At 37.1% G+C, this 72,089-nt stretch overlaps 1 protein-coding gene across 1 annotated transcript; it reads left to right on the top strand.

The window, feature by feature from the left end:
• Positions 1-11,414: 11,414 nt before the first annotated feature.
• On the top strand, positions 11,415-46,922 carry slc6a15 (solute carrier family 6 member 15). The gene is made up of 12 exons (XM_034033456.3): positions 11,415-11,659; positions 20,035-20,543; positions 28,128-28,285; positions 30,359-30,485; positions 33,276-33,457; positions 38,566-38,676; positions 40,025-40,266; positions 41,228-41,420; positions 42,369-42,561; positions 43,663-43,822; positions 45,284-45,446; positions 45,838-46,922. The coding sequence occupies exons 2-12, from the start codon at positions 20,252-20,254 to the stop codon at positions 46,213-46,215; spliced, it is 2,199 nt and encodes a 732-aa protein (XP_033889347.2). The 5' UTR covers positions 11,415-11,659; positions 20,035-20,251; the 3' UTR covers positions 46,216-46,922.
• Positions 46,923-72,089: the final 25,167 nt, after the last annotated feature.

Raw genomic sequence — 72,089 nt, forward strand, 5'->3', positions numbered from 1 at the left:
TAAAATAATTGGCCATTCCAAAATTGGGAGAAAATAATAAAAAATAATTGGCAACGACTAAATTTTTTTTAAAAAAAAGTGTCCAGAGCCCTAACCACTACTCCACATATGCTTTATACAATACCTGAGGATGAAATAACTGTATTTTTCAAATTTCAAAGGCACTGTATGACAAAAGTCATACCCATATCAGTAGTAATTTCTGAGGATAGCCTAGCTCTGTTATGAATTGAAAACAATACTACCCAAAGGCAAGAAGCATTCTGTGACCTGAAAAAATTGTCCAGAGCTGAACATCATCGCACAAGATTGTCACAAAGTTTTTTCTTGTGTTTTTGATTTTATTAATAAGATGATCCACCACAAATACACTATTGTGCTTCATTGCTGACACCCTTAAAGAGCAAATATCTTCAAATTAAATTTTCATTTAGTTAATGTCCCCAATCCTTCTGAGTTGTACAGTTACTCAAATACTTTCCATGTTTTTTATTTTTTGGTAAGTCTGTGTTATGATGCTCACCTTAGTTCAGGAGTTGCTCTTCAATTCTATTTGCATGCTATAGATTTGTATAACAGGATCACCCACAGTGCCTTTATAGAAGTAAAACCTGCACCATGTAGGGATCTGCCACTTTCAATAAAGTTTCCTTTTGTTATGCTGGCAATACACAACAGTGCTCTAGATGATGATGGCACTTACTGATATTAAGACACATCAAACCATGTCCTTGATTATTACATTCAAAACTCCAGAGCCTGGTTCAAACCAGTTGTTCAATTTAATAATGAAGGACCTGGCTTGAACAAGGTTCTGAATTGGAATGAGTACCACTGATCTAAACAACAGCATTTGTATGGGTGCCTTGATATTAAGTTAAATAATTAATTATGTAGTATGTTAACAGTGTAACACTTATTCAGGTTATTGCCCGATTTATACAATATAATCCATTGGAAACTGTTGCTTTCCAGATTCTAAAGCATATCACAATTTCCCTCTAATGTTTGTTGCAATCCAGAATAACTGCATCTTCAGAATCATTTATCTGCAGTCCAGTATCGCTGGATAGTGTTAGGATGCACTTTTAGACTAAATCAATATTTGTGCCTGTCTCACTTTGCTTTCATATGCCTCTGATCGGCTGCTGCAGTGAAACAAGTGGCACACATCCTGTAATTGATGTCACATGCATTTTGGTGTGTCAAGGAGAAGGACACAGCTCCCCTGAACAAAGCTGGCTGCTGCATTATTTGTTTATTTAGCAGGCGCCTTTATCCAAGGCGACTTACAGAGACTAGGGTATGTGAACTATGCATCAGCTGCAGAGTCACTTACAACAACATCTCACCCAAAAGACGGTGCACAAGGAGGTTAAGTGACTTGAATAAAATTGTATAATGGTTTCAGATGATTTGTCCTTGGGCTGTCTAATCCAGTGTTGTGATCACATGAGGTACAGCTGCAAACTTCCACTATGAACTGGAGAATGCCTTCACTGCAGCCCTACAGCCACAAAGCTATGTTCTATGAAGTAAATTCCACGCAAACGGGGCATGTGATCCAATAACTGAAATTCTCTTTGAAAAAAATAAATATTTTTTTGTTCAAAGTTCATCTTGATCCTTGTAGCAGCTGATGTATAATATAGTATTAAACACACAAAACTATGTTTTACTTGACGGTAAGAGCTGACAATTCCGAAAAAGACAGGAAATTGTCAGGTAAGGCCGCCACTGCGCCCTTGCCTGACCCATGTTCTGACAAGGCTTTCCAGCACACACTGCTTAACTGGTACTGTAGGTGTGTTCACTTCAGACAACATGTGTTGTCACCACTGGGTAGATCAGGTGAGGTCTAAAACTAGAACAACCATGGTTGTTTTCGTGTTGTCATAGAATTATATGTGAATTGGAAAAGCTAATTAGAATAGTTGGAATATTAACACATCTGTAGTGATACAAGTTATTTATTGTGTGCTTTTCCAAGTATACAAATATTTACAACTGTCATAACTATTTCCGTTTTTTTTCTTTCTAGTTTTGGATTCTGGTTTTGTTTATGAAGGACACAAAAACATGTGTTTGATATGGTGGAGAATAAATTTGACGGAACTGCTCCAGTATGATGAGCTCTCCAACTTCTTGAATGGTGTGCTGACTTGGCTTAATCCATTTGTCATAAAGCTCTTTTAACTGGACATACAGTTGGGGATTCTCTTGGCCACACATCCAAGGACCAAAACCTCTGTCAATAGGTTTCCATGTTAATTGAATATTTGTTTTTAAAACGGCCTCTTTCCTCTTATCATAGTCCATGGTCTCCACTGGATCCATGGCCTAGCTTTTCCGGTGAGGAGCTGCATGGCCTAGTGACCTCTTGAACAAACAAGCTACATCCTTTCGCTCCAATGTCATTAGTAAGTGCACAATGTCATCTCCTTTTTCCAGCTTCTGGCTCCAATGATGGTCCCCCTTGCTCACCTCAACCGACATTGCTTGTCCAGGTGACTCTCCTTGACTTACATTTGTAGTTGGTTAAATTGATGCTGCATCACTTTCCAGCATTGTTCTTGCTTAACACTTTTCCATTCTATGTGTCCTTCTCTACCTTCTCTAATTTGTTGCACTTCTAGATAATTCCAGAACATACCTGCCAGTTCTGTCATAACTCTGTCACTACTGCTGGATGTTGGAGCAGGGGATTCTGCAGTCATGCTTGCAGCTGTTGCAGCTCCCCTCTCTCTCTCTCTCTCTCTCTCTCTCTCTCTCTCTCTCTCTCTCTCTCTCTCTCTCTCTCTCCTCTGCTATTTCCTCTTGGGAGCGCTTCTCGCTGACTTCTCCCTTTTTTTTTCCACAAGTACCTTCTCTTCTCGTCTGGTGACACGAAGCATGCCTCCTGCTGGCCACTGGCAGATTTCACTGCTGCCACCAAAATGTAGTGTGCACCGAGTGGCTCAGAACAAATAACTTGCAGAAAGCAGGTAAGTAATTACATTATTTGTTTTAAGTTTTGTGTTTTTCACATACATGGTCATAAAAACAAAACAGAGTCCAATGTCTGTGAATTATTTAAATGGGGAGGAACGCTGTTCCTTCACAGGGGTAAAGCAAAAGTTCATAAGGTAGGGGAAGAAGTGCAAGAGAGAAATACGAGAGAAGGGAAGCAAAGGAGTAGGGGTTGTAGGCAAGAGTGAGTGGGGATAGAAAGAGAGGGAGAAGGGAGACATGAAGAGGTAATAATGGGCAGTTTTTGAGGGAGGGAAGATGAGAGAAGCAAAAGGTATAGTAAAGAGGATTGTGGAAAAAGGTAAGGGATGGATGGAAAAAAAGAGAAAGGGGGTGTGGCAGAGCAGGGCTCTGCCCTTAGAAATACTGGCAGGGAAGGAGTTAAATTCTCCTCCCTGCCCAGATTGATTGTGTCAGGTGGGAGCAATCAGTTAATTAATCATCCAATTAAGGACCCAGCCACCTGGCATAAAAGGAGGCCTCAGCCTCTCATTTAGGAGAGTTCTGGAAGGAGAAGAAGAGTGTTTTTGTTTGTGCTGTGTTTTATTAGTTATTGAATCCAGTGAAGGCAACGCCCAGCCTGGAAGCCTTAATTTGTAAGTTTTGTTTTGTGTCTATTTTGTGTTTTGAAACCTTTTTGTTTGGCCCTTGTGCCTATTTATTTGATTATTTTTGTTTATTAAAAAGCTTTATTTTGAACTTTAAAACTGTCTCTGAGTCTCAAACCTCTGTCATCTTGTCACAGGGGGAAACAGAAATGGGGAGGGGGAGGGAAGGAGGAGTATAGGGTTAAGGGGGAGTGGGAAATAGAGCAGGGAGAAAAAAGAAGAGGTGCAGAGGAGGAATGGGAGAGGTGTGGGGAGGAGAAGGAAGGGGAAAGGGGTGGAGAAAAAGATAGGATACAACAATAAAAAGACAGGACTGTGCAGACAATGAGCTAAAGATAAGGAGGAAAAGAGGAGAATCAACAGGAGGAAAATACAGAGGGAAGAAATAAAAACAGAAGGAAGATCAGGCTAAAGAGGGAGATGGTTATATGAAAAAAGAAGAGGCTAAGAAGATAATGGCAGAAGAAGAATATTCAATGACACTGACAACACCATGCAGAATTCGGGAACTGCATCAAAAGGCAAAAGGCAAAACGGTGCTACTCAGAAGTGACATTAAAAATAAACACACCTTGAGAAATAATGTAAATTGAGTTGTGCCAATGCCAAATGCTACGTTTGGAAAAACTCCTTATACATCAAAATAACCGTTTTCCATACATCCCTTGTCATGATGGAAAACCTCAGCACAAAGCTCCTAATTAAATTTAATAAATCCACATTTTATTGAACACAAAAATTAGTGGTTGCTCTATTTATGTATATACGTATGTAGTAACAATGTAGTTACAGAGATAATACAGTTACAGTGCAGCCAAATTACAGTCAGTCTTAATTTTTTTTTATACAGCCATACTTAGAGATTAAAATATTGGTAAGAATAAAAGTAATTGGTTTTGCAGATTCCCACAAAGAATTGTCATACAAAATACTTTATAGTGTTAACATACGGATGTTATTAAACAAACTGGCCTTCAAAGGTTTCGTGGTTTCAAATATTATAGAGTACACTTGACAGTAGTCAAGATCGTTTTTGTGCAAAGGGCCTGTCTGCAACTTGATCTGATGAAGAGGGAAACAATATCTCCACTGAATATAAAGGGGACACATGGAAAGTTACACAGAGAGAAGAAATAAATAATGCATTACAGTTAGGGATTGCTGGAAGTAATATAAACATCACACGATTTGCCAGCTGCAGGTGCCTATCTTGTCATGCTGAACTGCAAAACATACTAATATGGAGCATCGCACATTGGCAGAGAGGTTGCAAAAGCAATTGAAAGCAGATATTTGCAATTTACAAATATGAATAAATATAAACCCTTTTAATTAAGTATCTTTCATAATGGGGTTTTGCCAGATTAATTATACTATGGGCAGCAGTGTGGAGTAGTGGTTAGGGCTCTGGACTCTTGACTGGAGATTTGTGGGTTCAATCCCTGGTAGGGGACACTGCTGCTGTACCCTTGAGCAAGGTACTTTACCTAGATTGCTCCAGTAAAAACCCAACTGTATGAATGGGTAATTGTATGTAAAAATAATGTGTACAAGAAAAAAATGTAATTGTATGTAAAAATAATGTGATATCTTGTAACAATTGTAAGTCGCCCTGGATAAGGGTGTCTGCTAAGAAATAATTAATAATACTATTGCATTATAATAATAAAACAAAAAAGGAAAACAATGCATAATGGTTGCTTATCTCTCACAGTCACATAGTGTTTACACTAAAATATTACCTCTTAGTGTCTGTTTATTATTATTTGTTTATTTAGCAGACGCCTTTATCCAAGGCGACTTACAGAGACTAGGGTGTGTGAACTGTGCATCAGCTGCAGAATCACTTACAACAACGTCTCACCTGAAATCACAAGGAGGTTAAGTGACTTGCCCAGGGTCACACAATGAGTCAGTGGCTTAGGTGGGATTTGAACCGGGGACCTCCTGGTTATAAGCCCTTTTCTTTAACCACTGGACCACATAGCCTCCTATTAGTGCCTGTTTATCTTCCATAGTATCTTCTTCAAGGTGCTGGAGCTCTGCTGTATGCCATAGAAACATATTTTCTAAAAGAAAGAATGGACCTTTTGGGATTTGAATACATTAGTGATGCAGATGAAATCTTCAACCTGTTCCTTAGATCCAATACTGACTAGATTCATAAGAACTTAAGAAAGCTTACAAACGAGAGGAGGCCATTCGGTCTATCTTGCTCGTTTGGTTGTTAGTAGCTTATTGATCCCAGAATCCCAGAATGTCACCTTCAACAACATTGCTTAAAGATGTATTTAGTTATTTGTGTAATGATGTTCTTCCTATATTAAATAGATCTCTTTCAACTGGAATAGTTCCAGCTGATTCAAAACTGCTTTGGTTAAGCCTCTAGTTAAAAACTCAACTTAGTACTGTTTTGAGTAATTTTAGACCTATTTCTTTCTTTTAAAAAAAAAAAATTTAGAATCCCCAATTATTTAACCCTGATTTCCTCCCAATTTGGAATGCCCAATTATTATTATTGTTTCTCCTTCACTGCGGCAATTCCCCACCCAGCTCAGGGACCCAAGGCTCATTGGGCCTCCACCGGGCCAATCAGCGTCTTTTTACACCCAGGAACTCGAGAGCGGATGTCTGCAGGCTACCGGCCTCTGGAGGACATAGACCTGTCCAGCAAATCTCCGTCCCCAAACCCTGGCCTGTAGGGGTCGTCGCCAATGCGACGCCTCCACTGAATCCCCATAGAGAACCGGCTGTCTTGTACAACCAGGATTTGAACTTGCGATCTCTGGTTGTATGACTCACCCTGCACACCGCACAGCAATGCTTTTACCAGGTGAGCCATTCGGGGACCCTTAGACCTATTTCTAACTTAGCATTCTTAGCTAAGTTTCTTGAAAAGGTAGTAGTCAAACAACTCAACACGTTTCTGGATAGTAGCAATGTCCTTGAAAAGTTTGTCAGGGTCTCGATCTGTTCACAGTACAGAGACTGCCCTTGTCAGTGGTAAATGACTTACTTATGAGTGCAGACTAACTCTATATCCATTTTGGTTCTTTTAAACCTTAGTGCTGCATTTGATACTGTGGATCATGCCATTTTAATTGATCATCTTAAAAGCTGGGTTGGCCAGACTGGAACTGGTTTAAACTTGTTTGAGTTGTACCTAACTAACAGGAAGTACTTTGTTTCTTAAGGGGAGTCTGTATCAGGATTATCTACTATGTTCACCAAGGCTCTATTCTTGGTCCCATATTATTTTCTTTATAAATGCCACCACTGGGTGAGATCATTCGTAAACACAGTGTATATTTTCACTGTTATGCTGTGAAAGGTGGTGACACCACTGTTATTTCAACATTACTAGAGTATCTTGCTGATATCAAAAGTTGGATGTCTCAAGATTTCTTGCAATTGAACTCAGATAAGACATACGTTTTGCTGTTAGATTCTCAGCAACAACCAGAGTTTGCAAATTGCTTCAAAATAAATTTGGGCAAGCTGACCTCTAATATAAAATCTGATGTGAGAAATTTGAGAGTCATATTTGATTTGGATTTGAGTTATGAAGCTAATATTTTGAAAAATTACAAAATAGTCTTTTTTTTATCAACTACGAAAACATTGCTAAACTTAGCTCTTTTCTTTCTTTGTCTGATGCTGAGAAGTTCATTCATGCTTTTGTTTCGTCTGGACTTGATTATTTGCTGGGCTTCTGCATCATGCCTTATCATGGTTGCAGCTTGTTCAAAATACAGCTGCTAGGTTTCTCACTAGAACAAAGAAAAAGGCTCATATAACTCCTGTCTTAGTCTCATTGCAGTGATTTTAAAATCTTACACTTGACATACAAAGAACTAAATGGCTTGGCACCGCATTACCTAAGAGAGTTGCCCCCGTATAAACCTCTGTGCACTTTAAGGTCATCTAATGTTGGCTTTTTGTGCTTCCCAAAGGTAAAATTGAATAGGAGAGGAGGAGTCAATGTTTTTAAGTCAAGATTAAACACTTACTTTGATAGTTGAGCTTTTTTAACGTGAAAAATATAATTTTGTATCTATTGTATTTGCTTATTTTTCTAATTTTGTGTTTTATCATTCCTATTAATTTCTTGCTTTCTTGAATTGCTTTATTTAGATTATTATTATTATTATTATTATTATTATTATTATTATTATTATTACTTTTTAATGTTTACTACTTCTTGATATTGCATACTTCTTTCTGTTTTAACCGACATGTAAAGCACTTTGAGATATTGTGGTATGAAAGGTGCTATATAAATAAATTAATATAATTGAATTGAAATCCAGTGGTAACCCATTCCAAGTATATAGTGCCTTCAAAGGAACGGATAAGAAACTACATGGTTATTAAGGAAATGCACGAGCTAACTGGAATAATAGCATTGAACTGCAATTTCATTTATGCTGTATTTCAAATATTGACTATCAAAGGTTTACACACAGTTCTCATTTTGCCACTTTAGCAGTTAACTATGTGCTCCTCAACCTGATCCAATGAAGTTCAATTATCTTCATATGTGTCTAATATTGTACTAAGTGTATTCAATTCCCTCCAGGAAGGAATAGATCTAGGACAGAGAAAAAGTAATTTCCTGAGTATCCATGGCCTAGGGAACTTAAATATAAACCAAGTTTATACCATGCCATCTATCTGTATGGGTAAAAAGGTGATCCCATTTTCAGTTTTTTGTTTTTTTAGCTTGAGACCGACCGCTAAAACACAAGGCTATGGACTGGAAATAAAAAACAAACATATTTCTGTATAACAAATCAACAATTGTGGCCAAAAACATGTTCAGAATAATCCGTTTTTTAATCACTACTATGTGAATAAATTTAGATGTTATACAACAATCGTTATGCCAGTTCATCAAAGGTACAAGGAAAAAATATATAGCAAAGATAATATCAAAATAACTAATTAAAAATCCATAGGTTCCAGACCTATACAGAAACCTATACAGAAAGGTAGTTGCAATCCTTTAAATCAGCTGTTCTCTTAATCATTCAGTATAATTGTGTGAAACCGAAGATAACATCTTAAAAATAAAACTGAATTACTAGACATTAACCTTAATCATTTCAAGAAAAGCAAATAATATATTTGGTTACTGAACATTTAGAAATGTGGAGGTATAACTTTCTCTATTATTGGTGGATATTTACTGAATCTGTTTCCTGTGGCCTGAAATGTACGGATAAGCACAGAGAATAAGTTCAAAGAAAATTGTTGTTGAAAGCACTTCATATGTCAGTTGTCTGAATTGAAATAAGTGTTTTTGTTTGAATTCCAAAAACATATTTTACAAAGTCTGAAGATGCTGTAACTTACAATGAGGCTGTTTTTAACAAACAGATGTCAAGCCACCCGCTGCTGGCCCTTTACAATATATCAGGGGTCTGTTTTAATTTACACTAATGCTCCAAGAGTTGGAACAAACTCTCTAAAAATGAGAACTGCCTGGTTTATATTTAGTGTTGCTGATTTAAGAAGAGGAGCATGTCATGAACCTACAGTAGTCTGGTGGAATGGTTTAGTGTTCTACTGAAGAGGAAGTGCTGGAAACGACTCAGTATTATTTGCATAAATTAATCAAACTGGTTCATAGTAAAAATGGATGTTATACTAATGATATTGAAAGAATCATATGGAGTCGACCACAGTCAGACCATATATCTCTGTTATTTGAGAAAAAAAAAACTTAAAGTACTGAACAATGAAGGCTTTAAAAAGGCCAAAATCAAGTACCTTATTAGGTTAGTTGCAATAAACTGTCACACAGGATAGTCTCAAGGAATACAAATATTGTAAAGGTAAAACTAGCAGGAAACCATGTATAATAATAATAATACTAAGACTACTACGACTACTCCTAATACTTTATTCCTGTTTGAAAATTGACCTTTGTCTTTGCACCTGCTTCAAAACAGGACCTTATTTACTGTATCCAGTAAAAAAAAGAATTTCAAAGACTACAGATTTGAATAATGAATAGTATTTATTTTAAAGACGATTTAAAAAATGATGCCTATGTATTTGGCAACAGCATTTTTCTACAGTTTCTTACAGTTATAACTTATGGGTTGGTGGTATGAATCTGCCCCCTATGGGTGTGCATAGATCTCTATTCTTTCTGATGCAATCCATAATATGACTTTCGTCATATTAAAAAGAAAAGCATGGGCTTAAATGTAGACACAAATGGATGAAGTATTGTAAAATGTTGCTACAATTATTATTATGTTTTTTTAAACAGACACCAATGTGTTAAGTGTAAATTATGTCACTGAATATGGAAAGCTAAGAAGGTGTAACTTAGGTCTGTATTGTGGCTGCCTCCAAAAGACTCTTCATGTTTTCAGCATCCAGACATCGGGACCTCTCACTGCTTGGCCTAAATATTACTCTATGGCCAAATTGTAGGCAAATTGCCTGCCCTCTCCAAAGTAGGAAATCTGGCCCCAGATATTTTAATCCAGCCACATTCTTAATTGTTTGATTGAATCAATTATCCAGGTTTTAGCATTGTCCCCACAGTATTACCCATGGGTAATTACCAATACTATTAGGTAATGAAGGTATGAATACAACAATGTATAGGAAGGTTGATGCAGTATTACATAGAGAAACATTTAACTAGAAATTAATTTAAGAGATGTCCTAAACCAGGCAGAGGTATCCTGTTTTAATAGTCATGTAAAGCAGCAAACAAACAAGGGACAATAAGAGAATTATGGCATTAGAACTGGAGTTGCATGGTTTTCCTTAAACATCTTTGCATGCCTAACCCAGACAGCGTTCCCTTAGTACAAACAATTCCTCCCTCTGTTGTGGAGAGATCCTGTATAAATAGCGAAGCTGCCTGTGCTACAGATGCTCCCTTTGTTAATATATGTCCAGCGATGAGTGCTGCACCAGAACGACACCAAGTCTGATAGCTGAAGTATCTTGCATCGCTCTTCAATCCGTTGAAAAATAAATCACTAACAGTATTCTCTTATGGGAACTCGTCTACATTTTACAACATATGTTATTCATATGAAACACATTAAATGTATACTTTGATTTAATTTCTAGGATGTTATAACAGCGCTACGCATACATGCCAAGTCTCACTCATTTTAGGAGTGTTTTTGTAATGTACCACTGCTAAAAGAAAGAACATGCAAAATCTTACTTTCATTTTTGGGATGTTATGACCTCTGACTTGGCACTGGAATAAGAGCAGCTTCATAGAAAGTTATACCTGCACTGTCAGTGTCATACAGACACATGAATGGATAGAGTATCAGAAGAAATGTAGCATGTACTGCTGAAAGGTCTACCAAAAAACTATATTCTCCAGAGTAGCAAGTCATATTTCTATTGTATTTATTTATATATGTATATATTTTTCATTTGTTAGTTTATGTATTTTAAGAATTTACAATCTAGCCATTTTAAAATACACCGACGCTGCTTCTACATTGGTTCTAGTTTTAAACACGGCCCACAACAAAATGTAAAGAAGGATACAATCGTTGTAGGTCATTACACGGCTACCAGCAGCAGGTTTAACCACATTCTCACAGGGGTAAAAAAAGTAATTCTTCAAACAGCAAATAAGGATAGACGGTGGTAGTCGTTTCTAAAGAGACTGTTTAGAAGATCACATTTGATTTCTAAGAAGATATTCACGTGTGGGCCATTCTTTTTTTTTCTTTTTTTCTTTTTTTTTTTGTACTGCCCGTATTGTGCGAAGTGCAGCGGGGAACTCCCCCTCCGAGTAAGAATTGGTTTTACAAAACACTATTCTGCACAGAAGCAAGCTTAGCTGGAGAAGGTGCGGCAGACTGGAGGCAGTGCCAGTCATTCAAACGTTAGTGCTTGTACATGTGCCGCTGCAGCTGCGGTATTATCAGAAGAAAAGAAATCCTATCTCCCGCAAAAAACAAAAAACAACAACAAAAAAAAAAAAAGCGGGGAATCAAATATCATATTTATAATTTTTCCAGATTACCTCTTGAAATTGATTACAGGTAAAGCATTTTTCAATATTGTAATTTTATTTTATGTAAGCATTCTTTTTTGAAAGGCTATGTGTATGATGAAATCTTGCACATACACGGTGCTGATGCAGAGCGGTGCTGGGTGTGTGAGTATTTCTCTATAGATTTCATTCTTCCTAATATGAACATTATCAGATTTATGTCAAATGATAATATTATATAAATAAAACAACTATAAAATGCATCTCTTATAAATTGAATACATATTAGTGAAGGAATAAATCATCACGTTTGTAAATGATAGCCTTTTATTGATATGGAGTTTAATCGTTTTACATTTCTGCATTTTCATACTGCTTATACTAATTGTAACAGTTTTACTAAACAGTGTTGCACATTGATTATTATTGTTAGACGATATTCATGTAAAATATAATTATATATGTGCGGGTAATTTTATTTGTTATATTTTCTTAATTTTTAGAAAAATAAAATGTCGGAAAACGGTTATTTAAACTAGGCTACTGGTGTATCTACTAAAGCAGATAATCTCCTAATCGTTTTAAGCCACGCGGATAAAACGGGAAGGCTGCAGCGCCCTACATCAATGTGCACCACTGTTTCAGACGATTTAAAAATGGAAATTAGTGTGCAGTACCTAGTGTTTCATTGTGTGTTTTGATCTACGGTACTAGTTTGGACTATGGTAGCGGTAAGACAGAATGGTCCTAATATACTCACATCCGGTATTTCATGAGGGATGCCGGTGGGAGGTGGAAACTATGAGGTGGTTGTGTTTGGGTTCATATGCAAATCACCAATGAGCTGTACAGCGCCGCATTCTCTATTATTAAATAAATAAATAAATAAAATACACATACATATTATTTTACTTTGATTAGATGTATCGCATTGACACCAGGTTTAAAATAGTACAATAACTACTGACGCCCTTTAGTAATTGGCATGAATTATTTTAATTTTTTTTTTACAGTGGAATTGATTGTAGAAGAGAGCACAATGATAAGCAGCTAACTGGGGCAGCAGTGTGGAGTAGTGGTTAGGGCTCTGCACTCTTGACCGGAGGGGCGTGGGTTCAATCTCAGGTGGGGGACATTGCTGCTGTACCCTTGAGTAAGATACTTTACCTAGATTGCGCCAGTAAAAACCCAACTGTATAAATGGGTAATCGTATGCTTTCAAAAATGGAAACCTCTTTGAAACATCCAGAATATCTTCACAGTAACTTCAGTTACTGTCCTGATGTTTAACCTGATACAATGTTGCAAACCAATGTGTAAAAGTAAGAAGATTGGTTTAACACCACAGTAAAGAAAAACAGAAACACATTGAAATGGTGGGTGTGAACAGTAAAACGGGTTTCGATCACTGGAGACGATTTTGTTTAATCGACTGGAATTCCTACAATCCCCCAATCCACCCCGAAGGTGATGCACTAACACTGAGCTGGCATTCTTCCAGTCTGCAGTGTTCAAACGCATCAGGGTGGAGATCTAATATATCAATGCCATCTTTCTTTAACAAGACACGGTCCTTCAAAGGTGCTATCCAAGTTCAAATCTTAATTTTGTTTTGAGTTCAAGGATGGTGCAAGGCTATAGTTCACCTTTTTATCCACACTAGGACAGTTAGTAAACTTGAATGCTAAACAGTTTTATGGCCTCAACACAAACCACATGTGCATACCAACACTATGCATGTATGGTTCTATGTTCATTTTTTGATTATTGGCAAATGTACCTTTAATCTAAGCTAGAGGCTGTAGAAGTTTACTAAAAAATAAACTCAAATTAAGAGTCCCAAGTGGCTCACCCAGTAAAGGAACTACAGCGTGTGAATGCAGGGTGAGTCACACAAACAGGAGCTCACTGGTTTTGTTTTCTAGGCGTGCTGAGTTGACGATCTTGGCTCAGGCCTCACAGGGAGTGTTGCATTGGCTTTTGTGCGTCTGTGGGTTGGTGAGGAATGATTGACAGGGGTTAGTTCCCCTAATCATGCTTCAGTGACACCTACTGGCCAGGTGCTCCACTCTTCATGGCTGAACTTTAGGCCTTAGCCGCCAGGGTTCAGTAGCTTGTTAATGATTGGCAGGTGAAAATAGAGCATGGCAGCAGAAACGGATGTATCAGGTTGATCGGTTTCTAGTGATTGGTAAGTCAATTGAAGTGATGAACAGTTATTACATTGATTTAAAAAAAAGTATTTAATGGGGGTTAAATGAGAAAAAGAAATTGGTAATTTGAGTTTTGTTTTTTAGTAAAAACATTTTACTATATATACAACTGTCCAGCTGCTGTACCCTTGAGCAAGGTACTTTACCTAGATTGCTTCAGTAAAAACCCAACTGTTGTCATAGCCAGTCCATTTTGATAAGAAATAACCAAATATTGTGTGGCCTTTTCCCGATATTTGGTTGGTGGGAAATTCCATTCTCTGTGAGCAACAGCTTTGTGGGGGAGGAACTGATTTATCTTTTTTTAGAGATGCCCTTGAAACTGATATATTGAGTTTTTCTGCCATGTGGTCTCTTGTCTAATCATGACATACTGCTCGAGCAGATGTCTGGTTATGTTTTACAGCATATTACACATTGGCTGCATCACAGGTCACAGCTTTGTAACAATAAACCGTTTTTGTGTGTTAGGTGTGAAATTACAGCATGTGAAATTGTATAAGTTTGGACCATTATGTAGATTTTTTTTAAAAAGCAGGTTTCATCGTGGATAAGCCAAAAATGCTTATTAATCAATTAATACAACCAATTCTTTAAAATCCAGACTAAAATAAAAACTCAAACATTCTACCACACACACACACACAAAAATAAATAAACATTTTCATTTTGAAGTAATATTGATACTGACACAAACTAGGAGTCAGTCATTTGTGGGTACACTATTTGTGGCCCTTTACATCTCCATGATTCAGTCACAGTATGCTAAGTAGTGGAGGCGGCACATACACTGCTAACCTTACATCACTTTACCAACAGTAAGGATACATTGAAGTGGCTTTATGAATCAGGCAGTAAAAGTACATCTGATATTGATTTGACACAGCCACTCAGATCCAACATTGGACAATTTCCGTATCTGCATTCACACTGCTCACTAAGTTCCTTTATCTCTGCCCTCAAGGGTAACACTGGGAGTAATAATGTAGTCACTGTCCTCTTTGAAGTATGAATTCAATGCTGCCTCCTTATGGCAATTGCTGTAGTGGATTCCTCCTGTATTACCTAGGAGGTTACAAAATCTCATTTAACATTGGCCGTCATTAAGAACATCATTATTGATCTGCGTGGAGGTAAAATAAAGCACATAAGATGCCCATGCATTGCCTGTAAACCCTCATGGTTTGTATGGCGTCAATTATAGAAATAGGAACAGCAGATCAATTAGTTTTGTTCATTTTAAAGGCAAATTCATATACTTTAGCAGTAATTGGTGACTGATCTGAGAAAATCCAGCCTTTGAATGTCTGCCCCCAAGTATTCTCAACCCAAGCATGAAATTGGCATGCTAATGTGCCAGTGCACTGATTCTGTCTATGAGGTACTAAGTTCAATTCCAAACACAAACCACTGCTGGTTAGGTTGGAGCCCTGAGTAGGGCACAGTCAGGTCTCATAATTAACAGTGCTGTAGGACTCGAGACCGGTCTCTAGACCGGATTTTAAAGGTCTCGGACTCGACCTGTCGGGACTCGGCATCTCGGGACTCGACCACAGAACAGGTTCCAGTCAAATTAACCTTTCACGCAACTCCATTTCTTGCACCTACCAGTTTGCAATACAATGCGTCTCTGTTATCTTTAACACAATCACTTACAACCAAGACTAAAGCAGGTTCTTTTTTTACTAAATACAATCATATTACAGATAATGAAAAATAATGATCCTTTTCCCAGTTATTGCAATTAAAACTGTGTGTGTGTGTGTGTGTGTGTGTAGGGAGTTTTTTTTTTTTTCACAATTCAACATCCTTGCTTCATTGAATTACGGTCCTGGGTTAAACGCAGTCCACACCCACGATACATGCATCTGGCTCCCTGCTACATAGGTTGTGCTTAAATCCTGCAACCTGAATGCCTTTGATTCAAGTCCCAAATAATATTGTTTAAATTAGCAAGAGTCCACCTATTAGTTCAGATGTTCACCACGAATGCTAGTATTCCACAGTTGTATTGGTAATACAGTATTAACGTCTATCATAGTAATTTGTCTGTTTCCCTTTTAGCTTAACTATAATTTACGGTCTGTTCTATTGGAGTTCAAATATAAAGAGAAATCAATCTGTCATCAGCTGCGCTGTATATTATTAGTACGGTGATGCATAAAAATGAATATCCTGCCTGTGCCTCTTAAACATATTTGTTTATATTATATTATTTACCCTTCTCCAAATCTAATACTTCATCTACAAACTCTCAGCCAAAGAAATCACAACGTATTTCTATTTAGCAGCCGCCCCGTTAGTTGAGGGCTTCCAAGCTACTTCTGTCACAATCTAGTCAACTTGTAGCCAAAATAATGTTATACATTCACTGTATTCATACGTTTGGATTTATTCAAATAACTTTATTTTATTATTGTTTAGGTTGAGGTTCTTAGTGGTGTTAGTTTTATAGAATGTGCAAAATCTGGGATAGAAAACTTCCAACATTTTTGAAAAATCCAATTCAGCTGCCATACCATCTATTGTCATCTGTTGTCGGATTAAATCTTGTCCCCTACATTTGTTTTCCCTCTGCACTAAAAGTAATACTTAAGCATACAGCGATATGGTTATTCATACCATATTTATATCAAATGCTGTGGTGTAGATGTCTAAATACGTTTTAATACAGTTAACTTGTTATTTTCATAGCCTACTACTTATGTATTTATTTGAATATACAAAAATGAGTACCCTAGTATCGCTGGTCATTTATATTGCAGGCTTTCATTTCAGTAATGTAATGCACAGTCAGTAGCAAGTAAGGGGATTCTCAAAAATATTTTGGAAAGAAACGGACACTGAGTGATTTCAAATCACTGATTTGACACAATGTAGGATAACTGAAGAACAGTTAAATACAGTACATTGTGTGCAAGTAGTATAAAACATTTTTATGTTATACGTGTATGTGGGACAGGTGAAATACGGGGGGTTATGGGTGGGGGATAAAATAAGAGTTGGTTCTCCGACGCCCCACCCCTCTGAAAGTTCACCAGCCGCCACTGATTATTAATAGTAGTCGTACTAGTAATTATTCTCAATTACTTCTTTGCTGGACTCGAGGACTTTGTCTTGACTCGGACTCAGACTTCAGAGACTCGGCCTTGGACTCGGACAGGCCTGGACTTGGTCTTGACTCGAACTCAGATACGGTGCACTCAACTCCAACACTGGAACAGTGTGACACATTGGCCAGTGCCCCCATGCTGGCTTACCCCAACATCGACCTGCCATTCGTCCTGAACACTAACGCCAGTGTGGGAATTGGGGCTGTCCTGTTCCAGAGAGGCCCCGGAGGGAAACAGGTGGTCGGATACAACAGCCAGGCCCTCAGTAGGACAGAGCACAACTACTGCATCACCCGCCGGGAGTTACTGGCTGCTGTCAGGGCCGTCCGCCACTTCCAGCCATACCTGTACGGACGGCACTTCACCATCCGGAAGGACCATGTGCCGCTGCAGTGGCTACTGCAGTTCAAGGAGCTGGAGGGACAGATGGATCGAGGCCCTGCAGGGGTACCAGTTTGAGTTCACACACCGGGCTGGGAGGCAGCACGGAAATGCGGACGCTCTATCCCGCCGCCCCTGTGAGGAGGAACAGTGTCAGCACTGCACCCGCCTCGAAGAGAGAGGCGGACCAGGAGCGAACCACTGCAGAAAGTACTGGCCGACAAACTGCTACAGCTGCAGGCAGCTGACCCAAAACTGGGCACTGTCATGGCCAGACTGATCGAGGGCCGGCAGCCGACATGGGAGGAGGTGGCACTCATTTCCAAGGAGGTAAAGGACCTTGTAGGACAGTGGGACAAGCTGTGCCTGCATGACGGGACCCTCTGCCGCCTGTGGCGCCACCCAGCATCAGCTGTGGACCGCTGGCAGGTGGTGGTTCCTGCTGTCCTAAGGGAGCAGGTGTTGCAGGCCATGCATGGGACACCAGCAGCTGGGAACATCGGGGTGACCAAGACCTTGCAGAGGCTGAGGACCTTCTGCTATTGGGGCCACTGCCGGAGGAACGTAGAGACGCACGTCCGGAGGTGTGACGCCTGCACTGCCAGGAAGGGCCTGTCTGGACAGCCTCCCTACAGCGCTATCAAGTGGGCGCACCACTGGAACGGGTGGCCATTGACGTGTTGGGCCCAAGTCCACAGCGGGAAACACGTTTGTCCTGGTCGCCATGGACTACTTCTCCAAGTGGCCCGAGGCCTATGCCCTGCCGGACCAATGTACTGCCTTGCTGGAGGGCATGTTCTGCTGGTTTAGGATGCCTGAGGAGCTGCATAGCGACCAAGGCCGCAAATTTGAGTCAAAGGTGTTTGGGGAGCTGCACAAGAGGCTGGGGGTCTATAAGACCCGCACCACCACCTTCACCCACAGAGCAACAGTATGGTTGAGTGGTTCAACCGGACACTAGCCATCCAGCTCGCACTGTGGACCAGCCAAGATCAGCGGGACTGGGACTAGCACCTACCCTCCTGGCATACCGGTCGGCGGTGCAGGAGTCTATGGGATGCACCTTGGCTTTGGTCATGCTGGGAAAGGAGCTACAGACCCCGGTGGACCTCGTAATTGGATGACCCCCAGGAGAGGAACTCTCCAGCAGGGCCAGAATATATTCAACAGCTCCAAGACCAGCTTGACGAGGTTCGCTGTTTCGTGCGGAACCACTACGACGGGGCTGGCATTGCGGAAGAAGCGGGCGTACAAAGTCCGGAGTCAGGGATGGTACTTTGAGCCAGGGGAACTCGTGTGGGTGTACTGCCCTAAGAGGACAAAAGGGAGGAGCCCCAAGCTAGATAGCCACTGGGAGGGGCCATGTAAGGTGTTGGCACGGTTCTCCGATGTGGTGTACCAGGTCCAGATGCAACACAGTGAGCAAAGGGTCGCCCTACATCGGGACCGATTGGCACCCTACCGGCCAGGTGTAGCTGCGGTTCCAGAGGAGAGAGGGACTGTACATTTGGACTGTTCAGGCTTTTACTGCTTTTTGTCGTCTTCTCAAAACCCACTTATTCAATCTTTATTTGTAAATTCTTATTTATATATCTTTTTGTATTTACTTTATAATTATGTTGTATATATTGTATATTTGTGTTTGTTTTGTATTTTTTTATTTTTATTGCCTGTAATTTAAATACTTTTATAGTTTGTTTAATTTTCTTTAAGTCGCTTTGGATAAAAGCATCTACTAAATAATTAAATAATAATAATAATAATAATAATAATAATAATAATAATAATAATAATAATAATAATAATAATAATAATAATTTGGTACTGGTACAGCCCCTAAAAAGTTTACTACGGTATATTTTCACACTATTTTGCTTTTCCAATGGTTATACAGTATTATGCATCTACCATAGTTTACCCTGGTTTGCCATGTTAATTAATATGCTTTACCATACCTCACTTTTCTTTACAGTGCTTACCAATGCTTTACCATGCTTTCACTATGCTTTATTACACTTAGCTTTGCTTTTACTATGGTGAACTTTTATTACAGACTAACAGAATCACCAAGCCATAAGAAAATAAGCCACTTTAACACTTCTCTTCCAAACAATATAAAGGCTATTAAAGAATGTGCTACAACAGGTTAAACTGGGGATTGTCCTACACCCTAGTTTCTCTACATCAAAGGTGATGAGTCATAGTAAAGTGTGATTTACATTTCCTGAGGCCATTCTAGTGTCCAACTGGCTTCTAAATATTTCAGCAGATTATTTTATTACAGTGATAACAATTAACTAATATAAATAAACTCATTAACTCAGTTGATTGTGTAATTGATCATCAATCATCATAAACATAACAAAGACAGTGGTACCAAGTAGCTCAACTTGTAAGTGTACTTCCACCTGGAGTCAGGCTACAGATTACAATCAGCTGGTGTTGCAACCCCAGTCACAAAGAACTCCATTAATCAGCAGCTTTGTAACATCGGCTGCATAGGTTTGTCGAGAGGAAAGAGGTGATTGGCCAAACAGTGGGAATAGAGGTCACCTGTATGTTTAATACACAGGTCAGTGCGAGTACATGATTACTCCAAATTAAGAAAAAAGAAACACAAAACAAGAATTAAGTGCAATTAGGGCTCAGTCTATTCTGTAGTTGAAGTTCACATAAAAATTCCAGTATTTTCATTGTTGTTCTTTTGTTTCTTACAGATATTTGTAATAATGAAGAATTAAGACCCAGACTCCAAGATCTTTTCAAATTCTATCAAAGCTATTCATTCTAATCATTTGAACTACACAACACTGGTAACTCAATTCCACATATCATTCTTACAAAGTGACTGGGCCTGATACAAAAAAAAAAAAAACTCCCCCTCCCCCCCACCAACAGACTTGTTTTGATCACTTGTAGCCATTTGCTAATCAAATGCCCAAAAACAGCAAGGTCGTCAAGAGAGAGCTTGACGATGATGTCACTGAATCTGTCAAAGACCTGCTTTCCAACGAGGACTCTGGTGACGATTCTTTCAAGAAAAGTTCATTAATGGTAGATGATGTCCAGGAGGACAAAGACAGAGACATTGAAGAATGTTCTGACACTGAGGAGGAAAGACCTGCCTGGAACAGCAAACTGCAGTATATTTTAGCTCAAGTAGGCTTCTCTGTAGGCTTGGGCAATGTGTGGAGATTTCCGTACCTCTGTCAGAAAAATGGTGGAGGTAAGTGTAATAAATACCATTCATTTCTAAGAAGACTTCTCTCTTTTCAATTAAGTAGGTTAGCTTGCTAGGAAAGTCTGGTATTGGCATCAATGATAGTTTTATGGTAGGACTATTTTATTATAATGGAAATAAGACATTTTATTGAGCGGACGTTACTAAGGGCACTGGGTTGGCAACCTTAATCTTCCAATTGGCCACATGCTGAAGTGATCATAGATTTTCGTTTCAAAAGCTATGCTTGGATGATTCAAGAACCACACAATGAACTTGCAAGAGTGCAACTAAAATATATATATATATATATATATATATATATATATATATATATATATATATATATATATATATATATATATATATATATATATATTTGCTTTCAGTTTGTATTTATGTATCTTACATGCCTGACTCAATTACAATTTTTGTTTGATTGGGTGTCAAAACTGGATTCCACACCCAAGCACTATCAATCAACACAGAACAAATTGCTGGGTGAAAATAAGCAGGTGCTTTCTGTAATTCTTTTGAGCCAATTGGGCTTGGAATCCATGCAAAAAAAAATACTTATTGTTTTAAAAATATTTAAAAAATACTGAATGTTCTGAAATATTATGTTAATGCTATGGAACTCAATAGATAGGGAAAAAAAACAGATTTGAGTACTGCACATGTTTACATTGTACATTTTCTGGGATTGAATTGTCAACTATATAACAAATAACAGTATTCCAATTAATCAAATCTGAGACAATGTCAAAGTTTTTATATTATTATTGTCTCCCAGTACATTTGATGTTAAAGGCTGTTGTTGTGATTTTTGTTAATCAAAACCGTCCTATGTTGTGTTATTACTGGATAACTACACTGCACCCCAATGAAAGTGGATGGCTGAGAGATATGTCATATAGTAGACTACGATCTGTATTATATGTGACATAAAATGTTAGACTAAGTATGTTCTTAAAATCGCTAGTGTGTGGTTATACTATTCTCAGTAATAAGGAAGATAGTTAAAAATAACAGGTCTCTTGCAGTGGTTGACCCAGCCAATTACCTGGGGCAGGCTTAAACAAACAGTGACAACTGTGAAGGAATCCACAGCTATTCCTTATTCTGTCATCCAAACCAGGTGTGAGGTGTTTGCAGAATGCCGAAAAGAATGACTTACTATAGCTGTTAGAAACACTTTTGTGTTACATATTCTTAACAGGGACTCTCTGCAGTTAAATGCAACAGTTTTAGTGCATGGCAAAATGATTTACAAGTGGTGATATTTTAGAAACTGGGTACAATTCATGCTGCCAGGAGTTTACTCAACAGAGAGAACATGTGAGCGTGTTATATTATCTGCAGCTATGATGTACACCTATACATTAGTTCAATATAGTTTAAGCCTTTGCATAAGTGTCATGTGTTATTTCTAAACCAATAGGAACCACCAGCCTTAAGAAATATGTATCTTCAATAACTGAATTTTAATAATTGGAATCTCAATATTTCAATTTAATTATATATTATTGTCTCCAGACCGCTCAGGTATAGACAATACGGTGTCTGTACAAATGAGTACTACATTTGTTGCCTAACAGCAGTATTCACTGTTAAGGTTCACATTAGTAGCCTGATGTAATCTTCTTATTGATTTATTAAAAGTATGCAACGACATAAATTAATCCCTGTGTTCAGTGACCTTGCAGATAGGATAAGCAGGGCCTGTGTGTGGTTGTGTTTGGGGCTTAATAGTAACCAACATGAGATCATGAATACTTTTACAACCATGTACTGATACAATATTGTATTGCATACACAGATACAAATTGTGTACACTTTTGGAAATGGCTTGTGCTGGATGACCTAAAGATTTTACTGGCCTCACTTAAAACCAGATTTCTCTACCTTTTTTATATTTTTACTATCCACCAAATCAAAGAAGGTAGTGTAAAAATAACCTTGATATCTGTTCACTTGTAGAAGATGTTCCAATTCTATCAGAATTGAAACCTTTCAAATGATATGAACAATCAGTTTGTGCTGCTTTCCTTTCAGCATCCCTGACCTAGGAACACAGAAATTGTATTCAGTAAACCAATGAAGCCCAAGAACAGAAACAGGGAAAGCTTCTTATAAAATATGATCTGGACTGTCCCTCTACCACCATAACTAACACCACTTGAAGGTTGATTTTCACAGCACTTGTTGTCATGGAAAAATCCTGCAACTCAAGACTGTAAGCAACAACAGACATTCACAACAGACCACACCATACCCACTTTTAAATGCCTTCCCCTGTCAGTTTTTCCACTGAGTTTTAAATGACATCAGTTACATATTTAATTACGTTATGTTCTAATTGGAGGTAAAAGTGGAATTCAGATTTCATTTGTATGGTTTTTGAACAGTGGCCAACCTATTTATGATGTTTAGAACTGTTATAATACAGAAGTATACATTTTTTTATTTTCCAAGTTAATTGAGCATTGACTTTCTTGAAGACGCCAAGGTAGTTGAATATACAGTACCTCCTCCATCTCTCTCCAGCAGCTATCATTTTTGCCATATTGTAAACCTTTCGAGTGGTTTAGTATGTTACATTCATCTGTGTTTTGATCTTCAAATGATAAGCTAAAAATATCTGAGAGAAAAGCTTAGTATAGAACTAAAGAATCCCCTGGATAATACTAAGTGCTCTTAACAGAACATCCTCCAAAGCTTGGTTTACATACGCTTACAAACTCCCAACTCTCGCTCCACTGTTGTGAGAATGTGACGTAGCACGCACATACCAAGCACATTCCTCATGCTATAGGAAGTGAGTGGACAAAACATGGTACGTCTTAAAAGGGTGGGTAAATTGTCTTCTCACGCTAAAAATCTGCACAAATTGACTAAAATCTAAGGGTTTTTTTTGCATGGCAACAAGTTTTAGAGCCATACCATATGTTCATGAGACTTCTAAAGGTTGTAACAAGGCATTCTTTGTTAACAACTGAGAATTGCTGAAAATAATAATAATAATAATAATAATAATAATAATAATAATAATAATAATAATAATAATAATAATAAGCAAACGAGAGGTTTAGAAACCTCTTCATTCAGTATGTTTTTTCTATGTGACACCATTTATTCAAAGTTTTAAATTATTGCCATTTGCAGGTGACTCCTAAAATGATAGTGCTTTATAATTTAGTTCATTTATGAGCAAAGTTATACAAACTACTGAAGCTACTACAAAGTAAAAAAATACAGCAGTTTGCATAATAATAATAATAATAATAATAATAATAACAACAAATCCCTTTGCAAAGCATAGAAAGATAGCTTTTTTTATCTTTTATACTTTTGTATAATGTTTGGTGGTAGCTGATTACTTTAAGTTTAGACTTTTCAGTCCCTTAGCAGTAACATAACATGAAATTCATGTTACACTGGTCTTAAGTAGCATCTGTCAGGAGGACCAACCAAGAACAAAAAATCACGTTTGTATCCCAAAATGTATTAAATTTGCATAACTGTGAATTTGTGCCAATGATCTCTATATTATTGCTGCAGGCTACTGAACTCAGCACCAGGCTGTTGCAACCATGTATAGAGTTGAAGTAAAGTCTCTTAAACCTAATTCATTGGGCAAGATTTGTATCACAAAAAGGAAAACATGAATTGGTTTGAAAACTGGATTGATAGGTTTGAAATGTAGAATAAGTCCCTGTATATATATGGAGAACATCACGCTATCAGAATTCAGTGTGTAAAAGGTGTAGGTGCTCGTGGTGCATTCGGCACCCTAATTTCGTATTCATTATCGTATAGGCATTTATCAACAGTAATCGATGCATGACGTTTTATTTTTCAAAATAAAAGAACAAATGTTCGTTTTTTAATAGACGATCCAATAACTAAAAACACTATTGTGCATAATAGTTAAACAAAAAGGCACAACTAATTTTCAAATTAGAACACTTATTAAAAAATAAATACAAAGGACTTGAGTTTTTAACAACTGGAAAGAATGTGCATGCGTCCACATCACATGTCCGTTTAACCACCATGGTTATACACATACCTAAAACCACTGCAGGCAGTCATTATGACGGTTACATTTTAAAAAACATGAATATTAAAATGATAGACAAACTATCGGATACAACTCCAAAGTTTTATTCAAGCACGTCATATCAAACATCTGCACAGCCGAAATACTGTATTTAAATGAACATAAACATATAGTAAAAGGGTTTATTTTCTAACTTACCACTATAAAGCACTATTTCAAAAAATGAAAAACTATAATAAAATAAACATTTCAAAAGAAAACTAGTGTGTAAACATGTACATACAAAACTGTAAAAATAAATGTATTTTGTAATTTAAAACTAAAGTTACATGTTTTCTGTGTGTGTGTGTGTGTCACTGTAGCACTGAATCCAGGTTGAGGTGCTGCAGCCTGCAGTTTTCTGATCGAAATGTTTCTGCCGAAGCGCTGTGGTTAGATTCAAGATGAAATCTCTCCTACTCATATTTTCCCCGGTGTAGTCCTTGTACAAAATAAAGGAATTGGTGGCTGGCAGGTCCAGTAGAGATAACAACAGGCTAGTATATTTAAAAAAAAAAAAAAAACAAAGAATATTGTAGGTTATATTCAAAATAAAAACATGTATTAGGGCAGTCAAAGTTCCCGCCACGGCAGTCATTTTGACAGCTTGCACTTCTAAAATTTAAATTACTCTGCGTGTGCGCAGTTGTCCGTTCTTGACTTTTCCTAAATACATGTATTAAATACCCTGATGGCATTTGAAAGGCAGGATCGGAAAAATAAAAATGTTATAATAATCCCCTCTACCTAGAACTGCCAAGCCGTCACTTTGACTGCCTTTTACAATACATGTTTTTATTTTGAATATAACCTACAATATTCAATGTTTTTTAAAATATATAAGCCTGTTGTTATCTCTACTGCCACGGACCTGGCAGCCACCAATTCCTTTGTTTTGTAGTACAAATTGTCCAAGGAATGCACCAGGGAAAATATCAGGAGATGCCATCTTGAACAGCGCTTCAGCAGAAGCATTTCAATCAGAAAACTGCAAAGCAGCAGGCTGCTGCAGCTCAACCTGGATTCAGTGCTACACAGAGTAACACACACAGAGAAAACATATGTTACTTTCGTTTTAAAGTTCTGTATGTACATATACCTGTTTACACACTAGTTTCTTTTGAAATGTTTATTTTATTATAGTTTTTCATTTTTTAAAGTAGTGCTTTATCGTGGTAAGTTAGAAAATAAACCCTTTTATGTTTAAGTGTTCATTTAAATACGGTGTTTCTGCTGTGCAGATGTTTGATATGATGTGCGTTGTCACAAGGCTGGCTGAGTGGTGACACGTCAGACCCGGAAGAAACAGACAGACAGAGACAGTGAGGCTGGTGAAGCTGAGCACTTGGTTGTGCTCAGCATTTAATAAACAAAACAAGAGAACACAAAAACAGGACACAGCACTCTACGTCAAAATAAAATAGACAAACAAAACGTACTAAACAGTAAACAGAGTGAGACACTTCTTTTCTTCTTCTTCTTCTTCTTCTTCTTCTTCTTCTTCTTCTTCTTCTTCTTCTTCTTCTTCTTATTCTTTTTACTTCCTTCTCCACACTTGTTCTCCACTCACCGAACACCCAACCCCGAGTGAGTGCTACGTGTCTCTATATATACTGTTGTGCTGGGATTCAATTACTAATTAATTATTCACTTGAATCCCAGCACGTGAATTCATTACGTGCAACCCCGTGCTCACATATTATTACATACTTTAAATGCACGTGAAGTGATCCCATGCCTAAATATAATTATACAATTTTAAATCACACGTGAAACACAGACCTGTTTATATCCCGTGTACCAATGACTATACACCAACATTTACACACAACACGCAACAAACAACACAGAAACGCACACAAGGGCAGGGCACATTGCCACATGCGTGAATAAAACTTTTGAGTTGTATCCGATAGTTTGTCTTTTATTTTAATATTGATGTTTAAAATGTAACCATCATAATGACTGCCGGCGGTGGTTTTCTGAGTACAACTGCGGCGGTTCTAGTGTTAACATTGTAATTTCTATCTGAACTACTGTTGTTCATTACTGTTAACATTTTATGTCCAAAAACAAAGCAAAACATTTGAATTAATCTCACAAATCCTGATTAAGTGAACTATAGTACTAAATTCAGCTTATTTTTATATAATATTGCCATATAATCAAAACACAAAAGCTAAATGGGTAGAGTTAATAGATAAAAAAAACAACAACGTTTTGCCTTAATTTTTAAATCAAGAAAAACGCGAATATGCCTACTTCTGATCTGGCTTGTCCAACGCGAATGTATAGGCCTAAAGTGTGTATCCTAGCAACGCGTTAATCTGCCGTACTAGCACTAAAAGAAGCGCACTCTAACAAATTCAAGGTTTTAATGCAAACCGGCAACAGGAGACTTCAAAGTGGGTCCTAATTTAATGCATCGATTCACCAATGTGTAATCGAAGCTCGGGAAATTTAAGAACAGATGATCAATAATCGATGCATCGATTCATTGTTGCACCCCTAGTAGATGCTAGACCATCATTAAAAAAAGTAAGTACAGTAGTCTCGTATAGGAACACCTCCTAAGATAACACTTCGCCTTAGAGGACACTTCGCTTAGAGAACACCCTTGTGGTGAATGATTTTCCCATTGTAAATGCTCCACCACAAGTGTGTTCCCTTAGGCAAAGTGTTTTCTTAGGAGGTGTTCCTATATGTGGAGACTACTGTAGTTTATTAAAATACACTTGCCTATTGCTTTTCTCTTATTCAGTTAATTTCATATGTTGATGCACGTGTGTCATGACAGGTAATAAAATTTGTATTTATTTATTTATTTATTTATTTATTTATTTATTGATTGATTGATTCTTATTGTTTATGGTGGTCAACTCTGTCTTGGAGAACACTTAGCCTAAGAGAACACTTTGCTTGCTTCCCGAGGGGTGTTCTGTTCGCAGGAGACTACTATATGTGTTTCTGACTACTGTACACAGGTTAGAAAAAGACGATAAGGTGAGATGCATGTTTCCTGTTCACAGACCTCTAGAACTCATTTTGCTATATCAGGCTACAAAGCATCTAAAGGTTCAACAAGACAAGTAATGAAAACATACTTTTGCTAATTGTGAGGTAAGACTTGTAGTCGAAAGGTTTGACATTACATTTATTAGGTTTCTAAATTGTGAGGCAATATCAATTAACAAATAAGTCTTGAGGAAATACTGAATGTGTAGAGAAAGGAATGTGTCTATTCATTTATTCTAGTGTTTGGTTGTTTGGGTTTATTATTTTAAGGCAAATTGAGAATAACTAAATCAGCATATTAATTAGATTAATTAGTTCTACATTGAATACAATACATTGAAACACACACACACACACATACTTGGCCTGCATTTAAAAGTGAATTACTGTGAGAACAAGTTGGATCAATACGGTTCAATATTCACATTCCTGTTCAAAGGGGCCAAAACCTTGCATTTTTTTCTTTTAAACAGGTGCATATCTGGTTCCTTATTTGATCCTATTGGTGGTGATAGGAATTCCACTGTTTTTCCTGGAGCTGGCAGTGGGGCAAAGAATTCGGAGAGGCAGCATTGGAGTCTGGAATTACATCAGCCCACGGCTGGGAGGGATTGGCTTTGCAAGCTGTGTGGTGAGTGCTGTAGCCACTAATGTGAAGGGAAGCACTACTGTCCCACCAGCATGATTACTCATCTATAGCTGTTCTGGGAAAAAGACTAAAGCTTATATTTATTAGGTAAATCCTTAAGGCGTGACTCGGATATCTTTGTCAGAGCCTTTACAACACTTAAATATGGTATAATCATGTCCTGCAGTTTTCCTAATAGAATGCATACATAGTTCAAGAAAGATTAATTGCATAGAATGTGTGCGATCAGTTTAATAGATATAAGTATCAATCAATATAGTTGACCTTACCCGAAGGGGGAATTTCAAAACTTTGTATCTTATGTTAAGTAAATCTTTACTAATAAAGCTCCAGAACTAAAAAAGCAAATAATATTTTGTCAATATTTACTTTAACAGCATTATACAGAATAGACAATAACTGAAAATACACAATCAAAAATTGATTGGCTAAATTATATATTGAGATACAAGCATATACTGTATATATATATATATATATATATATATATATATATATATATATATATAAATACATATATATATATATATATATATATATATATATATATATATATATATATATATATATATATATATATATATATAAATGAGTAATGTCACTAGTGCTTAGACTTAGGCTTTCCATTTGCTGGTGGTGCCCATCTTCTGTGCAGTGGGATCTTTGGAACTAAGAAGCTGACAAAAAAGTCTAGAAGTTTTATTTTCAAAACACAATGGCCTTAGTATTTGGTAGCAGAAACTCTTTTTTTGCATGTCGTTCAGACAGGAAATGCAACCCACTTCTCTGTAACATTATTCTTAGAACTTGTACAAAAAGTACAGAAAGTAACAGGAAACGCAAGCCTTCCGTAATAAAAGCCCCTTCAGTAGTAATTTGTGATTGAAAAGCCAGGTTTTGCAGCACTACTCAAAAGTACTGGCTATTCCCTTCATCAGTCTATCCCCAACTGTATTTTTTAAGTAATACAGGTTAATACAGGTTAAGTAAAATCAGTCACTGTGCTTCACCCAGGTAATGCAGATTTAGACCTGCATACAGGGTGTAACCCTTTCATTAGCTTGCTTTTGGGAAGCTTGCCATGCCATTAAAGACACATGAATGTATGGCGTGGTTTACTTGCAGTTTAGAAAATCCAGATTCTCTCTCCATTGTCGTGAGAATATGACATAGTGTGGACATAACATGCACATTCCTCACGGTACAGGAAGTGCGTGGTCAAAGCATGGTACGATTAGAAAGGGTGGATAAATCGCCTTTGCATGCTAAAAAGCAGCTCACATTTACTAAAAAATAAGGTTTTTTTTTACATGGTAACAAGTCTGAATGCTGTTCCATATAACAACATTCTACTGACGAAAGTCTTGCACTGTCCCTGTGGAATTCGGGTTTAGGTATATATTATTATTATTATTATTATTATTATTATTATTATTATTATTATTATTATTATTCAGAACATTATGTAGTGGGACATTACTACCAGTATTTAAAAAATGTACTTTACTAAGCATTTGGACTGGATTTTGTTTTTATTATTAAAAGATTTTAGCTTAGTTCGTAGACTACCATAAGGATCAGAACTGCTGAAGCTACCCTCCTGTAAGAAACCTTGTATATATTATATATGTACAGTATGTGTATAATATGTTTGCAGTCCATTTTTTTTAAAAAAAATAATGCATGGCTAGTGCAAAGTGCTATATTATGGAACATTGGTATTTTATTTGATTTAAGGCAGGCTGCACTTGCGATTCTTCAACACAACCTAAAAACTTTTGTAGACACAGTTTAAGAAAGCTGCATGGTATGAGTAGTTGTGCAAGGCCACATTGAAATGCTGACAGACACATTTAAATATACCCTGCTGTATTTTATTATTAATAGGGATATTTTCATTTTGAGATTTTTTTCTCCCTAAAAGAAAACTACAAAGTTGCCAGAAAGGTACTACCAAAATAGCGTGCCAGAAAGGTGAGACTATTTATATTTGTGCATGTAAACCACGCGTATGACTCTCTTTTTTTTGTATTTCTTTCTTGTCCTTTTTTGTAGGTTTGCTTCTTTGTTGCCCTCTACTACAATGTCATTATTGGATGGAGCCTCTTCTACTTCTCTCAGTCATTCCAGCAGCCCCTGCCCTGGGATCAGTGTCCACTGGTTAAAAACAAGACCACTGCATGTAAGAAACCCTTCATCACTCCTGTTTAAGAACATTTGTACAAGGTAACATGATCAGGCACGCCACTCGCTGTTAAAGACAAAGTACTGTGGCCCATATTTTCAAAGCATTCTTTAACTATTTTTTGAAAGAGGTAATACACCTGGTAATTTTACAAAACTAGAACTAAACAGCTAAGCAATATATTTTGAGCCTCAATGTATTTAGTGTTTCATGTTTTTACATTAACATGATTTCTTTCTCCTTTCGAAAAATAGGAGTTTATTACAGAACGGAGATGCTTAGAAAATATGGCCCTGTGTGGTTTAATGAAGATTGTATGCAGGGATACAGTAGAGATAAAAAATGTTGTTAATGAAATGTTAACCATATATGCAAAAACAAAATTCTTGAGCAGGGCATGAAGTTAAGGTCATGAAGGGCAAGGCAATGTTGCCTTTGTTGGGAGTGAAGATTCAGGGGCACCAAGGCAGTTCTAGGGGGCAAAAAGGCAAAATATAAATCCAATCCAAGGGCACCAAGGCGATTTCATACTCATTCATAAAACAAGAAAAAATAAATACAGAGAGCCTAGTATGTTGATGAAATAAATTCAGACAAACACAAATCAATGTTTTCTGAGTGATTCACATACTAATTGTTACATAAATAAAATATAGGTCACTTTTCAAATGAGTTATTCAAGCTGCAGTGTCTGCGCAACTGTAGTTTGCTAAACTGCTGTTACAAAACCTGAACAAACAACGCGGCTTTGAAAAAAAAGAACTCAAAATAGAAACTTCTTCAGGCAATGGAGAGTGCTGTACATAATGTTAGATGTTTACATTTGAGAGACTTTATACAGTTTCCCAGTTCTGGAAATTTACAGTTGCAAAGGATTTAGTTTTCTTATGGTGCATTGCTGAACACTCGATTCAGGAATAAAAAGGTATGCTGTTTTTAAGCATACATATTCTAACCTCTTTCGTGAAGGCACACGTTTTACTAATTAAAAAGCAGAACCATGTGAGTTAGTGAGAATGTATTACCAAAAATAAATGAAAAGAGAAATCGATGCACTTCTCAACATTGTGTTTCGTTCACTATTATGTTATCTCTCCTGCTCGTTTCACAGTGAGCTGCTACTTGAACCATCTCATGGCTACTTACTTTTTTTTGTGGTGTAAGAATTTGAGCAAAACTAATAATTATCTACCTATTGTGTGTTCATTTTTAGCGTGGGTGTTTTGGGGGAGAATAACACCAAATTACAAAACAGCAACAGTCATTGACATTTCTGTATAAATTAGCAATTTATATACACTGAAGACATGAAAAGAATCAGAAATGTATTGCACCGTTGCATTTTAAGTATTGCAATTTTAAGCCCATTCTCTCACAATTCAATTTAACTCTGTGTAATAAAGTCCTTTCTGCAGTACTTGACAACTGTAAATTCACATTAATATTGTAGCGTGCACAGTGGAAGGCTGCAGCAGGGCTGGTAGGTGACGTAATCACACACGAAGACATAAGCCCGATATACGCTCCTTGCAAAGGAGCCGGCTCTTTTGTACAGTGGAATCGGCGCTATGCTTTAGTGCGAGAGGTCCCGGGTTCGCGCCCTGCCTCTGCCTGTGTGTAGATTGCCTTGCCCTGTGTGATGTGCCTGCCTGCATTGACCGAGATTGCTACAATATTATTATTTTTGTCAGGGAAGAATTGTTAGGTAAATCCCAACACTTCGCTGCCGCTTTACAGCTCTTCTTCCTTCTTTGTTTTTAAACAATTTTCAGTTAGCATGGTTCTCACAGACAGTGAGGCAATTGCCGCCAGTGCCGTCGGTTATTTCGCGCCCTGCATGAGACAGGTGATTTTGAAAAATATTGTGTATGTCACACTTGCACTTCAGTAACATCTATGGCTCTTTGTTTCAATGGTTTTTTAATGAACCTCACATGAAGAACACATGTATTACAGGATTTTGTCCACTCCTCAAAATTAAACACAGAAAATAAAAATCCCTAGCTGTAATCTAAGAACCAGTCATCCATCCATTTGTGATGAAACTTGTATAAACATTCCTTGTTCTGGGGCTCCCGAGTGGCGCATCCAATAAAAGCACTTGCGTAGAGTGCAGGATGCGCCCTATAGTCTGGACGTCGCGAGTTCGAGTCCAGGCTATTCCTTTGCCGACCGAGGACGGGAGCTCCCAGGGGGCGGCGCTCAATTGGCCGAGCGCCGCCCGGGGGGAGGGAGGATTAGGTCGGCCAGGGTGTTCCCGGCTCACCGCGGACCAGCGACCCCTGTAGTCTGGCCGGGCGCCTGTGGGCTTGCCTGTAACCTGCCCCAGAGCTGCGTTGTCCTCCGACGCTGTAGCTCTTGGGTGGCTGCATGGTGAGTCCGCAGTGTGAAAAAAAGCGGTCGACTGACGGCACTCACTTCGGAGGACAGCGTGTGTTTGTCTTCGCCCTCCCGAGTCAGCGCAGGGGTGGTAGCGATGAGCTGAGCATAATAAAATAATTGGCCATTCCAAATTGTGAGAAAATAATAAAAAAATAATTGGCAACGACTAAATTTATAAAAAAAAAAAAACATCCCTTCTTGAGGATCTTGGTAATAGTGACCTACTTTTGTATGAGTTCTGCAAACTGAATACTAATTCTTAAGAACACATCTATTGTTATGTTGCCAGTGATAAGGAAATTATAATGGAATCAATTGCTTGTATATATATTGAAATTGTGCATAACTGGTGTCCTGCAGTGCAACATTTTGTATTGGTTTATTTATGTATTTGCTGTTTTATAGTTGTGGAGCCGGAGTGTGAGAAAAGCTCTGCCACCACCTTTTACTGGTACCGAGAGGCCCTGGATATCTCCAGCTCAATCACAGAAAGTGGAGGCCTCAACTGGAGGATGGCGGTCTGCTTGCTCGCTGCCTGGGTCATGGTGTGTCTCGCTATGATCAAAGGCATCCAGTCTTCTGGAAAAGTTAGTATTCTTTGTACTACTTTTACAGTTTCACACTATTCTGTTTCTGAACTTTTAGAGACATCAAAAAAAAGAAAAAACATACCTTATCAGCATCTTGCACTGTAGCTGTATCAACCTAACATTACAGTTTGCAATGACTTTTAAACCTATCATACAAAGACAGCCTTAAAGAGTAAGTATCAGGGTTCTGAAAAATACAGCGTTATACATCCCCACGTGTTGCTACAACTGTTTAAATAACGTACCTATACATTTTGTTTGTTAGCAATAAAAATAAAAATTACAGGTATGTTATTTAAACAGTTGGAGCAACATGTGGGGATGTGTAAGGCTATATTTATAGGTGAAGAAGAAAAGGCCATTAGGTCTGGAGGGAGGGAGTTTAGTTTGATGTTACCTAATTTATGCACATACCCTGAACTGGAACTAACACTTAGTGAAATACAGTAATAAAACAGATTTGCACACACCTGCTAGCACCGACTTCCAACTTGAATATATAGGCTGCTTTCTATTTGAAGTGTTTATGGTGATTCTTCATCATGTCATTTTTACACTTGAGCCAGAACAGGAAAGAGCATAGTAGTAGTTTCACTAGAAATACTTTAATTAACTCACATAACTGGTAGGCATGTGTTAATGTGTCAGTATGGCTGCTGCCTGGGTGGATAATTCCAAGGTACCTTTACTGGAGCCACTGGCTATTTCTAGAGGTTATGAAACCCAGATTTATCCAATACAGATTTTTTTTTTTTTGGTTTCACTGAATATTCCTGATGGCCTGAATACTCAAACTATCATGTCCAATCCCGCTTACAGTTATACCTAGATCCCATTTACAAATGACTCAGGACTGCATCTATTTAATACCAGACTGCCACTGAACTCACAGCTTCAAACTTTGCAGTCAAGAGCTGTAATCCTGCCGATCGGATGCCTCTTGCCCAGTATTTCACCAGAGGGATTAGGAAGCTCACTGTGTTTTTGCACTTGCACCACTCTTTGCCCACCTGGTAAGAAGCTGAATTAAATGCTGGCCATCTGTTTTTAATAGGCAGTTAAATAATGCAACCTATAATTAACAGGGGGTACTAATCAAGGCTGTTGTCGTTCAGGATATTTTTTGTAATTTTGGGATACTGTAACCTAAACACTATAATTTAAAAAGAAAAATCAACCTAGCCGAGACGTAAAACCAATGTCCTATTGTAAGTGACTCTGCATCAGCAGTTGTGATGCATAGTTCAACCTCTAGTCTCTGTAAGTCTCTTTGGATAAATGACCAATTAATTAATGAATTACATTTTCTCTTTAGGATTCCATGGTACTGTACAGTATGTGTGTGTGTGCATGATACTATTTTTTAAATGGTTTTTGCACATCAACAATGTTTAATGAGTTCACCCATATATTTTGCCTTGGGGCTGGAATTCCTAACATGAAATATTCCAGATTCTTCCCACTGGCACTTGCTTCTCTGCTGTGTATAAAGAGGACTGGGTTACGAAAATGAAGTGAATTAGTGCTTTTATGCACTCGTGATGTCATTTCTTTGAGCGTGCAATGGCAGCTGAATGTAATCTTATGACTATAATATTTTCCTTTAACAATTTTAACCTTCCAGCTGCATGCTATTCAGCTGACTGCCCCAAGGTGCAATATGTTGGGTTCAGGGCTGCGAAAAAGTACACAGGAACAAACATTGTTTTCATGCAAGTCAGAGGACTGTTGCTTGGGGTATAACAAAACACATATGTCCTGTTCATCATGTCTGAAGATACAAGATTAGTTCATATGCAGTACATACAAAGAGCACTAAAGGTACTTAAGGTCAAAATCCATCACAAACTCTTTTCAAAGCTTGCCCATGCTGTTTATTCCTTGTAATATTGTGGTAGTAGTAAACCAGGCACCTGAATTCCTCAATAAAGCTGCATATGCATACTATGTAGCCTTTTTAGGAAAAAGCAGGCATAATAAAACTTCTGTTGCACTTGTTAAGTCACCCCAACTGCTATTTCAGCTAACAACAAAATTATAAAATGAAATCTTTAAATATAGGCTTTGGGGTTTTTACACTACTAAACCCTCTTAATAAAACCATTGCATAACGTACATGCATTTAGTTTTATGGAAACCCCTTTACCGTTAATTGAACACTAACATTCCATGTAGATGATTTTAAATAGCTACCAAATATTGTAGCTGGCAGAGTAAGAGCTGATAGTGAATCTTTGTTTGAAAATCACAAACAGATGTTTTAACAATGTGTTCCCCGAAGAGCCTTGCAACAGAGAATTCCCACAGCAACAGCAGAAACTAATTAACATGAGCAGAGAAAGAAAGTGCAAATCAGCTTTTCAGAAGCCGATAAAAATAACACAGAGCATGTGCAGGGAAAAACATCCCCATTACAGTGTGTGCTGTCATTTACAGTCTTTCCAGTTTATGGATCATTCTGCAGTAAACATGACAAAATGGAAGTGGCTTCAGAAAACAAAATGCAAAATACCCCAGTTGACTTTGGATATATATTTTCAGCAATACATATTAGTCAGCAACAGGGTGAGAGGGAAGGGGTGCTAATACTGTTATGATGTTAAATTAAGTTTTGTTCGGTTACACCTACAATGTAGTTAAATCATGCGTTTACTCTCCTTCAGTGTTACATAGCAATGGTATGGTTGTATATAAACTATATCGTAATCAAATATCACAAAATCCCAATACAGGATATTTTAGAATATCCTAACTAAATGTTTCTGTTGATCATTATTTTTAGTTTTTACACCCTAGACTTCAGTGTTGCATGGAAGTGCTTCTGAAATGTATACACTAGTGTATATTCTTGATAGCCTATATTCTTGTATACTGCATTTTGGTCCATTAAAAATAAAAAAAAAACATCCTATAAACAAATATAGTGGTGTGGCAGTCTCATGACTATTCAAATACCTCCAGGATATGAATACTCTGCAAGATGAACATGAGAATGAAAACATAATTTTCACTATGTAGCCATTTAAGTTACACTGCTTTGTAAGAATCACAAAATATATAAGGCTAGATTGTTAAAACTATTTTCTACAATTTATTAATTCAATTCTTTCAGGAAGGAAAAACCCAGTAAACTAAATACCAAATAAAAAAAAGCTTGTAAACAGTCTTTATTTTATTTTTGGTGTTTGCTTTAGAATTGTAATCAGTGTTTTGTTTTTTTTTCAGAAAAAAAATATGCTAATGACAATTTGAGCAAATACCTTATGGAGTATCAGACGGGTGCTGACATTTGATTTGATAACATCTGAGTAAATCATAACCCCATTTGAAATCTTGATTACAGGGGTTCTGTGTGAACTCTGTCAGTTCCAAAGTAGCAGTACTGATTTCCTATTATCTAACAATTTCTACTCCATGTAAATTAAGAATGTTCTTTGAAATGTTTACATTGAATGAATATGTTATAGCTGTGACAGGCAATGACCTAATTATGTCTGTTCAGTGTCCTTTACTATTTTAAAAGCATCCTTGCCTACTGAGCAAGCCTTTGCCTTTGGATATTATTTAAGATTTTATCCTGTTGCTTTTATTATGTTTTTTTGAACTACTTAGTAAACCCCTAATCTTGATTTCCCTTTAAAAGGCATGCATACTATTTTAAAGAGCCTGCGATTGTAATTTCTGTCCCTCAAATGGGTGAGGTGCATCATGCTGTGTATGATAGCACATGTATTTGAGCAATGGGACGAATATTAAGAACGAATTCGCAATGTCTGCATCGTAAAGTAACAGTCATGCTGTGTGGGAAGGCTTATATCCAAATGTGATTGGTAATTAAAGAACATAGCTTGACTATTAAATCAGTGGCATGCCTACTTTGTGTGTGTGAATAATCTTGTTTTCACGATTCAAGCAAACCTTGATGTTGCTTCATTAAGCAGAGTTCCTAAAAGAGGTCATCCTTTACTACACACTCAAATATCCTGGGCCTGGAGGAATAGCCATTGTATTCAACAAGCAGGAAGCAACATGGTTGCAGAATGGAGTGGTTTGATTTTTGTTCTGATTTGCTAGGTTTTTAACAGTATATTTTCTGGGGTCTTTTCAAATAATTTAAATACTATGAAATCATAAACAAATTCTGGGTTTTTGTTTTTTCAATAAATATGTTTACCTCCAGTTTGTTTTCAAACACACTTTCCCTTGCCAAAGGTATGTACACATACCGAAAGGTTGGGAAGTTGGCTCTTTTGAGCAATATATATATATATATATACACACACACACTGTATATATAAAATTTACAGAGAAATAAACTAAAGAGACTTCACTGTTGAATGATTGATCAGTATAATCGTGACCTCTTCATTGACATATGCACGATAGACACTAGCACCATCTAAGATACTTGGGCTTTTCTAGCCTAGAGCTAAAGAACAACTCTTGAACTCAGGTGAAAGCACTCTAAAGTGTTACAGAACCCCACGCAGTTTTTACAAGAAGCACGTTACTTTACCTTTGCTGTACTGTGTTTTCCATATCACAGTCTTTTTAAAAATTATTATTATTTTTTTTTTTTACATATTCCCTATTTTTTTATATTCACACATTATAGGTAATTAAACTTGGGAATCTTGGTATTTTTTCAGCTTTTGCTCGGGAACATTCATCAGGAGAGAAACATCACAGTCTCCACTTCATGCTCCCTTATGCAACAATGATGGTACTCTGACTGAAATGAGTGGCATATTGTGGATACACTGCCATCCTTAGATATGTTTTTTTTTTCTCCTGGCGAATGCTTCCGAGTACATGTTGAAAAATGTATTACCTAGATTATTTATGACCCATGATGTGTGATTAAAAAAAATAAAAATAAAGTCGGCAATATGCTTAAAGATATAACGCTGCGAACGGACAACAAAGAGCACATCATGACACTTTAACGTTGACTTAAAAAACAGAATTTGAGTTAATTAGAAACACAGGAGCATAACAAGCTAAGGGGATAGTAAAAAAAAAAACTATAAAAATGAATTTTGAAGTGACTTTCTCTTAAATCACAATACTGAATAATTAACATGCTTTCATTTCTCTTTAACAAGGTGATGTACTTCAGCTCCCTGTTCCCTTACGTGGTCCTGATCTGTTTCCTGGTGAGGGCCCTCCTCCTAAAGGGATCTGTAGACGGGATCAGTCACATGTTCACCCCTAAGGTACTTGCTTATTATATTTTAAATACATTTTAAATTAAATATCTAATTAATTTGGGCTGTGTATCATTACCACATGCAGTTTGTATTAGTGTTGTTGTAAGAATCACTTGTGTGGAAATGTGAGTGAGGAATGGGTGGGTGACAGAGTGGCAAGAGACCTGGAATTAAACTATATTCAAAGAGTGGCAGTGGAGTTGATGCAATCACCACACATCTTTCTTCTCATCAACATCATTTTGCATTGCTAATTTCCAGATGTGGTACTTCTGATTTGCATCTGACCTATGCATTGGTTTAACACACCATACAAAATGCACTTGTCAAAGATTTCCTGGTACATGTTTGTGATTTTAAGATACTTGATTTTAAGAAACTTCTTACTTATAACTTTTGTCCATTAGGAATAGTAAGAATGATACTGTGTAATTGTTTCAATGTTGTATGGAGTTAAATGGGAGTATATTTCTGATGTATTTCATATGGACAGTGCTTCCAGAAGCACTTCAGGCTTACAGAAAAATCTTACATCTGAATAGTACAGTACATAAATCTGAAAACAGGAGAATGTAGGGGCCCCATAACTGTCATAAACAAACAACAAGTAACAATACAAAAAAGCAGACAACAAATCCCTCATTCCTCTTTAAATATTGTCTGCGTCACCTTATCTCTTTGCTGTTTGAGTATGTCCACTGTAGGAGGGTGGTGATCTAACCAGAGAGGATACAGTATGTGATCCTATGCTGTCTAGGAGACAAGCTTTCCAGCTAGCCTAGGGCAATAATCCTTCTGCTTTTTTCTTTGGACGTCATAAAAAGAGGAGAAATACAAAGACCTTCTTGCTTATGAAATGGATACCATGAATGAAACCAGACCAGACTTCTGAATACCATTCATCAGTATTCTGTCTGTAGCTTTTCATTTTGGGAAGGGTTGTAGCTGGATCTATGCCCTAATGCTGTCTGCAGTACCACCTTGTGGTAAACAGCTAGAATTTCCTGTTTATTTCAGGCTGTTTAGACCATTCAGAATTTAAATAGTAGATTATACACTAGATTATAATACATTGGTGTCAATATACATGAATATAAACCTTTAACTTAATCCTAACATTAAAGTAATTATCAGATTGCAAAACTGACATTCATTCCCCCCAGCAGGATGATTCAAATATCATTTTCTATACAAAAGGTAACTATTCAAGTGTTGATGTTCCGAGAGCATTTAGTTCTCATTAAATCAACAAACAGACATGCCTCTACATAAGCCCAGAATTAATTACCACACATAATACAAATATGTATCATTTGTCATTCAAACCTTTACTATCAATATGTTCTCCAAACAGCTTGAAATTATGCTTGAGCCCAAAGTGTGGCGTGAGGCAGCGACTCAAGTGTTCTTTGCTCTTGGCCTTGGATTTGGGGGAGTCATCGCTTTCTCCAGCTATAACAAGCGTGATAACAACTGCCACTTCGATGCCGTGCTGGTGTCCTTCATCAACTTCTTCACCTCGGTCTTGGCCACGCTGGTGGTGTTCGCTGTTCTCGGTTTCAAGGCAAACATCATGAATGAAAAGTGTGTTGCTCTGTAAGTATGCACATACCTTGGCTTTAAGAAGGTATTTTCTTTTTTTAACGTTTTGACTTTTTTTTTAAATTATTATTATTGTACACTCTATAAAGTGGTACAGAACCCCCTGCAGTTCTTACAAGAAGCACATTAGCTTTGCTGTATCCCGTGTTGGCCGTATCACAGCATTTTCAACATGTTTCCGATAGTCTTGGTATTTTTATATTCACACATCATAGGTAAATAAACTAGGGAATATTTTTTTTTTTTACTTTTACTTTTAAATTTCACCAGGAGAAAGAGATTATTTTTTGTGTATGTAGATAATGCTCTCTCCTGTCGCTCTAACTGAAATCAGTAGCTTATTGTAGGGACAGAAAAATCTAGATACACTGCGATCCTTAAAAGATTGTTTTTGGCTCCTCGTGAACACTCCTGAATAAATGTTCAGAAATGTGTAGCCCAGTCAATCAATCACCCATTCTGTATGATTAAACATTTTGAAATTGTTCACAAATATGACGTTGCGCTATGGACAACACAGGATGTGGCAAAGGTAATGCTTTTATTGTAGACTTTGCAAGGTGTGCTGTAACACTAACATCAAGCCATCTAAGTATGACATGTAGTACTGTAGGCTACATCAGCTTGTTCAAGTGTGACAAATCCCTTTCTCATAACTTGAACAAATTCATGGGAAGCTATTGGGATTTAAGGTAATTTACATGATAGCTGTTCAGACAGAGGCCTTTCTAAAGTGATTGTTTATGTTACTGCTTCAGTATACTAATGTAAAGCTTAATGTAAGAAAATAAGTCAAATAGTCAAACATGTATCTACTTAGTATCTTAAGTTTTACGTAATTGTTGATTTAATGTTGCTTCCTAGTAACGTCTCAATCAGAACAAGTCCATAGACTGAAATCGGACTGCAGATTATTTTTACTGATTTGTTTTTCTTTATCTTGAAACACTAACAGAAACACTGAGAAGATTATTGGCTTCCTGAACAGTGGCGTTCTCAGCCATGACCTCATTCCTCACCACATGAACTTCTCCAGTATTAATACAGAAGACTACCATCAAATGACAGACATTTTCAAAGGAGTGAAGGAAACAGAGTTTTCTTCTCTGGGGCTTGACCCGTGCGATATCAAGGACGAACTGAACAAGGTTAGAAAAAGGGAGAGCTGAGGGGTTAACTTGTGGTACTATATTAGAGTCTGAACTTCTTAATATATGCCAGCCAAACCATACTGTTGCATAATACAGCATCATAGACAAGTGATAACAAAAAAGCATGACGCTTTAGCAGTTTCAGGTGCTGGGAGAAAATATTATTGTTTCTGACTATTACACTATGTTGATTCAAAAACCTTTTCTGAAGATTCCCTCATTCATACCTAGAAGTCTAAGACTGAACCCACAGCACTGATCACAATAGAGGTACAAGAGATAATTAAATATAATTAGGATTAGGAATAGGTACATCAAGTTGCTATGGAAGAGAGCTACAGGGAGTTCACTATATATGTTAAAGAGGGATACATTGAGGGCTCCTGAGTGGTGCATCCAGTAAAAGCACTCGCGTAGAGTGCAGGATGCGCCCTATAGCCTGGATGTTGCCGGTTCAAGTCCAGGCTATTCCTTTGCCAACCGAGGACGGGAGCTTCCAGGGGGCGGCACACAATTGGCTGAACGCCACCCGGGGGAGGGAGGGTTAGGTCGGCCAGGGTGTCCTCGGCTCACTGCGCACCAGCGACCCCTGTGTTCTGGCCGGGCTCCTGTGGGCTTGCCTGTAAGCTGCCCAGGGCTGCGTTGTCCTCCGACACTGTAGCTCTGGGTGGCTGCATGGTGAGTCTGCAGTGTGTAAAAAAGCGGACGGCTAACGGCACACGCTTCGGAGGACAGCGTGTGTTTGTCTTTGTCCCTCCCGAGTTAGTGCAGGGGTGGTAGCGGTGAGCTGAGCTAAACAAAATAATTGGACACTACTAAATTGGGGAGAAAATAAAAAAAAAACTAATTGGCGACTACTAAATCTGTTAAAAAAAAAAAAAGAGGGATACATTAGTCTTTTGAAGTGTAAAATAAAACACATTTTTTGTTGTTTCTGGTATACAGGCTGTCCAAGGCACAGGCTTGGCTTTCATTGCCTTTACTGAAGCCATGACTCACTTCCCTGCTTCCCCATTCTGGTCAGTGATGTTCTTTCTGATGCTGGTCAATCTCGGCCTTGGGAGCATGTTTGGGACCATTGAAGGAATTATCACTCCTCTTGTAGATACCTTCAAAGTGCGCAAAGAGTTTCTAACAGGTTAGTACATGTGCAGCTGTAGCTACAGTACATTTCAATATTGTTTTGGATATCCACATTTAGCCTGCTTCCCTGGATGTCTTACAAGACCCATCGCTGTTTGGTTTTGGCTATAATGTTTTGGTCTTGTTTTTAATGAGGGCTTTTCCAGAAATAAAGACAACGTAATGAATTGAAAAAGAAATACTACATGCAACATTATTGTGTAGCATTACAGCGTCCTTTTAATAGACAGACATAAAGGCATGCACTGCTGTGCAAACGTCTTAGACATAAGCATTTTTCTACTCTGATGCATTATGAGCAGCAACAATTTACTCAAAGCCTCCACTAGTGTTTTCTACTATTATAACAACCTTGACTTGCATAAAGAAGGAAATACATTGAGTGAAATAGCTTGCATCACTTGATTTTCAAGGTGTGGCATCCGAAGCATCTGTAATTGACAAACCCAGGACTGTCTAACAAGCTGTCTAACAAGGATGAGCAATACTTGAAGATATTGAATTGACAATAGAACTGGCAGAAGGCACAGGTGTTGTTGTCCATCCATCCAAACTGTCCAAAGCACCTTTGACCATTGTTCCATAGTCCAGTTTCTGTGTTCTTGTGCATATTTTAGCCTTTTAGTCTCATTCTCCTTTCTTAACAGAGGTATTCTTACTGCAACACATCCTTTAAGTCCTGATTTCAAGAGTGACCTTTGTACTGTTGATTTGATGGACAACGACACCTGTGCCTTCTACCAGTTCTGTTGTTCTTGAAAGAAGAATAAGTGTGTTTTATTGTTGGTATGAATACACACTCCAACTCTAACTCATTTTTGTCATTTAACAAAATAGTCCATCATTAAATGGCCATTTGATCTTATTATGCATCATACAATTAGCCCATCATGATACTGCAATACATATCGTATCGTGACATTAGTGTATTGTTACAAACCTATTCGCCAACTCCTTTCAACTTAGAGTGCACCCTTATTATTTCCCTTGAGGTTATTTTCCTTGAACCTCTGTTATTACTATACATGTTACATCCATTGCATCTTGCTTTTCCTGATTATGTATCAGATTTTAAGGACTTGCTTTTTTATTTCAGTTGGCTGCTGTCTTCTGGCTTTTAGTATTGGCCTCATCTTTGTGCAGCGGTCTGGAAATTACTTTGTGGCCATGTTTGACGATTATTCTGCCACCCTGCCGCTTTTGATTGTGGTCGTTCTGGAGAATATTGCTGTTGCTTGGGTCTATGGAACAGACAAGTATGTGCAGTATAGTTCTTTATTTGCTAATGTGACACATTTAAATGACCTGTATACATGTACAGTGCATGCCAGTGTAGTGCCCTTGCATGTAAAAGTGAATCAGCTATATCAGAGATGTAAGTAGGTGGTGTCCCTAAGGTTTTAAAAGCAGTTTCCCTACACTTTATTAGCTATAGTGCTGTTTTCATTACTCCCCTTTTTTTGCCTTCCAGTTATAAAGATGTTTCTTCACTGATGGCACAACACAATAGAGAATCTCTCTCATCTATATTATTCTTAAGACTAAAATCTTAAGACCAACAAAGGCCTTCAGACCAGACCCTTAGTGTCATACATTCACAGATGTTAAGAGCCAACAGTATTTTTCAAAATTTTAAGTTGAAATTAACAATCGGACAGTGAAAAAGGGACTAAATAAAGGAGGGCAAATTATTTTTGTGACTGAGGTTAAATTATTAATGAAAACTGACAATAACAGTTAGGAGTTTCTGCAGTTTTAGACTTTGGGTTAGATTCTCAAAGCTATTTACTTCAAAACAGATACAGTTACCAAACCAGAAAGTTTAATTTTGTGGATGAAGCTGTTTCTTATTTATTTTAGAATTGCAAACAGGGTAGAGTCCCTGATTAGCTCATGCAGTTAAAGCATTGCCACTGTGAACGCAGGATGAGTCATACAGCTTGGACAGCGCCAGTTTGTGTCCGGGCTGTGCAAAGAGGCCGAACTTTGCTGGTGACTCCAAAGTGGGCGTCACATTGGCTGTGACACTCCCGGGGTGGGGATGGGAAACCGGCAGGGACTCATTGTCCTTATCACGCACCAGTGACCCCTACTGGCCAGACACCGAGCACATTCAGAGTGCATAAAAAGCAGGGCTGATCTCTGTTCTCCGGGATCGGTAGCCCACCCATCTCTGGATTACTCGGCGTAAAAGCGATTCTGGCTTTAGGCTTGTGAGATTGGAGGACGCTCACATGCCTGCAGAACATCTGTGTTGTGTGGGGACTCGTTGCGGTGAGGAGAAAAAACAGAATTGGACATTCCAAATTGGGGGAAAAAATAAATCAAAATAATAATTGGTCATTAAAAAAAAAGAAAAAAAAAGAATTTCAAATGGTGTTTTTGTTTTTATTTCAGAAAAAGATAAAGCCAATGACAGTAAATAGCACTGAGAATATAGACCTTTGCGTGTGTCTGTGGTTGCTGGAACGTTAAGGAGAGACCCCATAGTGGTGCAAAACTATGGTCTTGAGGTCCATTCCAGTCTAGGTCTTTGTTCCATTCAGGTTGTTAATTGACCTTTTATAATAATTTACATGACAGCCACAAACAGTTGCCTGTCAAAATCAACCTGTCCATTGTTCTAAACTTTAGGAACTGAATTTACAACTTCACCAGCCTAAATTAATTTGTGTCGCAACTGTTGTTGTTAAAAGCTGGGCTCTTTCCTTTTACAGGTTTTTTGAGGATCTCAAAGACATGCTTGGATTCTCACCATACCGATTCTACTACTACATGTGGAAGTATGTGTCTCCTCTGGTTTTACTTGCGTTGTTGGCAGCCAGTATAATCCAGATGGGAATGAATCCCCCGACTTACAGTGCTTGGATTGGAGAGTTGGTGAGTACTTAACAATTCACACTTAAAACTGTTTATTTTAAAGGACTGGAGACTCTCTTAATCTTGACTTGTTTTTAATATGCAGTATGTTCAAATCAACCAACCACAAAACAGTGTGTTTTTTTAAAATCCATCAACAATGAAGCAATGTTGCTTCATATCCAATTATCATGTTTACTCATCCATGGAGTGCATTATTATGTTCCTCTGCAGTTCCTGTTTCAAATGTATTTGCTCTCTTATTCTAATGCCTGCTGACACAGGAATACCACAGATTGGCCTATTTACTGCACTGACAGCATCAGTGTTGAGATTTTAATAATCTGTTGCTGAACATTGTTCAGGAGAGAGAAGTGTCTTCAATAAAATCATATTTGTTCTTTAACTCTAGGCTGTTGAAAAAACGCTGAGCTATCCACCATGGGGTCTGGCTATGTGCGTGACCTTGGTGGCCTTTGCAATCCTGCCAGTCCCTGTTGTCTTCATCCTCCGTTACTTCAACCTGATCGAGGAAGACTCTAACAGCCTCTCAGCTGTGTCCTACAAGAAAGGGAGAATCATACAGGAGAATTCCAGCCCTGAAGACGATGACACCAGTCTCATAGAGGGCAGGACTCCAAATGAGGTGCCTTCCCCAATGCCTGGCAAAAGCATCTACCGAGAGCCGAGTAGCTCCACAACTACGGACCTGGACACTGCCCCGAATGGCCGTTATGGAATTGGATATCTGATGGCTGACATGCCTGACATGCCAGAATCTGACTTGTAATCCCAGCTGTTGTTTCCGTGGCATATTTTAATGTATATACAGTATGCGTACACTTAGTTTGTCTCTATAGAGAGTCCGTATATATATATGTTAACGGTATATCTTGTAGATAAACTTTAGCCCTTGTTATGTACCGTATGTATACTCATTTCCTATCCTCCCTTCCTCCAAAAAAAGAAGAGCTACTAGTTTTGCTATAGACTGGTTGTATATATTAATTTTGCAGCAATATTCCCAGCTCTCGCTCTGAAAAAAAACAAAAAAGAAAAAAACAGAAATATGCTTGGCTCACAGTAGGCCGCACAAGGATTTTGTCAAGAACTGAGCAAATATATTCAAAGATATTCTTTTTGTGGATTAACAATACAGTACCACAGAACATGCTGGCATTCAAAGCTGATCATTCTCTAAAAACCTGTGCCTAACAACTTCTGATATTTATTGTTTATAGAATACTATGTGGGTTAGTATATTTATATTGTATTCTGTAAATATATATAATATATATTTATCTGAATTGTTTGAAATGTAAAAGGTCGCTTTTGTCTGGCGTGCTGAGATTTTGAACGGTTGTTTTTTTATGTTACAACTAATGTATTGTCACAGTAAAGCATTCTCAATCCTGTAAAAAAAAGTTTGCATTATGCTTAAAAGCGCTACATGTCTATTTTTTTCAAATGCAATTAAATATGAATTAATGACCAAAACTTTTCTCCTCGCTTGATCTTTTTTTTAGGTATATACATTATTTTTCCAAAGTAAATTAGGAAAAATGTAGAAACCCTCTTAACTATTAAGCTACATACATATATCATTTGATCAGATAAAGGGGATGCAGGGAATAGAGGTTACACCAACATCAACTTAAATCCACTGATAAGATATTAATCATAGGTTTTGTAATGACCTCATTGTGTTTCACTGATATAGAAGCAGTACAACTATCAATAATCATCAATATTGAAAAACAGACATTATATTTGAAAACAAATTGCATTGAGAGTAGTGAAGACGAGACACCAGTAAAAGGTTTTACTTCTTGTTAAATTACATTAAATTAATTGGCTGCTTCTTCTCGTATCTACACCACGATTGACCATTTTTCTACACATGCTTTTGCCCATTTGTTGTTCTTTGCAAGGTCATTGATTGTCCATGTGCCTTCGAGCAGCGGACACTGCAGCAGCTGTTGCATAGTAGGAGGCAGTGTGGTCCAGTGGTTAAAGTCCAGGGCTTGTAACCAGAAGGTCACCGGTTCAAATCTCACTTCTGCCACTGACTGACTCACTGTGTGACCCTGAGCAAGTCACTTAACCTCCTTGTGCTCCATCCTGCGGATGAGATGTTAAATCAATATCCTATTGTAAGTGACTCTGCACATAATGCACAGCTCACAGCCTACCTCTGTAAAGCGCTTTGTGATGGTGGTCCACTATGAAAGGCACTATATAAAGATTTTATTATTATTATAGTCTGAGGCTCAGCGCCGCAATCACAGGTGATTGAGCAGGTGGTATAGCCTCACTTTCTCATTGCTTCCTCCGAGCCTCAGCCCCTGGTGGTAAGGACTCGGCTGCTGGTATATCAATTTTTTCAGCATCAGATATGGTCTCTAGCCTCTCATTGGCTATATGGTCCCTTTTGCATGTCCATGATTTTATTTTTGTCACAAAATGTTGTTCTGGCATACTTAATCACACATCCATTATCCACCTGAAATTCATGCTACTTTTGCCAATTCTAAAATAATGTTATTCCCCTTCCCTAGAACTATGGGTCTGCTGCAGTAGATCAATCCAGGTGTTTGTTGTAAAAGGTGTGGCAGGTGGCCCTAAAGTAATGCACTAATTTAGCTTTTTTTTGTTTTTTTGTTACTGTACTTATTGCTGGAGTCATTGTTGAATATTCTTTATTCCAAAGAGCAATAACTTAATAAATCTGATATTTCACAAACTTTAATTAAAACAAATAAACATTAAACTAACTTTTTGCTGAAAGCTGTTATGATATGGTAAGAGATTTGACTTGTAGCAGTAATTTACCCATAAATTGATTGGGTACTGAAACTCGCTAAATTGGCAGGAAGTTGAGCACAGTTGAATGAAACATTTGTTAATTTATTCCCCTTAAAATCATGAATGGGAATAGCAAAATCAGGTTATAACAGATAACTGTTATTAAGAAAAAAACATTTCAGTGATACATAATAGTAAGTAATACTTTTACATGGTTTACTGCAATAAGCACAAAATTGTATGCATTTGCCCTTATGTTGTAGTACATCCCCTAATAATGCAGTAAATTAGAAATGTTGATTATTTGTCCAACCCTCTTATTGTTAGTCAGTAATGCGTCAGTCGTCATCCTACAATGAAAAGCCGCTTCAGCACCTTCAAGGTCTAAAGGTATCCTTTCACTTAAGTACCCTCTCCAGATCTTAGATAAAAAAAAATAATAACATCTCATGAGGTGAGGATAAAAATGTAGGAAACACATAACAATCAATTTTAAAGAGAATGTAATATCAAGGAAATATCTGCCTTGAAACATTGATGGTGATGAAGAAACCTTTACCTGACAGAAATATGAACACTATCAAGCAGTTAATGCTACAAGGATCTGTGCCCACACCCTCTGCAGTGAAGGGGTTGTTTACCTGACAGAAATATGAACACTATCAAGCAGTTAATGCTACAAGGATCTGTGCCCACACCCTCTGCAGTGAAGGGGTTGTTTACCTGACAGAAATATGAACACTATCAAGCAGTTAATGCTACAAGGATCTGTGCCCACACCCTCTGCAGTGAAGGGGTTGTTTACCTGACAGAAATATGAACACTATCAAGCAGTTAATGCTACAAGGATCTGTGCCCACACCCTCTGCAGTGAAGGGGTTGTTTACCTGACAGAAATATGAACACTATCAAGCAGTTAATGCTACAAGGATCTGTGCCCACACCCTCTGCAGTGAAGGGGTTGTTCCTCAGTGCAGTGGCCCCAGCCACTAAAAAAGAAATAAATAAATAACATTCTTAGCTGGAAAAGTGCAACCTGAAACACTGGGTTATAAGGTTACATTTTGAAAGGTTCCCTTACGTGTGCCAAATATGATTGCTCATATTGAGAAAGGGCACTTAATTGAGCACAAACACTCAAGGGTTGTTTATGAACATGTCATTTTATATATGTCTGAGCATTATAGAATGGTCAGATGAATATAGCTGTAGGGGTGCATGCCTAACATGACATCACACCAATGTGACCTTGTAAATGACTGCTTATTCTACACATATGAACAGCCAGCTGTGGGTTTTGGGGTCTTTTGGATAAACAGCTTGTTTTAAAAAATCTAATTGTGTCTGTTTTGTAAAAAGATAAAAATACAATAAGAACTTCTGCTAGTTGGGCATAAGAGTTTCAGGTGACATTTTGTGCAAGCATTCACACTGTAAACACAGGGCTCGTTTCTCAGTTCTATGCAGCAGGGGGCGGCAAAATACTGTTGCAATATTTTCATCTGCTGCAGAACTGGCTTTATTTTCACAGTACTGAAGTTCAAGTTTAACTTCTATTTTTTTCCAGTTTTTAGGAAGAACTTCCACTTAATGAGAATCTTGAGATTAGTTAAGAGACCTTCAGTTAGATTACTAAATTATTTGTTTCCAGTTGTTTCCCCCCAATCATGGCACTGTGGGATTGAAGCATTTGTTAAAATGAGACAATTACATATACAAATAAATAATTAACAGCTAGCTACTAACTGGGCAGTGTTGTTCTCAACCAATAGTAATGCTGAATGTCAAACATGATTGTTTTTGACACAAACTGAGCTCAATGTGTGTGTCACAAAAAACAACTAATGTTGTTTGTATTTTTTCTGTAAACCATTGTTAACTGGTGTGAGTCTTATTGTGTGGATTCACTCAAAATGATTCGCTCAATACAAAAAACAGTCAGTTTAATACCAATACTTTATTAGACATAAAAGGCATAATTACTAATTTCTGAGACACAGAGTGTAGCAGTCTTCTTTTTTTCCTCTGGTCTAACAAAAGAGCTCTCAATAAGCCTTTTTATACCCAACCTGTGGTTGCATCATTCTTCAACAATTCTTTCTTTTAGTAACTCTTCTCCAGTACAGCTTGGTTTCCTCTTGTACCTTTTCTCTCTTGGTCCTTCTACTTTTCTAAGATAAACACAATCCATGCATTTGACACACGCCCTGCTAATAAGATATATAGCAAAACACAGACATTGGTACAGAAGAGTACAAGACACTGACAATATATCATACCTGAATAAGGAATGTGTCCTTATCAGTAACTTTCCACGAGCTTGCCTTTACATTGAGTTAAAGAAAATACCCAGGCAAAGCATAGCAGCATATCATTTTTCAGATCCCAGCAGACCTCTGATTTCTATATGAGTGCCCTTTCATTTCGTCTTTGCTTTCTCTCAACAAGGAGTATGAGTACCTGAGTTCATACTGCCAAATACAGATTCCTGGAAACACGTACTAAGAAACTGGTTTAAAAAAATAAATAATGCTGGACTATCAAGGATCCTTTAGACAGTCAGCTAATACTGTCCTTATCACTAGCATTTTCTAGATAGCATAACATTAAGAGTTTTCACAAATATTACTGCATGCTGAGAGTCCAAGCAAACATTTTAAAAATGATCTTATTGAAAGTATTGAGTAAAGTGAAAGATACAGTTTCACCAAGATCAAATGAAAAAGACAGTGTGCCAATAGTGTATACGCTTTCCAATGCAATGGAAAATGTGGTTAAATTAAGCAATCATGAAGATAGCTATACAGCAAAGAAAAACAGAACTGTGGTAGTTTAACTGTAAAATGCTGCTATTTCAAAGGGAGAGCAGGAAAAAAAGTATTAAAATAAGAAACTTGAGTATCAGCTATTGAGCAGTTTAACCATTATTTATTCTCACATATGTAATGAATCAGTCCCTATTACTTTTTTTATTTCATTTTCTCAGCAAAACCTTTAGGCTACACAGTAAAAGGACCGCTTTTGTGTAGAAGTTCTAAAATAAGTTCTTGTTTTTATTTAACTGAAAATTGCCAAATGTTGTTTGTGGCAACATTCTATTTTGGGGTAGACGTACTAAAGTGTTGCGCCTGTCGCAAACCAGTTCCAAACAAGTCTATAGGTGAAATGTACTAGACATGCGCAATGCTGTTAGCGACTTTTTAGGAAATGGTTTGCGACAACAGTTTTTCTTTGTAGACAGTGCAAATGAGGGTTCTCAAATATTATAATGAGACGTACTAAAGCTGCCGACAATTGCAACAATTACAATTGCATCAATTTGTTAGGAACTTTTTAAAGCATGTTTTAACAGTTGCAATTGTTGCCGGCATTTCCCAGACCGCTTTTTCTTGTGCGTTGCCAGTTGTGCACAATGCATTTTTGAGGCGAACACTCAAGTACCTCATTTTCACTAAAGACAGGGTGTACTTACAAGACTTAAAAACACATTTCTATGACATTTCTGTTTTCCCAGCATGTTGGGAACAATAGATTGCACACATGTGCCACTAACCCCTCCAGCTCATTCTGAGCATCTGTGTAGGACCATGATCTATTTGTGTGTTAATTGTCTAGGCTACTAAGTTAAAATAATAATAATTACAATACAATAAAAAATAAAGAAAACCCTAAAATCATTTAGTTTCCATTTAAAATAATCTTATATTCGCATTGTACACCAATGTGTGCAATGCAGCAGCATGATTTATTTTGTACTACCGGTAGCCAACAGACTAAAGTAAAAAGAAAGTGTGTGTGGTATTCATTTGATTGTACTACTGTACTGTATAGGCATACTGTACAGGTTTATATGATTTACATTTAAAATGCATTGAGCACTATAAATGTATGTGTATGCTATTTTAGTGCATTGTTTTTAAACCCAACACCTTATGCCAGACAGACATGTCCGGTTTAGCGAGGGGCCACTGTATGGTTATGAAAAGCTTTTTGGGGGTGAAGGTTGGGGCCCCACTATAGACTCATGGGATTAAAATGCCTTTCATATTTTGTGTTACCAGTAGGCTAAAGTACAAAAATAAAAACTGTGCTAGATATTCATTTGGTGCAAATAATATTGAAGTTAGTATATTGTGGCTCTATATATTTTTTCTTAGTACATATGACAAAATGTTCACTTTGAGAATTGTCATAACGAAAATCCAAATTGCGGTATGTTTGCGCTGCGACCGGCCCATCTTAGTACATCTACCCCTTTGTGGTTTATTTTTTTAATGATAACACGTCCAATAAGTTGCTTTCCATCTAGTCTGGTAGGGTGTACAACTGTGACTTGGAGGTATTATGTACGTTAAACCTAGTTGATCTGTGGCACCTTAAGAATAATGTTAAAGAATATACCTTTTACTCTGTTAGACATAGGTCTTATTCTAGAATTGGGGAATGTTCCAAAATTAGAATGGGCAGTATATCAATTCTTAACATTGAGTTAATAAGAGCAGGAGAGATAAAAAAAAAAAGGAATCCAGTCTTTTGTAAGTTCACTGCTGTCACTGTTCATTCTCCAGCCACTAGATGGCGCTTTAATGACTCCTTTCTCTCATATTCAGAGTTTCTTACTCAATTAAATCATAAGAGTTTTTGCAGTTTAATATTGATAATTGTGATAATCCTCAGACCTTATGGGAAGTTACAAAATGTATTTTTGCGAGGAAACTGTATTGCCTTTTTATCAAATTTAAATTCCAATCGGAACAAACGGTTCCCATGTCTTGAAAATGAGATACAGATGCTAGAGAGAGAACAAAAGTTATTTTCAGATGAAAGAGCAAAGAAAGTGTTCTCAAGGGAGAATTCAATGCATTGTCTATGACTAAAGCTGAATTTATTATGCACCATACTAAACAGAAATACTACTCTCAAGGTGAAAACCCAAGCCGGTTATTGGCTCTAAAACTGAAGCACAATGAATCTAGGGCAGCCATTAATGCAATTAGGACTGGGGACGGGTCTATAGTCTCAGATCCAGAGGAAATTAACAACACATTTCAGACATTTTATTCCAATCTTTGTACTTTTAAAACATTAACCGATACACAGGATTGTAAGGCATTTCTTAATAGTTTGGATCTACCTAAAATTACAACAGAAAACAGTCAACTTTTGGATGCCCCATTACATTGAAAGAGTCGAGAGATGCATTACAGTCCTTACACAAGGGGAAAGCACCAGGTCTTGACGGCCTTCCCCCAGAGTTATTATTGGTAATTTGGGACAAGGTTGGGCCATTGATTTTAGACTCCATTAATCACGATAAGTAGTCTGGTACATTCCACAGAGTTCAGAAAACAGCAGTGATTTGTCTCTTATTAAAAAAAGGAAAGATCTGTTTGATTGTTCTAGTTAGTGTCCTGTTTCCCTCATTAATAGTCAATTAAAACTGTATGCCAGGGTACTAGTCACTAGAATGGAACGTTTTATATGGAATTCAATCCATTTTGATCAAACAGGATTCATTAAGGGGCGGTTAGCTTCAGACAATTTGTGCAGATTACTACATATAATTCATACCGCAGATACTCTTCCTGAAGCCTGTGCAATATTCTCACTTGAAGTCGGAAAGACTTTTGATTGGTTAGAGTGGGATTATTTATGGCTAGTGCTTAAACACTTTGGTTTTAGTCCCAAATTTATTTCTATGGTACAAACCTAATACAATGCTTCTCTGGCTTCTGTCACAACTGGCATCTGTCAATCCTCCCCATTCCAGCTGGAGATGGGATCCCGACACCCCTGTTACTTGCTTTGTCTCTGGAACCTCTTGCACAGGCCATTAGGCAAAGTACAGTTATTGTTCCAATTTAAATAAACAGTTCCAAACATAACACATCCGTATATGTGGATGATATTCTCCTCTACTTCTCTAATATCCTCTGGAGGACTAGCTCTCCCTAATTTGAAATTCTATCATTGGGCATTCCAGTTCAGGGCAATGAGGACCTGGAGGACCTTAGATTTGGCCCTATTGTAATGAACTCTTCAAGAGTATGGATTAATACTGAAAAAATCATGAGTGGCCCCTTTCAATTTAGTCAATCCACTCCAAACTGGCATACCCACCACTTGCTATCTGGTGGCCAACCCTTTGTTTATCCTATCTGGTCATCCAGGGGCGTTTACACATTGAAAGATATTTTTTGATGAAAATGGCATTTGTACGTTCCAGGTTATTAGGGATAAGTACTCTCTCCCGGGTTCTTCCTTCTTTATGTATCTAAAGCTTATATCAGCTATTCCTTATATACTGTTAAAAACAAGGGTGACACGTAACTGTTTATGGAAACCATTTGGAGTTAAAATAATAAGTTCAGAACAGATCAGGTTGAGCAATGTAATTGGCTGTATATTTGAATGCCAACACAATCCACATCCACAGTGATTATTGACAATCAGCAATTTAGCAAGGTGGTTAAAGAAAAGGGCTTGTAACCAGGAGGTCCCCGGTTCAAATTCCAGCTCACTCACTGTGTGACCTTGAGCAAGTCACGTAACCTCCGGGTGCTCGGGTGACACATTGCTGTAAGTGACTCTGCAGCTGATGCATAGTTTACATACCCTAGTCACTGCAAGTCACCTTGGATAAAGGTATCTGCTAAATAAACAAATAATAATATTAGGAATCCAGTCTGGTTATGCTCAGATTTAGACTAGGTGATGTCAATTAGCTTTGATAAAGGGGCCTTGACTTTCCATAAGGTCAACTTCTAATACTAGATATAACAGGAGATATAAAACATCCAGCACTCCAATCTTAACAGCATCACAGATGATTTCACCAGGAGAATCTAAGTTTTTTCCACTGGTATTCTTTTTAGTAACATGTACATTTTCCTCTTTTTACAGTAGTTTATTTTAGATATGTGTATTGCCTAGTTTACAACAGCAGCAGCATGTGGTAGTGTAGACAGGCGATTGCTAAGAAATTGCTATCCTGGATTGGTCTTAGACCCAAGATTGTTACACCACAACTTCAATTGGGTCACTTTTATACAAATGTAATGGAATCCGCCATTTAACTGGAGCCCACAACCACAGACTGTGGTTCCCATTAGATTTTATCTACATTTGGTGAATCTGAAAGAGCTAGATATTCATAGTTACATCTTTAGCGCCATATAACTCAAATAGTACATACACATAAACAACATGCTCTTATCACTGAAACAAATGAAGCCTGTGTATCCTGTTAATCTCTTTATATTCAACTTGTATGTAACCTGTATATTTTTTCATTAGTTTTTTGTCTGTTGGTTTGCTTTTTTCAATTTGTTTTCTGTTCGTTGTTCCTAAAAGGAACACATAAATTAAAGAGCAGGTTGCATGCAAATAGAGTAATATTTAAGGAATGCTGAAAGGGTATCTAATTGACTCAGTTTACATATTTTTAAAACCTTATTTTTAGAAAAAACACCTCCTAGAATGGTAATAGAATAGTTGTCCATTCGGAACACCACTAATGGAAAACATTCTTTCCATTACGCAAACATGAATACAGTAAACCAACATGCCAGTATACAGTAACAATCAAAATGCAAAAGCGAGAGCCCAAAAGTGGAAAAAGCATACCATTCAGATTATACAGAATACATCAGAATATAATGTTTGCCATTGCCATGGTTGTTACTTGACGTAGAGCTTACACAGAAATCTGGACTTTCCGAAGTTGTTAAAAAAGGGCAACTTTACGAAGAGAAGAATATATCTGAAAAATATTAAAAACTATACCATGTGATTACTTCGTTTTACTACACATCCTGTCAGTTTGAGCTTTTCCTGGCTTTCACCCACTCCCCACATAAAGTAAATGCTGTTTCAATTTCTCCACAGGAAGATGATGAAGTTAAAAAAAAAAAGATATTATGATTTGAATTTTGAGTTAAAGAGTTTATCATTTTAAAAGAGAATGGGTGTCCCAAGCAATTCCCATAAAGAACGATCTGGGCACAGCTACCATCAGTGCCACCAACATGTGTTTATACTGTACCAGTATCTGAAACTGAGAAACTGTTTTTAGAGCTGCAGATATCTTAGAGGGCATGTGTCGAGACACAGGTATTTATTTATTTATAAATATTTAATAATGAAAATTTTTTTTTTTTTGGTATATTAAGCAACAGTATCTATTTGTTGTTTTTTTCATTTCTCACACCACTCTTATCAACTAGAACTAAAGTTAATTTAAACCAAGCTTAGTGAGCTCTGAGCTCCCTCTTGATAGGATTGCGATTAAAACAACGTGCAAGGGTTTTTTTCCCCAGCAACTCCCGTTTTTAAAATTTCACTCACAGGCGCAACTTTGTTATCAAGGAAACTCGCAAATCTTTTAAATATCTGGCCCAAGATGTCAATTATTGTTAAAATAAATAATATACCAAATGTGCAGATGCAGGTAGATTTCCCAAAAAAGTTTTTAGTTAGAATTACCATATGACTTCATGTACGGTTTGGGACAGTTTAGGGTTTTCAACTCGCATCACAAAGCATTCTGGTATGTTTGACCTGTCTCAGGTACCTTTCACAACAGGACATCACTTACCAGAATGCATTGGGGTGTGAGTTGAAAAGTCAGAACTGTCCCACTGTCCTACTGTACATGGAGTCATATGGTAACCTTATCATTAGTAATATTTGGTGTGAATGTGTGCATTTATTCACTGGAATCACGTCAGTGTTTTCAGACATACATGGTAGGCCTGTCATCACATCGGTGCCACTTTTGGTGCCTTAAAATCAGTATTTAGTGTAATATTAATAACTTTGACACTCTCATGGTTATTAAAATTCATGAGTTTTGTATTATCGGTAATATCTTTGTTTTTAAAATCAAAATAAACATTGGTTTGGCAAGAGTAGTGGGGATATAAAACTGCAAAATATCTGCTGATTTGATATATTTCTGATTATTTCTCTTAAATTTTAGTTCTATCAAAAAGATCATTACACAATTTTAATTTTCAAATATTGCAGACAAGTAGAGAGATAATAAATATAGGTTGTTATGGTTGCTGTAATGTATTGGTCGCTTGATCTTGATAGGAATAAGGCAATAAATAATCACCTTTTTTTTAAAAGCCTAAAAAGCAATTATTAGGCTATATGGAGAATTGTACCTAAGGAGAACATTCAATCTATCTTTTAAGAAATAATTTCTTCTTTTGTAGCATTGTTTTTGGTGCCCCAGACTCATATAAGGGCTTTTTAGACTATAATATCTTTCAGTCCAATGATACATCTACTTAGTTTTTACAATAGCTAAAATATGAATAAATCATATAGGGATTCAAAGAACTTGGATAGGTCCCTTACTCTTGACAGGAATAAGGCAATGGATAAACCTATCTAAAGTAACAGTTTCAAAGCAATGGTTGTCTGGGGACTGTTCAATTAAAACATCTTAAATTTGAACCGAGATTGTCTGGTATAAGAAAGATTAATTGTCTTACAATCGTGAAAGTGTATCTAGATCATGTTCCCTTCTGAATGAAATGGCTGTTGTGGGAACAGAAAACCAGTAGCATCGTTGCAGGAAGGAGCATGATTTGGATACACTATGACACAAGACAAATCCTCTTTCGGAAGCTTGTGGGTGAAAGTTGAGAAACAATTTAGGTTTTATTCCACCGAGTTATGACCTAGTCAGGATTATATTGATACATATATTGCAGTTATATGTACAACATGGTATACAGTAAAGATAATGGATTTCCTGTAAAGACTATAATTCATAAAGACAGGTCTTTGAGAAAACCCGGCAAATTGTCGTAGGATTGTTCCAACCCTAACCACACAGTAAAACAGCCTTATTATCATCAGTTAGTTCCTCTGTCTCGTAGGTCTCTGGCCACAGAAAATGAAAATCCTTCAGTAAAAAATGCAAGTCTGCTGAGAAGAGAAAATATTATTACCCGTCATTCTATTCCAACATAATCCCTGACAAAAATCATGATTGACCATTTTCTACTTAATTAATACCCTTGTTACATTCTCCCTCACCTGCCACAAAATATATCTTTATATTTTCTGCAGCTGTTATGCATGTTTAACCACCTGCTTTTTACAAATATATATATTACAATTAATAACATATTATGTATAAAGACTTTCCTGCTGCACTTTATCATGGCTCAGAACCCACTAACTCCAAGCCAGTTCAGGGATGCTAAAATTGAGCACTGTTTTATTGTTGCTTGAACATGTTATGTCCCAAGAAAATGGAGCCTAAAGGTGGAAGATCCAGTGACCTTGCAGGCTATTCTATGGGGCTATCTAAATATGGAAAAGCATTACCTATACATTTAATCAATCACTGTTTTACTGTACATGGACTATGGGCATTTACATATGTTAATGTGCATTGTGGGCTCTCTCTCTGTCAATCTCTGCTGCTCATTTTGACACATACAGCAGCAAAGAGAACCATTTAACTTTTTTTCACATACTGTACTTATCCTTTTTGTTACTTCACTCCAGTTCAAAAGTTTTGGCCAGAAACAAAACAGTCAAAACAGTAGCTATAAACAACTCTATAAAAAGTGGAAGAACTAGAAACACGTTTAATCCAGTTGAATCTAATTTTGCTGACTTTTAGGGATAGATGTATTGTTCTATATAAGGTTTGTGGTGCTACAGTAAGTCCTAAAACACACCCATTAACAGTTCCAGAGTGATACAACAGTTATAGTTCTGTTTTTCACTGAAACCTCTCCCACAAATAGACAATTTAAATTCAGCTATGTGTAACAAAAAGCATTGCTTTCCATTTAGTTATATGCAATCCAGATGTCTTATTTAAAATGTATTCCTGCAAGTATAGTGTCAAACACACCAAAATGCAAAAACAAGACAAAGCAAGTGATACATTAGGATACAGTGTCACAGTACTGTAATCTACAGTCTACATTAATATATCATACCTTTGTGTTTGTTAACTACATTCCCCATAGTGTAGCCTTTGTTCAATGTACATTTTAAACTTCACATTGTCACCTATTAGTCAACCGTATAAAAATATAAATTGGCCAGCCGCTTAGCCCTCTTTGTTTAGTCGATTTACATCCCTTTGCCTGCCCCAATCGCCCCCTTTCTTCAATTACCATAGGAGGTCTATCATCTCATCTTAAAGGCTAGGCAATGGATCCTTAAACCAAGTAGGTTTGAGGCCAAATGTTTTATCTTGTACCATACTCCATAATGAAATGTTTCACCTTGTTCATTTCAAATTTTATGTCATGGGAGTTTGTCCTAAACTACTGAACATGTTTTATCATTTAGTTGTTTAGATTGAAAAAAATAGTCACATTTAGTAGGAAAGACATGAAAAATCGAAATCGCTTGATTTGTTTCAGTTTTAATTTAATACCACCTAATTCAAAACACCTCCTCCAAATCCCCCTCCCCTCCCCCTCCCCCTCCCCCTCCAGGACCTCAACAGCGGATGGCTACTGCCCCCTGGGGAATGATGCCCATCCCAGCATGTGTCTACTCAAACTCACTTGATGACAAGTCAAGTAGGTGTAGCACAATGGGGTGAAATATTCCCTTCTGAGTATCACTACCCAACCCACAGGAGCACCAGTCAAGGCTGTCTACTTGGCACAGCCCTGTGGACCACACAGTTGTTGTCCAAATGTTTGGTATTCATGAACGACTGTTTGTGAACAAGTGGTATGGACATATAGTACATTATGAAAGGTTTTGCATAATCATTTCTCAACAAATAAAATACGTTGACCTGAAGGATGTTATGCCTAATCTCAATATTCCTCTGAATATATTGATTTCCACAGTAAGAATGTTTTCCTTTTGTCAGAGAACTTCACTTTTATTTGCTCCGTCTACTATTTATTAGAATGTTCAAAGGCTCCAGGGATATTTCCTCTGCTACAGATTAATGAGAAATAATCAATCTGCCAAACCAAATAGTGGGTTGGTTCCTGTGTTTCAGATATATGTGTACATCCAAAAGAATGTTCATATTTAATGACCCTGTGATTAAAAACAAGTGTGAGAGCTCAGTGCAACGAAAACCATATGCCCCTCTCTTCACTGGATGACATCGGCACTGATGGTGATATATCTACCAAGCACCATGCAAGTTGCTAAGGTGCAATATTCCGACCCTAGCAGGTTCCTTCAGTTATATGTAGGGTCATTTTTCCAATGTCTGTCTGCTTGGCTAGAAATGTGTGGTGGGTAATTGGTCATGGAATGACCTCCTTTAATTCCCTTGGCGAGACAACTTTCTGCATTTACATAAAGACTTCTGTCATCACTAAGGAATAAAAGCAGAACATGTCAAAATATATCAGTTTAAGAACAAAAGGGGCAAAAGGTTCACAATCTTTAATGAGGATAACTTATCTAGTCTAAAAAATAAAAAACAGTGTGGTGTGTGGGGGGCAATGTGCTGAAAGAGTGGAAAGGAGATGAGAAACTCCAGGTCACATCTGCTCTGCAGATTTTAAATATTCCAATGCAGTTGTAATAGAATGGAGGTTCAGCAAAGACAAATCTTGATACTGAAAATAATTAATTAACCAATAATTGTGTATAATACCTTACAGTATATTTATTCTTCTTGCAATATTCAATGTAATACTTTATTTCAATCACAAACTGTTTATGAATCTTACATGCTTTGTAGGTGTTAAGAACATAAGAACATAAGAACATAAGAAAGTTTACAAACGAGAGGAGGACATTCAGCCCATCTTGCTCGTTTGGTTGTTAGTAGCTTATTGATCCCAGAATCTCATCAAGCAGCTTCTTGAAGGATCCCAGGGTGTCAGCTTCAACAACATTACTGGGGAGTTGGTTCCAGACCCTCACAATTCTCTGTGTAAAATAGTGCCTCCTATTTTCTGTTCTGAATGCCCCTTTATCTAATCTCCATTTGTGACTCCTGGTCCTTGTTTCTTTTTTCAGGTCAAAGAAGTCCCCTGGGTCGACATTGTCTATACCTTTTAGGATTTTGAATGTTTGAATCAGATCGCCGCGTAGTCTTCTTTGTTCAAGACGGAATAGATTCAATTCTTTTAGCCTGTCTGCATACGACATGCCTTTTAAACCCAGGATAATTCTGGTTGCTCATCTTTGCACTCTTTCTAGAGCAGAAATATCCTTTTTGTAACGAGGTGACCAGAACGGAACACAATATTCTAGGTGAGGTCTTACTAATGCATTGTAAAGTTTTAACATTACTTCCCTTGATTTGAATTCAGCACTTCTCACATTATATCTGTTGTTGGCCTTTTTTATAGCTTCCCCACATTGTCTAGATGAAGACATTTCTGAGTCAACATAAACTCCTAGGTCTTTTTCATAGTTCCCTTCTTCAATTTCAGTATCTCCCATATGACAGTTATAATGCACATTTTTATTTCCTGCATGCAATACTTTACACTTTTCTGTATTAAATTTCATTTGCCATGTGTCTGCCCAGTTCTGAATGCTGTCTAGATCATTTTGAATGATCATTTTGAGTGTCGTCTGCAAATGTAACGAGTTTGCTTAAAATACTAGAATCTAAGTCATTAATGTAGATTAGGAATAGCAGAGGACCTAATACTGATCCCTGTGGTACACCACTGGTTACCTCGCTCCATTTTGAGGTTTCTCCTCTAATCAGGAACCCATACACTGCACCTTATCGAGAATAATTACTTCCTGCAATCTTGACAGATAATCACAATCTTACAATGCACTTAATAAACCCATGGCTACTCTTTCCCTTTATTTCTGCTGCCTCGGGTTCTGCTAAATGAATTCAAAATTATGTATGTCAGGCTCATAAATAATGTTCATGGGGTTATCTTAACTTCTTATCATCCAGACTGTGGCATGAAAGCAGATAGAGCTTGTACATTGTTAGCTTGGGTGTCTTGAGAAAGTGTGTATCTGCATACAATGTCTGGATGAATCAAAGCAATCATTCATTTTCTATCTATGGGATATGGAATATTAGATTTGAAACAATAAAATAAAAAAACCAAGGGAAACTAAACAAAAGCCCAGGCATATCGTTACACAAATACAAAAAAACCTAAAACTAAATCCCAACATTCCATAAGAAAGTGCTGTGTAGTATCTATCTATTATTTGCTAAACATTTTTGACTGCATATATATTTATTATAAACCTATTATAAATATACATTTATAATATATACAAGTTTTCCTACAGAACCGTAGCTTCAGCAATTCTGATCCGTGTGGTAGTCTCCGAACTGAGCTAAACTCTAGCACTTCAGGTTAATGGTATAAAAAATGATCCAGTCAAAATGTTTAGGACAGTACATTTTCAAAATACTGATAGTAAATCTACAATATGATACCCTACTCCACATGTCACGCTACATAGTATAATAATAATAATAATAATAATAATAATAATAATAATAATAATAATAATATTTTTGGGAACCCCACTACTTACTTTTGAACATTGCCTTAAAACAATATGCAGATTTAAACTTGTGGAATCTACATTATTTTCAGATTACATGTGATTGTGTTCTCTCATCTAAACAAATGAATAGAATATATAATAATTGTATTAAATGAGGTGTATATGCATGCTGCCTGTGTGTACTGTTAATTTGGCTATAGCTAGATAATAAAGTTTGGAGATAAAATAGTGTTACCTCTTCACTGTAAGTAGGAATGTTACCATGTAAATGTAAGCTACATTAATATGTACAGTTGACCCTGGCTCTAATGGTATAAGAGTGTCATTTAGTGCGACAAAGTGTTTGTTTTTTCAACATGGAAGTTTAGTGGGTATATTTTGCAATGTGTAAACAAGGGAGACAGGAGTTAAAGTGGCTATCAACTCCCCCCCCCCCCCCCCCCCTTCAAACGTATTAAACAACACATTTATTACAGCAGTAATAAACTTGGTCATCCCCAAACTCAAGAGTATAGTGCCAATATTGCATGGAATCTATAACAAACAAAGGAAAAATATACAGAATATTAATGTTTGCACAACTATAGTATAATGTGATAAAACAAACAAGCAAACAAACATACTTACATACTTATAAACCACCGGTTGATGCTCGTCTCGGAGGGTCCAGGTCTATCCATCTCTTACTGGACTTTACCCAATCCCAAGTGCCACGAATTGGGCGGGAATGGCAGATGTAAGGCGACTTTTAATTGGATAATTTATCACACATACTATTTTCTTTAAATTCATTGGTTCTCATTTGATTTTCAGTGATCTGACTAGCCAAATTAGTAAATGTAATAATTAGAATTACAACACATACAAAAGTCAAATTAGACCGTGTACTAAATAATTGAAGCATTTACTAAATAAAGCATTTTTACCCAGATGGCCTTCCATAGCGTACCATGCTTCAACACGTACATGAAAATAAGACCACAACGGTAGTCCTTACGAGATCAATACATTTCTCAGTAGATGCTAATCCACCCGGGCATTTTTGTAACTTTCTGGAACTTTGTTATGTAAGTCTTGCAACAGAATGATGTTAAGCTCTGTATTTGTCTTTTTGTCTATTATATATAGACAATTATTTAGACAGAAATAGAAAAGTGAGTGTTTCAGATATTGTTCAGGAGCTAGTTGAATAATAGGGTGCTAAGGTAGCAGCAAAAACAGTAAGAATAGAGTGAAAGAGGAGGGATTTAATAAGCACAGTCAACAAGAAGAAAATATTCGCTTTTGTCCAGAAGCCAGTTTTTTTTTTTTTCAGCAAAGTCTTTTGGTTAGATGAATCCAAATTTAATTTGTTTGACAGTGAGAGAGTGATCGTGTGGAGAAAGCCGCAATTTAAAGAGTTGTGTCTGTAACTCACCATGAAACTTGGAGCAGGCAACATTAAAGTTTGGGAGTGTATGGCAGCTTCAGGTGTTGTTGAACTTGTACTAAAAGAAGGCAAGATAAATGGAGAAATGGAGAAATGTACAGGGATTATTCTACAGGGAACTCTGAAGCCAGCTAGGAATTTTAATGCAAGAAACCTTCTGCTCCAACACGATCGGTGATGACTGTTAAACACAGTTATTTGGCATAAAATCTTTGTTTAAAAAAATGTGTTATAGGAGAAAAAGTGTTTATATGTTCTTTACAAGTTGCAACATGTAAAATTAAATATGAAAGACTACAAAAAATAACAAATGTGGCACTGCCTGAATAATTATGGTAGTCTCTGTATATATGATAAAGGATACATTGGTTATTTTGAAAAAGGCAACAGATTTATATAATTATGTTCCTAGAATATTAGTATTTTTCCCTAACACTGCTTGCACAGCCATGGCCAAAAGTTTTGCTTGACCCTAAAAATGAACAAATTTTGCTCCATAAAGTGGAATAAAACCTGCTGCATAATGTTACATTAACATACTGAATTACATTCTGCTTCGTAGTTTTCCATTTACTTAACAAAAACTACGACTATTATAGTTTCCAGTAGACTTTTGCAATATGTTGATAAAGTTTTTATTTTATTTAATTTTTTTTAATTATATAGAAATCCTAAAATTCTAGGTGATTGTCACAGCTGGCTTGGTGGTGACGTCACAGACCAGGAAATACACACACAAGTACTGCGGGTTGAGACACAAATGCGCTCGTTTTTATTAAATAATAGAAACAAAACAAAACACTCTCAAAACAAAAGGCACGATGGCCAAAACTAATATTTAGATATATAAAGCAAAACAAGTATCATGCTGGTGTATCCCCAGCACAAGTAGCAATGTTAACCTTAGTTTTAAATATTTCTCTATATGACTCCTCTACTCTCTTTATCTCCACTCTCCTCAACCCCGGTCAGCAAAAGCTGATGGTTTTTATAGTGGTCGAGGGATTAACTCAGGGATTATCAATTACCTTGTTTATCCCTTCTTCACAGGATTTCTACTATGCGGTCGACAGCCAAATTTGTCAGTGAATTATTAGCTGCAACATCGTCCCTGCCAAACGACATTAAACTATAACAATAAACACAAATACATTTCAATAATAATAATAATAATAATAATAATAATAATAATAATAATAATACAAATGAACACAGGGTTGGGGTGTACCCCGTCACAGTGATGCAAAACTTTTTTTTAGTGTTTCAGGACAATGTGAAAATAGCAGAGTAGGGTACAAAATCAAAGGGAAACATCACCAGTAGTATATCTCAGTAGTAGTCTGTATTTTACTGGATACGAAACATCTATAAACATCTATTTTGTCATATTTCAAATAGCTCCAGAAAACAGGATATATTACATATAACATGCAATTAGGAGCGAAGATGATTAGACACCAGGGCAAACAGTGCAGTGTAACACCTTTAATTTCAGGATGAAAGGCATTCACACAAAAGTGGTCAAATCACCAGTTTCCTTTTTTGAAAGGACACCTGACCAATACTGCCCCCGACAACTCAGCAAACATAACAATCTGTAAAATACTAAAAGAAACCTATTATGGATATAACGATTTCAACAATTGTCTTGTTCTTTTATCATACAGAAGACGACTAGAAGCAGTTCTGCATGGAGGAGTGGGCTAAAATTCCTCCACTGCGCTGTGAGAGACTAATCAACAACTACAGGAAGCGTTTGGTTGCAGTTATTGCTGCTAAAGGGGGCGTAACCAGTTATTGAGTCTAAGGGGGCGATTACTTTTTCACACGGGGGCACTGGGTGTTACATAACTTTCTTTAATAAATAAATGAAATATGTATCCAATTTTTGTGTTATTTGTTCACTCAGGGTCTCTTTTATCTAATATTAGGTTTTGGTGGAAGATCTGATAACATTCAGTGTCAAAAATATGCAGCTTTTCCCCTTACTTCCGCCCATCATCAGCGTGTGTTCAGTCCTCTAGTTTCTAGTGAGATGCCACTTTCGATGCAGAAATTCACAATAATAATAAGAAGACGAAGAAGACGAAGAAGAAGAATATATTTTATTTATATAGCACTTTTCATTTAGAAATCACAAAGCACTTCACAAAGCAGCATAAAAACAGACATTTCAATAGACAAACAGTAATAACACTAGTAATGATAACAACAAAACTGTTGGATATATGGGAATGTTCAATAACTCTGATCTATAGATTTTACAAGTCCAACCTTTATTTTACAACGGAGTTGCCGGAGGTCAGGGTGGTAACCTTTTATCAAAACAAGACCTGTTTTGTAATGGGACAGCCCATCTCTAGTATGTCCAATAGGAATGCATGGGCAGTGTCTGGTGTGGATTGACATTCAGTGACTTCGCTCGCATTGCTCTGTCCAATGTGGATGCAGGCTTGAGGTTGCGTGTCAACCTTAACTTGCAATTTCCTCACTTTTGAGGGTTTTGCTTGAGTAACCTTAGCGTTACTTTAACGCAGTTTTGTTAAAAAAAAAGAAAATAAATACATTTTAAAAAAGTTAAGAAGGGTAAGGTTTCAGTTAACATTCCTTATTTAAATGACAGGTCAGGTTGAAACAAAGTCCTGCTGTGGAATGGATTGCAAGTGCCAAGATTGGCTACCCCTGGGTGTTTTTGTAACTTGAAAGTAGAAAAATGTTAGTATTCAGGAATAATTATCTGTTATAAAAAAAACATATATGAAATAAAAACTAATGATACATAATTAATGCATTTCCAATAACATATATTTTGAAGAAATAACTTTATTCAACAAGATGTATAAAAAAAGAATGTAATAATTTTGCATTTCATACATTGCACGACTTTGTTTAAACCAGACTTGTCCTTTTTAATTTACCTTTTAGGACATGTCTGGTTGAAACGTAAGTCCTGCAGTGGAATGGATTTTAAGTGGCAAGGTTACAACTGATATACTGTAAATAACAACACATACATATACAATTCATAATCAATGTATTTAGAGCACAAACAAAGCAAAAAAGCAACTTGCTACCCAAAATAAGTTGTTTATACTCTGTTCATAGCACACAGAACACGTCTTATTAGAAATATATTTTAAAGTGCAGATCACACATATATAAATTACAACACAAATGTATTTATGTATTTATTAGTTTTTATAGAGCGCTTTTATCAAAGTGCTTTACAATGCATACAACACCTAAATCCTACTATGTTTACATTACTGTATCATTAGGCCTATAGGCTACAGTTAGGGTTACCAGATTGCCAGAAGTAGGCCTATTTCATTATGTGTCGATAAAGTGTATGTCGTTAAGAGATCATAAGAATATAAGAACATAAAGTTTACAAACGAGAGGAGGCCATTCAGCCCATCTTGCTCGTTTGGTTGTTAGTAGCTTATTGATCCCAGAATCTCATCAAGCAGCTTCTTGAAGGATCCCAGGATATCAGCCTCAACATTACTGGGGAGCTGGTTCCGTCTGTAGTATAGACTTGCATATGTTTTTCCCGTTCAAACTTCAACACTTACAATTGTTAATTCAATCTCTGTTCTAAGATAAAAGGTATACTTATATAAGTAGGTGTGGCGGAGTGTCCCGCCCCTATTTATTATTATTTGTATTTTTGTTTGCATCGCGGATAAAAGCGCCGCGTCTTTTATTATTTATATTTAAAAACCTCGTGAGGATGCATGACTGATCAGCTACTGATTATTTAACTAGCTGACAGTCATGCATCCTTACCAAACGCGTGCAGACTGTGGCCGAGGGGTAATAAGATAATTAACAGCTAGTTAACCCCTCGGCCAGAGTATAAGAACCGGCAGCTGTCCGTGCTGCAAGTGGAGTGTACAGAGGAGAGTACTCGGAGCGGAGAGAGCGAGCGAGCAGAAATAACGACATATAAGAATGACTGCTAAACAGCACTTGTTTATTTGTTTGGCCCTTGTGCCTTTTTGTTTTGTGTTTGTTGATTGTTTCAATCTTTTGTTTTGTTTATTTGATTTAATAAATCCACATTGAATGCCGTTGCATTCAGCTTCACCCGCCCATCCATTGTTTTGGTTTCAGTTACTTCCTGGTCTGTGACGTCACCACACCTCACCACTGTGAGCCAGACTGTCACAGTAGGCTTTATACTTTGACATTTATTTCTGTCATCTATACCTGCCTGTATATCTGTAATTAGCATTGTTAAACCATCTTTCTTAATCGTGGATATCTAACAATGATTAAACGGGCTTACAGTTTCACAGGCAATGAAACACTTTTTTTATGTACAATGACAAATAATATTACAGTATGATGCTTCTGTGTGCTTTCACCTGTGTTTTGCTGTACTACCACTAGTTTATTTTTCTAAACTTGGTGTGTGAGTTTACCACGTCTTTGTGAACATGTGGTATGTCGGCTAACTACTGTGATTACATGGTAGTAATAATAGATAAATAAATAATAGTCTATTTCTTTTATTATATCACTTCATTGTTATAATATTGTTATTATTAAAATGTTCTGATTTATGTATGCAGCGTATGTTATTGAAACTTTTTTCTTTATTATTATTAACCTATTGTAACTTTTAATAAAGACTATTTCAACATTAAAACTTTAAAACATATATTTAAAATAAAAAGTTGCTGCGATGTCTATTTATTTCCAATGACACCAGTCGGTGCAGTCTAACAGATATCCAAGACAGGCCTTCTCACAGACAAGCCGGGCACTAGATTTTAAAACCTGTGCAACCACAGTTAGCCCCAAGCGGGACTTGAACGATGATGTATGCCTAGTCCCGGTCAAGATGGCGGTGTTAATGGACTTCTCAGATTGAAAAATGCTCTCCACGTCTGGGCAAAGTTCACGAGAATTGTAGAAAATGCAGTCTTAGCATTGAAAAAGTTATCAACTACACTTATCCTTTATCAAAAAAAAATTGTGAATCCGATTTTAAGTCTTTGCGCATCTTTTTTTAAAACAGTTTAAGAAAACGGGTTAAAATATTAATGAAAATAGCAAAAGGCACATCACACAAATAAGATCTATGTCTGGTCATTTTCATTTTAATTAACCGGGTAGTTTTAGAGAACCAGGAGGGTGAATTTTTTTGTAATGTTACTCTATGGGAAAATACAAAAACTACCAAACAGAACCACACATATATATATATACATATATTACATGTTCTCACAATTCGTTTTCATTTAGGAAAAGCAAAAGCATGTTACATGAACATCTGTTAAAAAAGACAAAAAATAGTCCCAGAGGGCATGTTTTATATTGCAGCAAATGAAGGTAGTTGATCTTGGAAAATTATAGCTTTAAGAGTCAGAAAATACCGTCTCCTTTCCATCCAAACCATAAACGTCCAAGAAAGAGAAAACATATGCAAGCAATTTATAGGCTTTTAATGAGAACTTTGTGTGTAGCTTCATGCTAAAATTGTGCCCATCAGTCATTATCCTAGTCTGTCTGAAATCCCTGCATTATATTCCCTGTTAAATAGAGGGTATACTTTAAGCTCTGGTCTGTGGAAAAAATGAATCATGTCATTACATATGACTATATAAGTGATATATATATATATATATATATATATATATACAGTGCCTTGCAAAAGTATTCAGACCCCTGACCAATTCTCTCATATTACTGAATTACAAATGGTACATTGAAATTTCATTCTGTTTGATATTTTATTTTAAAACACTGAAACTCAAAATCAATTATAGTAAGGTGACATTGGTTTTATGTTGGGAAATATTTTTAAGAAAAATAATAAAACTGAAATATCTTGCTTGCATAAGTATTCAACCCCCACACATTAATATTTGGTAGAGTCACCTTTTGCTGCAATAACAGCTTTGAGTCTTTTGGGGTAAGTATGTACCAGCTTTGCACAGTGTCGGAGTGATTTTGGCCCATTCTTCTTGGCAGATTTGCTCCAGGTTGTTCAGGTTGGTTGGACGACGCTTGTGGACCGCAATTTTCAAATAGTGCCACAGATTCTCAATGGGATTGAGATCAGGACTTTGACTGGGCCACTGTAGGACATTCACCTTTTTGTTCTTGAGCCACTCCAATGTTGCTTTGGCCTTGTGCTTGGGATCATTGTCATGCTTAAAGGTGAATTTCCTCCCAAGCTTCAGTTTTTTAGCAGACTGAAGCAGGTTCTCTTGCAGTATTTCCCTGTATTTTGCTCCATCCATTCTTCCTTCAATTTTAACAAGATGCCCAGTCCCTGCTGATGAGAAGCATCCCCACAGCATGATGCTGCCACCACCATATTTCACTGTAGGGATGATGTGTCTTGAGGCATGGGCAGTGTTAGGTTTGCGCCACACATAGCGCTTTGAGTTTTGGCCAAAAAGCTCTATCTTGGTCTCATCGCAGCTGGGTCACTCTCATGCTTTCTGGCAAACTCCAGACGTGCTTTCAGATGGTACTTTTTGAGTAACGGCTTCTTTCTTGCCACCCTCCCATACAGGCCAGTGTTATGCAGAGCTCTTGATATGGTTGACTGGTGCACCATTACTCCACTCCCAGCCACTGAACTCTGTAGCTCCTTCAAAGTGATTGTTGGCCTCTCTGTGGCTTCTCTCACAAGTCTCCTTGTTTGAGCGCTGAGTTTTGAGGGACGGCCTTTTCTTGGCAGTGCCTGGGTGGTGTGATGCAGCTTCTACTTCCTGATTATTGATCCAACTGTGCTCACTGGGATATCCAAACACTTGGATATTATTTTGTACCCTTTCCCTAATCTATGCATTTGTATTACTTTATCTCTAACTTCTGTAGAATGCTCTTTGGTCTTCATTTTCCTTCAGATTCACAGCCTGACCAATGATCCTTCAACAGTGGGGTTTTTATCCATAAAATGTGACAGCAACTTTAATGGTTCACAGGTGGAGGCCAATGGTAAGGTAATTGTGTCCTCTTTAGGACAATTTCTTTCATCGGTATAAACTGGGAGCTTCCACAGCACAGGGGTTGAATACTTATGCAAGCAAGATATTTCAGTTTTTTATTTTTCTTAAAAATATTTCCCAACATAAAACCAATGTCACCTTACAATAATTGATTTTGAGTTTCAGTGTTTTAAAATAAAATATAAAACAGAACGAAATTTCAATGTACCATTTGTAATTCAGTAATATGAGAGAATTGGTCAGGGGTCTGAATACTTTTGCAATATATATATATATATATATACATACATACATACTCACACACACAATAGCCTCTATATGAACGCCACATTTCTACCTTGTACAGTACAAGTAAATTAACACAAGAGGATTTAAAATTGGTTGGAATATCCTGGTAGTGGCAGAGCGCTGGACCGTATGACAGTATAGAGTTTAACACCAATCTAAAGTCGAAGGGTGTAAAAGATTCTCTTACTGCAGTCTTTGAAATACTGTAGTCTCAGAAATATATTTGCACACTACTGATACTGCTTTGCAATATAAACAATAGGCAGCTTTTTACCAGCAGCCGTCATCATTAACTGACTTTCAGATAAACATTAAAGTTAAATATTACTTTGTAGTGAATTGTAGTGTTACATGAAAACAGTGGTGCTATTAGTTGCATGTTTGTTGCATATCTGTAATTGGGCCCTAAGTACATCTATTAACCGATAATCCAGAGCTTTAGAGATAAAGATGTCATTATTCCTGTTTCTTACCCTAACACAAGTGCTAAGACTTGTTTTCACTGTTTCGCAACTGCATCCACTTTAAAAAGAAAAATGATACTGTAAATGGGAATGAATATGGCAGAATATTCAGTGTGTTATTCAAGGGAACTTTTCCTGGGATTGTTATTTTCTACATTATACAAAGGGAAGAGGATTAGTTTGGTTTGTTTATGATAATTATTTTGTGAACATTCTTTAAAAAAATATTAGAAATGATTCA

This window comes from Acipenser ruthenus, chromosome 14 (assembly GCF_902713425.1).
Source record: "Acipenser ruthenus chromosome 14, fAciRut3.2 maternal haplotype, whole genome shotgun sequence".
Lineage (NCBI taxonomy): Eukaryota > Metazoa > Chordata > Actinopteri > Acipenseriformes > Acipenseridae > Acipenser > Acipenser ruthenus.

Excerpts from the sequence above, each read along its gene's own strand:
- slc6a15 (XM_034033456.3), top strand. The coding sequence starts at position 20,252 with ATGCCCAAAAACAGCAAGGTCGTCAAGAGAGAGCTTGACGATGATGTC. Across the intron at positions 33,458-38,565 it reads GCATCCAGTCTTCTGGAAAA|GTGATGTACTTCAGCTCCCT; the intron begins GTTAGTATTCTT and ends CTCTTTAACAAG. Across the intron at positions 43,823-45,283 it reads TGGGTCTATGGAACAGACAA|GTTTTTTGAGGATCTCAAAG; the intron begins GTATGTGCAGTA and ends TTCCTTTTACAG.